The sequence below is a fragment of the Rana temporaria genome, chromosome 11 (assembly GCF_905171775.1).
Source record: "Rana temporaria chromosome 11, aRanTem1.1, whole genome shotgun sequence".
NCBI classification, from domain to species: domain Eukaryota; kingdom Metazoa; phylum Chordata; class Amphibia; order Anura; family Ranidae; genus Rana; species Rana temporaria.
The window spans coordinates 45,459,269-45,531,357 of NC_053499.1; the positions used below are offsets into that span (position 1 = coordinate 45,459,269).

At 44.6% G+C, this 72,089-nt stretch overlaps 1 protein-coding gene across 2 annotated transcripts; it reads left to right on the forward strand.

Moving 5' to 3' along the window:
- Positions 1-28,364: 28,364 nt before the first annotated feature.
- IFITM10 (interferon induced transmembrane protein 10) lies at positions 28,365-53,551 on the forward strand. Of its 2 annotated transcripts, none has more exons than XM_040328491.1 (3): positions 28,365-28,599; positions 41,296-41,656; positions 52,641-53,551. In XM_040328491.1, the coding sequence occupies exons 2-3, from the start codon at positions 41,396-41,398 to the stop codon at positions 52,788-52,790; spliced, it is 411 nt and encodes a 136-aa protein (XP_040184425.1). In that variant the 5' UTR covers positions 28,365-28,599; positions 41,296-41,395; the 3' UTR covers positions 52,791-53,551. The 2 variants fall into 2 exon arrangements, with proteins under 2 accessions (XP_040184425.1, XP_040184424.1); XM_040328490.1 differs by having other exon boundaries at positions 28,365-28,544.
- Positions 53,552-72,089: the final 18,538 nt, after the last annotated feature.

The window sequence follows — 72,089 nt, forward strand, 5'->3', positions numbered from 1 at the left end:
AGGCTTTGAGTAGACGGAGACCTGTTAAAACCTCCAACTTCCCAGTTTGGGATCTCTCATTGGTTCTTCAAGCCTTTACAGTAGAACCATTTGAGCCTTTAGACAAATGTAGTTTAAAAGTGATCACTCTCAAAACAGTGTTTTTAGTAGCGATCACTACTGCCAGGAGAGTGAGCGAACTCGAGGCCCTATCTATTAGGGTCCCCTTTTTTCAAGTTTTTCCGGATCGCATCATTTTTAAGACAGATCCGGCTTTTCTACCAAAGGTAGCTTCTAAGTTTCACAGAAGTCAAGAAATAACATTGCCTTCTTTTTGTTCAAATCCTGTGAGGGAACAGGAACACAAGTTTCACAACCTAGATGTTAGGAGGTGTGTCCTACAATACTTGGATTACACAAGTCAGTTCAGGAAAGCTGATTCACTATTTGTTTTGTTTTCTGGGTCCAAGAAAGGGTCTAGGGCTTCTAGACGCACGATAGCCAGGTGGTTAAGGGCAGCCATCGTTCTAGCCTATTCTTCTAGGGGAGTAGAGCCTCCACAGGGTATCAAGGCTCATTCCACCAGGGCAGTAGCAACTTCCCAAGCAGAGTGTGCTGGTGCTTCCCCGGAGCAGATCTGCAAGGCTGCAACATGGTCTAGTTTCTCAACGTTTGTAAAACATTACAGACTGGACCTACTTTCAACCAAAGACCAGGCTTTTGGACGCAAAGTACTGCAAGCAGTTGTCCCACCCTAGGGTAAGGTGCTCGCTTATCCTCTCTACAGTACCTGTCCTGAAAGACGAACAGGGAAAAACGGGGTTACTTACCGGTAACATCCCTTTTCCTGGAGTCTTTCAGGACAGCACTGGTACCCACCCTCTTTTGTTGTAGGGGATATTATGGAAACTCATCAGACGAGGCCGTCAGGTAAGATGTAATTTTATACTTTTATGACGTGTTCTTGTGTCTCCCCAGCTGGCCGGAGGTACTCTGGAAAAAACTGAGGAGCTGAGGGAGGATGAGGCTTAAATTCTTAATTGGAAGGCGGTGTTTCCTGTGAGGGGAGGAGCCTGTGTCTCTCTACAGTACCTGTCCTGAAAGACTCCAGGAAAAGGGATGTTACCGGTAAGTAACCCCGTTTTTTTTTTTTTTGTGTGTGTGTGAAATTTTGGGGTTAACTGCGCTTTAGTCCACCCAATAGTAATGTCTCAGCCTTTGGTTGTTGCTATTGTTAAATTATTCACTGGCTGCTTACTCTTGAGGACAAGAGCTGTGAGATCTCTGCTACCAAATTTTCTATTCCTTACACCTTATGTGGCTATTATGGTGAAAACTTGCTATTCCTTTTGAGTCTTCATTTATTTTACATTTAAAGAGGAAGTAAACGCTGGTGGGTTTTACTTCCTCTTTATTCCGCTGCAAAGTAAAGGCATAATGGGCTAGTATGCATCGCATGCTAGCCCATTATGTGGCACTTACCGGCAAACAAAGCCTGTGCTGTCCCCACTGGTGGCCGCATCCACTTTTGCCCCTCTTCCTTTGGGGGCCGTTGACTCTGGCTCTGTGATTGGCTGAAATCATGTGACGATCTGCACAGGAGCTGTCAGTCACAGCACTTGCGAGTGAAAAAACGGCACGGAGGGCTTGTTCCTTCACAGCTCATGCGCTGATGACCTCATCTGCGCAGTATACTGCAAATATCTCCTAATCGTGCGCTGTTTAGAAGATATTTCCACTACCTATAGGTAAGCCTAGAATAAGACTTGCCTATAGGTAAAAGTCACAATGAGAGGTTTACAACCACATTAAGAGAACAGTGCAGGAATAACATACCGTATTTTCTGGCGTATAAGATGACCTTTTACACAAAAAATAAATGTCCAAAAAGCGGGCGTCGTCTTATACGCCGGGTTATGGATATCAGCCCTCCTGATCCTCGGTGAATGTGCGGTAATACTGCATACATACAGTATACACCGCTGAGCCAATCCCAGCGAGCCATGTATTCTATTAATGAATACAGAGCCTGCTCAGATTGGAGAAACAACCTCTGCCAATCAGAGCAGGCTACATACACTAGCCTGCTCGGATTGGCTTTGAGAGTCAGAGGCATGGGCTGATGTCACAGCCTCTGCCAATCCGAGCAGGCTTTGTATTCATTAATAGAATGCATCGCTCGCTGTGATTGGCTTAGAGCGGTATACTTGTATGTATACTTAGACATATCCAGCAGGCTGCAGACTGGTCGTAAAGGGGGTCGTCTTATACTGTGAGTATACCACAAAACCTACATTTAAAATTTACAATTAGGAGGTCGTCTTGTATACCGGCAAATATGGTAACTTCTGACTTGGCATAGTGGCAGCAGCTAATGGGCAGCACTGGGAGCTGCTTGATAGAAGGCTGCTTTCTATAGTTTTGAATGCAAAAATGTTTCGCCATGGTCCTGGAAAACCTTCCCAGCTTTATTTAATGATCACACTTCATACCCTTCCTGCCTAGCAATAAAATTCTTGGTCTGTGATTTTGTTTTCTGATTGCGGCGTTTGTTTTAAAAGCTGTCTGTGGAAAATTATTTTTGTATTGGATTGAAAACAAAGAACAAATCTTCCTACTGTTTTTTGGGTTATGCACTGGCTTTAATTTAATTTTGATGAACAACATGAAATTACTTTTACTAGAAGTTTAAAAATCAGTCAAGTACATTGTCGGTACCTGATTCACAATGTAATTTGGGTAATTGTAAAACTTGAAGATTAAAGTTTCTTTAGAAAATGTTTTGTTTTATTTATTAAATTGTGTGTGTGTGTGTGTGTGTGTGTGTGTGTGTGTGTGTGTGTGTGAACCATCTGGATTTCTGTGCAAATGGCTGTACAAAAAAAATATTGCGTACATCTGTAGTACAATTTCTTAATGTTATTTATCCCTTTTAAAAATGCTGCAAATACAGAAAAATAACTGGATCTTCCAGCTGATTAGTTATTACTGAATCAGATTCTGTGTGCCCCTGTTTTAGCAAATCTCCCTGTGTTTGCATTGGGGAAGTGTAAGAAACTGCATATAACAGAGGGGTGGGGAACTCTATGTAGCATTGTATGTGACTGACATTGTGGGTAATAGGAAGGTGTGAGATGTTTGCAGTGGAGAGTTAAGCTGATAATAGATTGATTGAAATTCAGCTGGTTCATCAGGGATCGGCCAAATTTCGATTAACCTTTTGGCTGTTCCTGTTCATGAGAAGCCGATTTAATGGTCAACATCTTACAAATGGGTTTGTTGGGAAACATTTTGTTCTTTCAGTGCCACAGCCGATCCGCTGCAGCACTGACTAGTGTATTTTGATTGCAGAATCGTAAGTGTACTATACCATAGAGGGGAGGATTCCTCCATACACATTTTACTTGTGTGGATAGGGGAATCCAATCAATTTTTTAGATCCGGCCGCTGGCTAGTCGAAAGAAAAAACTGATCCATGTATGGCAAGCTTAACTCCAGGTTTTTACTATGACTTTAAATAGTTTGAACCAAGCTGGTCCAAATCTACCATTTCCTTTACTAATGTATGTGCCCTATGGGAATGCTTTTATAAACTGCTACTGATACATATAATATATAGCTCTGTGCTACAGCAGCAGTTTGGGGACTTTCTGTTTCTTTCCAGGAAAAAAAAATATGTGAGTCTGGGTTGAGCGTTGCTCAGCCATTCACAGGAAGCTTTGTATTTTAAGAATGAAAAGAAGGCTTCCTCTGGCTGAAGTGGAGATTGTGGCATCCTCTGCCTGCCTCTTTACCTCAGCCAATCAGATATACTGTTGCTGAGAGGTATGAAGCACTGCTTATAGTACTGAGGCAAGATGCACTTCATGTTATAAACTGGCATAAGACGCTTTAACGGAGTGGCATGATTTGTGTAGCAGAGTGGCATTACACACAGTTGGAGAAATTCATAAAGCATGTTAAAAATAAAGGTATACTCCCCTCAAAATTCTGTTGGGGTGCAGCATCAAATGTTTTTTGGTACCTGCTCCTGTTAAAGTGGATGTAAACCTGAAATTCTTTTATTAATTTTTTGATGTCACAATGTAGAGAATAAGATTTCCTAATATCTGTGCCCAGTCTTGCCACACAGAATTAATTTAGCTCTGAGCAATCTTTTATTGTTCAGTGCAATAAAACGGACTTGCAGAGAAAAACCTCAGTCCGTTCCATCCCCTTGCTGTGAGTGACAGGTTATTTACATATCTCATGCACTAGCCTGGAGACAGGCATTATTTTTTAATTCCCACCCCCACTCCTTTTCTGAAGTCATGTGGTTACTTTTCTGGATTTTTGACTGGATGTTGGTGATCCTAGCAGAATTTAGTGTAAGGAATACACAAGAGAAAATGCATGTTGACAAGGGGAGGGCGGGGAGTCTACCGACATCACGACTCCACCCACCGAGCTCCAGACAACAGATCCACCCACAGAATCTGCAGTTTTTCAGTTCTTGTAACAGACAGACGGGAGACATTTGACAGGTAAGGATACATGCAGGAGGCATCTATATCCTTATAGATCAGCACTATGGCAGTAGTTTAGAAAGGATGAGAGTAGGTTTACATCCACTTTAAATATAGGTCCATGTCTGCACCAAGGAAGGAGTCTCCATACTGAACACTCCTTCCTTGATTCACTCCCTTCCTGCCCACCACAGTTGCATGGCTGAGAAGTTTTGTACTGGGGTGGGTGGAGCTTAATGGGGAACCAAGAGAAAAGTTCACAAACAGGTTCACTTTTACCTTTGACAGCGCATGGTACTGGCTGTATACAGAGCTGCTATTTAGTCCAATAGCAGCTTTTGAATCTCCCCACGGCCAAGTACTGTCAGTCAGAGAAATAAAGCAGACCTGATGGTGGAAACAAGTCTCTCAGTTCCTCATTGGGCTTCGCACACAAAGTGACAAGTCAATTCCCAAATATGAGCATTGTCAATTCCCAAATATGAACATTTCCATATTTAGGTATTGACAATCTCCTTCATTTTACATCTAGCTATCTTGCCTAATTGGGGCTGGGAATACAGTGGTGTGCGGGATGCAGTCACATACATGAGTTCCTCTTAATTACTGACAGTTTTCACATTTTGGGAATTGGCAGTAATTCGTTAGAACCTGTCACTATGACAGTGACATGTTCTTATAGTGGTGTTGGTACGAACTACCTGAGTTTGCTCCATGTGTCAGTAATGTTACCACGCTGGCATAAATATTTCCCTGAATTAGGCACTGGTAAATCTCGAGGGTACTACTTCCAGAAATCTGTCTGTAGGGCTATTTTCAATTCCCCTGGCAGTGTCAGAGAGAGCTGAGTGATGTAACCAGATGTTTGAAGTAGTGTGTAACAAGAAAATCAATGTATGGTGTAAGGCACTGCTTACGGAAGATGCATTACATCTGTGGCCTATAACGCACATTCTAGGACCTTTAAGACAATGCAGACACATAGCTACAGTGATGCCATGTAGCATAAATGATGGATGATGCCAACACATTATGAGAAGCACACTCCGGCATCGCAGGGTCTAAATAGTTTAGGCATTATCTCTATAAACTATATTGCCAAAAGTACTGGGACGCCTGCCTTTACATGCACATGAACTTTAATGGCATCCCAGTCTTTGTCCGTAGGGTTACATTTTGAGTGGCCCACCCTTTGCAGCTTCAAAGGGAAGACTCTAGGAAGACTGTCCACAAGGTTTAGGCGTGTGTCTATGGGAATGTTTGACCATTCTTCCAGAAGTGCATTTGTGAGGTCAGAGAAGGCCTGGCTTGCAGTCTCCACTCTAATTCATCTCAAAGGTGTTCTATTGGGTTGAGGTCAGGACTCTGTGCAGGCCAGTCAAGTTCCTCCACCCCAAACTCGCTCATACCAGATTTAACCTATAAAAGTATATCATCGGACTCGAAGATCAATGTTTTTATAAAAATGAAAGACTTAAACAGTGTTTTGATGATTTTCAGACCAGATTTTAATATAATGTTTTGCATGACAGACTCCCTTGTTATTGACAGGTAGCTTGATACAAACTACCTGCAGCAGCTTGTCATTAAGACATTTAGTAACAGAAGCATGCTTTTTGTATCGCAGGTCATCAGAAACATGTAATTCTAATGGCAAGCACACTTGTAACACCAGACTGCCTGATGAAAGAGCTTGCATGCCCATTGGCTCTACTGCACATGCTCTGAAATGCGTTGCAGCTCCCCCTCCGGTAATGACACCCTGTCGACACTGCGTATAACAGGGATATGCAATTAGCGGACCTCCAGCTGATGCAAGACTACAAGTCCCATCATGCCTCTGCCTCTGGGTGTTGTGTTTGTGGCTGTCAGAGTCTTGCTATGCCTCATGGGACTTGTAGTTCTGCAACAGCTGGAGGTCCGCTAATTGCATATCCCTGGCGTATAACATGTGCGGTCCAGCACCATCTTAGAAGGAATAGGCTGGCTTCCTCCTTGGCTGGTGATCCTGGACCACATAACTTTGAGCCTTAACTTACACTTGTAAGTTGCCATTTGGCATTTTATTTTATTATAATAAATGTTTTTGAAGGTCTGCATTTAGAAGTGCTTCTTTCCTTTCCTATAAAGAGCTTGAGTCTGCTCTTCAGATAAGCTGCCCTGGTTTTTTATTTTTATACAGTGCCTTGCGAAAGTATTCGGCCCCCTTGAACTTTGCGACCTTTTGCCACATTTCAGGCTTCAAACATAAAGATATAAAACTGTAATTTTTTTTGAAGAATCAGCAACAAGTGGGACACAATCATGAAGTGGAACGAAATATATTGGATATTTCAAACTTTTTTAACAAATAAAAAACTGAAAAATTGGGCGTGCAAAATTATTCAGCCCCCTTAAGTTAATACTTTGTAGCGCCACCTTTTGCTGCGATTACAGCTGTAAGTCGCTTGGGGTATGTCCCTATCAGTTTTGCACATCGAGAGACTGAAATTTTTGCCCATTCCTCCTTGCAAAACAGCTCGAGCTCAGTGAGGTTGGATGGAGAGTGTTTGTGAACAGCAGTTTTCCGTTCTTTCCACAGATTCTCGATTGGATTCAGGTCTGGACTTTGACTTGGCCATTCTAACACCTGGATATGTTTATTTGTGAACCATTCCATTGTAGATTTTGCTTTATGTTTTGAATAATTGTCTTGTTGGAAGACAAATCTCCGTCCCAGTCTCAGGTCTTTTGCAGACTCCATCAGGTTTTCTTCCAGAATGGTCCTGTATTTGGCTCCATCCATCTTCCCATCAATTTTAACCATCTTCCCTGTCCCTGCTGAAGAAAAGCAGGCCCAAACCATGATGCTGCCACCACCATGTTTCACAGTGGGGATGGTGTGTTCAGGGTGATGAGCTGTGTTGCTTTTACGCCAAACATAACGTTTTGCATTGTTGCCAAAAAGTTTGATTTTGGTTTCATCTGACCAGAGCACCTTCTTCCACATGTTTGTGTCTCCCAGGTGGCTTGTGGCAAACTTTAAACGACATTTTTTATGAATATCTTTAATAAATGGCTTTCTTCTTGCCACTCTTCCATAAAGGCCAGATTTGTGCAGTATACGACTGATTGTTGTCCTATGGAAAGAGTCTCCCACCTCAGCTGTAGATCTCTGCAGTTCATCCAGAGTGACCTCTGGATGAACCTCATGGGCCTCTTGGCTGCATCTCTGATCAGTCTTCTCCTTGTATGAGCTGAAAGTTTAGAGGGACGGCCAGGTCTTCGTAGATTTGCAGTGGTCTGATACTCCTTCCATTTCAATATTATCGCTTGCACAGTGCTCCTTGGGATGTTTAAAGCTTGGGAAATCTTTTTGTATCCAAATCCGGCTTTAAACTTCTCCACAACAGTATCTCGGACCTGCCTGGTGTGTTTCTTGTTCTTCATGATGCTCTCTGCACTTTAAACGGACCTCTGAGACTATCACAGTGCAGGTGCATTTACACAGAGACTTGATTACACACAGGTGGATTCTATTTATCATCATTAATCATTTAGGTCCACATTGGATCATTCAGAGATCCTCACTGACCTTCTGGAGAGAGTTTGCTGCACTGAAAGTAAAGGCGCTGAATAATTTTGCACGCCCAATTTTTCAGTTTTTTATTTGTTAAAGTTTGAAATATCCAATAAATTTCGTTCCACTTCATGATTGTGTCCCACTTGTTGTTGATTCCTCAAAACAAATTACAGTTTTATATCTTTGTTTGAAGCCTGAAATGTGGCAAAAGGTCGCAAAGTTCAAGGGGGGCGAATACTTTCACAAGGCACTGTATGTATATATGTGTGTGTGTGTGTGTGTGTGTGTGTGTGTGTGTGTGTGTATGTATATATATATAATCAGAGCCCTGTGCTGGGAACATGGGTGGGGGGATTATTATTTGGCTATTTTTGTGGTGTCATGTAATTATTTAGTAGCGCTGTAGTACACAATTTTATATGCGTGGGGTAGTGACATCATTGCGGCTTGTCCAATCAAAGAACTGGAGCCCGCCAACCTGGAAGGATTCTGCGGTGATAGCTAAAATGAAGGAGATTGTCAATACCTAAATATGGAAATGTTCATATTTGGGAATTGACTTTCACTTTGTGTGCGAAGCCCAATGAGGAACCGAGAGACTGGTTTCCACCATCAGGTCTGCTTTATATAATGCAGATGCTTGGTTTTGTAAAATGGCCTTTAATATGTTATGTGTACACTTCAATAAGGACAAGGCTCCCCCATATCGGTCTCTTTTTTTAATCTCCTGGAAATTCAAATCTGCATGCTTACCACCAGTGTATAATTAAAGGTTGGCAAACTACCCCGTGTGCAGGAATATCGGGCAGTATTTCAGTGCCATCATAACATAACTGCCAGGATGGACTTTTAGATGGCTGATCACATTGAAGTATATGACTTTGTCAAGCAGGTTAAAATGAATTAAAGTCATCTTCACTGCAGGCGCTTCTATAATAGTGACAAGCTGGACTGTAAAGCTAGAAAATAATGTTAGCATTGCAATCTAACACTGTTATATTACTGAATGTGCACTGCAGTGCTGAATAACCACATTTCTAGTGTTTGAAATTACAGCCCATCATCATTACAGGCCATCATGAAAGCTGTATCAACAGAAATTATATACCAACCAATTAGTTTCCAGCCGTCATCTTTTTGTGCAGGTTAGACTATGACAAGACAATCCATTATGTTTTTTTAAGATTATGCTAAAACTGCCACTGTAGTACACTGACTGTAGAATTTACACATCCATGAAATAAATGGGATGAGGATGCCCCGAGCACATTTGTACAATGTTATTTGTCACTGTAGTATGTCAAGGATTTTATAATTGCCTTTCTCAGCATGGTGGAATTAAAAAAATGCAGCGCTATGTGATATTAACCTCACTAATACCAAGAACTTTTACCATAAACAATTTACATAAAACCGTGCATGTTGAAAAAAAAATAATATATGTGTCATGCCACGTACACACGATCATTTTTCGGCATGAAAAAAAAACGATGTTTTTCGTCATGTAGAAAAAAACGAAGTTTTTCCAACTTCATCATTAAAACGATGTTGCCCACACACCATCGTTTTAAAAAAATGCTCTAGCCAAAGCGCCGGTGACGTACAACACGTACGACGGCACTCTAAAGGGGAAGTTCCATGCGGATGACGCCACCCTTGGGCCTGCTTTAGCTGATTCAGTGTTAGTAAAAGACGATTCACACTTTTCTGTCTGTTACAGCGTGATGAATGTGCTTACTCCATTACGAATGGTAGTTTTACCAGAACGAGCGCTCCCGTCTCATAACTTGCTTCTGAGCATGCGCGGGTTTTTAACGTCGTTTTAGCCCACACACGATCATTTTTTACAACCCGAAAAACGACATTGTTTAAAACGTTGTTAAAAAATGCAGCATGCTCCTTTTTTTTTTTTTTCGTTTTTCAGAACCTGAAAAATGATGTCAAGCCCACACACGATCATTTTAAATGACATTTTTTTAAAACTAAGTTTTTTTCATGCTGAAAAATGATCGTGTGTACGTGGCATAAGTATTATGGTGTAATACTTCAAATAAATAAAAAGCAATTTCACAATAAAAAATGAAGTGCTCTGAATAAATATCAAAAAATCCTTAATTTCAGCAAGTCCACAGTGAAGTGATTAATAATAAAGGTATAATGTCACAGTTCTCTATTTCTTTATGATCAAGAGTTCACACAGTCTGCGGATTAATCTACTTTCAAAGTCCCGGCCTTGATCTGAGTGTAGATGCTGAGGGAGCCCACAATGAACAAAGAACTTCTCTACTAAAGTCTTGGCCACTGTGCTGGCTTTTTGATCCCTGGTGGGGAAGGCCTAGGCATATCAGGTGAAATGATTTGTCACAACCAGGACATTACTCCTCCCACTCAGATCAGGTTCCTGACACAGGAAATCAATGCTCACCAACTTCATAGGTCCGTGACCCATTGGCCCTGCCTGGTAGAGTCTTCCTCTGGATACACCTGCTGCAGGAGCGACAGTAACTTTCCACTTCTATCCTCGTTTTTGGCCAATAGAACTGGTCCTTCACTAGTTTGAGAGTTCTATCTGGACCTATATGGCCATGGTCATCATGAAGTGTGGTTAACACAGTCAAGGGATGTTTTTCCGGAAGGAACATGGCTTTCACCTTTGGCCTCTTCAATACATGATCCCCTCTTCTATTTTCATTCTCTCCATATCTCTATGAATCACCTTGACGCCCTCAATGGGACTATCCATCAGTATCCGAGGGTCTGATCATTATGGGTGAAGTGTGGTCTTCGGGAAAGACCATCAGCGTCTCTATTTCCCACTCCTGGCCGATATTTCAAACTGAATTGGAACTCCGATAGAGCGGCTAGCCACCGAAGCCCAGTGGCATCCAGCTTGGCAGAGGATAACAAATAGGTCAGGGCACTGTTATTCATTTTCACCACAAAGGTGGCCCCATACAGGTAGTCTCTATGTTTGTCCACCACAGCCCACTTGAGGGCCAGGAACTCCAACTTGTGCACCAGATAATTCTTCTCTGGGGGAAAAAGGCTGCGACTCACATATGCTACTGGGCGGAGCTTCCCTTCTGATTCTTGATACAACACTCTCCCGATACCATCTCTATTGGCATCCACATGTAATTAGTAATGCCCCGTACACACGATCAGATTTTCCATCGGGAAAAACCTTGGATGGTTTTTCGGACGGAATTCTGCTCAAGCTTGGCTCACACACGGTCACACAAAAGTTCTCTGAACTTTCGACCTTCAAGAACGCAGTGACGTACAACACTATGATGAGCTGAGAAAATCAAGTTCAAAGCTTCCGATCATGCGTCCAATTGTTTCCGAGCATGCGTTGGAATTTTGCGCGTCAGAATTGCTACAGACGATCAGATTCCCCCGAGAGGAATTTTTTCTCAATCTTTTGCTGGTGGAAATTCCGACAGCAAAAGTCCGATGGAGCATACACACGGTCGGAATTTCCGTTCAAAAGCTCACATCTGACTTTTGCTGTCGGAGATTCCGATCGTGTGTACAGGGCATTAGGCTTTGAGGGGTCTGCATAGCCAAGCACCGGAGCTTCGACCAAACTCGCCTGCAGCCTCTCAAAGGACCTCTCACACTTCACAGTCCATTGGTCCTTGATAGATTCCTTCGGCCTTCTGCCTTCTACCTCCTTTTTTCGGGGTTTTCTGTTGTTCTCCATCTGTTTGCTTCCGTAACATCTCGTTCAATGGCCGAGCAATCTGAGAGAAGTTCTTCACAAACCGTCTGTAGTAAGAACAGAAACCCAAAAATGATCTCAACTCAGTGACGGTGGTGGGCCAGGGGCCAAGAAGTGACCGCCTCCTGTTTTTGTGGGTCAGTGGATACCACATGCTCTAAGTAGGTGACAGAGGTCTGGTAGAATTGGTACTTCTCCAATGACAGATTCAACCCCTCTTCGTGTAATAGCTGGAAAACCTTCGCCAATTGGGCCTCATGCTCTTCCAAAGTTCAACCAAACCCGATGATGTCATCAAGATAAACCAGTACTTTTACCAGGTTCATATCACCCACGGTATTCTCCATCAGTCACTGGAATGTGGCAGGAGACCCGGTCAGTCCCTGAGGCATCCGATCAAACTCAAAGAATCCCAGCGGGCTAATAAAGGCAATATTTTACTTGAACCCAAATTGGAAAAGGAAGGAAGAGATCTGCTAAGCTGGGATAACAGCATCAACTCAGCAAAGAGATTCTTTCCGGAGACACAACAATGGTTAAATGATGGATAGTGCTATATACACAAGTGTACACTATATTTATATCCGAAGTCACCTCCTAGTAGATGTTTCAGTTACCTACATATGTGGCCACACTTAGGCCCCATACACACGATAGAATCCATCCGCTGAAAAATCCCAGCGAATGGGTTTCAGCGGATAGATCCTATGGTGTGTACACTCCAGCGGATCTGTTTCCGCGGATATTTATCCCCTGGGATGGATTTCCAGCGGACAAATATTTGATGACATGCTATCAAATCTATCCGCTGGAATCCATCCCAACGGATGGATCCGCTGGTCTGTACAGACTCACCGGATCCATCCGTCCGATTTTTTGGTTGATATTCTGTCTCTATAATTTAACCACTTGCCGCCCGCCAATGACATATTGATGTCGGCAAAGTGGTTGTAGAATCCTGACTGGACGTCATATGACGTCCTCAGAATTCTGAGCCGCTGCGCGCATCGCGGCGATCGTTGTTGCAGGGTGTCAGTCTGACACCCCGCAACACCGATCTCGGAAAAGAGTCTCTCACGGAGGCTCTTTACCACGTAATCAGCCGTGTCCAACCACGGCTGATCACGATGTAAACAGGAAGAGCCGTTGATGGCTCTTCCTCACTCGCATCTGACAGACGCGAGTAGAGGAGAGCTGATCGGTGGCTCTCCTGACAGGGGGGGTTTCGCGCTGATTGTTTATCAGCGCAGCCCCCCCTCGGATCGCCACACTGGACCACCAGGGAAGCCCACCCTGGACCACCAGGGAAGGGCAAAAAAAATTAAAAAGTCTGGAAAAAAATAATAATAATAAAAAAATAAAAAAGATGCCAATCAGTGCCCACAAATGGGCACTGACTGACAACATGGGTAAATCAGTGCCGCCCCACAGTGTCCATCAGTGCAACCCCACAGTGTCCATCAGTGCCACCCCACAGTGTCCATCAGTGCCACCCCACAGTGCCCATCCATGCCCAGTGCCCACCTTTCAGTGCCCATCTGTGCCAACCATAAGTATCCATCAGTGCCGCCCATAAGTGCCCATCAGTGCCGCCCATGAGTGCCCATCAGTGCCGCCCATGAGTGCCGCCTATGTGTGCCCATCAGTGCCGCCTATGTGTGCCCATCAGTGCCGCATACCAGCGCCGCCAATCAGTGCCACCTCATCTGTGCCCGTCAGTACTACCTCATCGATGTCCATCAGTGCCATCTCATCAGTGCCGCCATATCAGTGCCCGTAATTGAAAGAGAAAACGTACTTATTTACAAAAAAATTAACATAAAAAAATAAAAACGTAATTTTTTTTCAAAATTTTCAGTCTTTTTTTAGTTGTTGCGCAAAAAAATAAATCGCAGAGGTGATCAAATACCACCAAAAGAAAGCTTTATTTGTGGGGAAAAAAGGACGCCAATTTTGTTTGGGTACAGTGTAGCATGACCGCGCAATTGCCATTCAAAGTGCGACAGTGCTGAAAATTGGCTTGGGCGGGAAGGTGCGTAAGTGCCTGGTATGGAAGTGGTTAAAATACACCTATGATAAAAATGATAGACCCTTCATTTCTTTGTAAGTGGACACACATACAAAATCTGCAGGAGATCAAATAATTATTTTCCCCACTGTATGAAAACTGCACAATGCCACAATGCCATCTTTTCTCTCATACAATGGGTATAATCCCTAGTATCTGTTCTTATTTGGGATGTATGGACACTGCACAATACTACTTCTCTTGTCCTGTGTTCTGGTGCAATTCTCAGTGCCTGTCTGTCTGGATGGATGGATGGATGCTACACGATAGCACTTCTCATGTTCAGTATGCTGGATATAATCAATATCTCTTGTGTCTGCAGGGACACTGCGTGGTATATTCTTGGCATTTGTTTTTACAAGCTATCTGAATGTACTCTACAACTTCCTATGTCTGCATTTTTTATTTATTCTGTACATTGTAATTTCTTTTTTTTTTTTTACTGTTTGTGATATAATCAGAGTGTAAATTGCCATAATATTCACATAACTCATATATAGATCATATACTGTATTTATCGGCATATACAGTGCACTTTTTTCCCCTTAAAATCAGGGGGAAATCGTCGGTGCACGATATACGCTGATCCCCGCTGTCTAGAGCCGAGCTGAGCCGAGTGTACTGCGCACTCGGCTAGGCTACGCTCGGCTCCGCCCGCAGCCACGCGAGAGGAGCCGAGAGAAGCTGAGACAAGCCGAGAGGAGACGAACACACAGGAAATCCGGCTCCTCTCGGGGCCAAGTCCAAAAAACAAACACCGATGCAACATCGGGCAAGGTGTGGATGGACACGCTGGACGGAGACAGACACCTGGATGGAGGCCGCAGACGGACACCTCCAAAGCCGCAGACGGACACCCACAAGGAAGCCGCAGACGGACACCCACAAGGCTTGACGGACCCCGATGGACGCAGGACAAAAATTTAAGTTTTCTTTTTTTTTTCTTAAACTAACTTTCTAAGCTTGGGGTGCGCGTTATACACCCGCGCGCGGTATACCCCGATAAATACGGTACATACTGTATATCATGCCAGCATATTTTTTTTTTTAAATCTACTAAGTACCTCGTTCCTTGTGTGGTCACATGATCTTTCCTGGTTCTTTGGTATCTGCAGGGAAAGATCTTTGGGGGGGGAGGGGCTTCTTTTACTCGGCAGTATGTGTCTGCATCTGCACAACCCTGATTGGTGCTGTGCCAGTCACATGACTAAAACAAATGTTTCAGAAGACCAAATAAAAAATAAATTATAAATATAAAAAAACTGCTCTATATACATTTTTATTAAACATCAAATGTGTATTTTTTACAATTAATATGGTGTAGGCGGAGTCAAAGATGATTGATGCTAGCTTTCATTTTGTTCAGACGGCATATTTATCAAAGGATCTTATTTTACTTTATTTTTATTTACTTTACAGGTATTATCAATTACATTTAATACCGATTTATATTAAAATTAAGATTTTTTTTGTGAGTTTCTTAGTGAATGTAATCAATCGTCATACTATATTCTTGCCTTCATAGTGTTTATCAATATGAGGACATGGAGGGGAGTGTCATTTACCACTGTGTATACACCCACATGTATGACTCTATACTCACATGGGCTGCACAAATAAGAAAAAGGAGAAAATTAAGAGCTTAGAAAGGAACTGAAACTGGAGCATGCTCAGCAGATAACAGCAGCTTGTCTACACCATCTCTGGCTGCAGTGGGGACACAGACAATGAGCTGAAGGCAGGATTAACCAGGTATATTTATTATTTCACTCTACACAAAACAAATGCTTTTCTGGCTTTGTGAGTTTGCACACTGTTATATAGCATGTAATCAGAGGTTTTCATAGTCTGGCTTTAATGAAACTTTAAACCATTTTTCACTACAGCACACACCACTTTCTTATCATCCTAGAAACTGTTGCAGCAAGTAGGCTGTGTCACCAGTAAGTTCAAAGACCTACTGTAATGTACTTGTTTGACTTAAAATTACATTAATGGCAAGTTTTTGCTGTTTGTAAATAATAAACATATTATACTTACCTGCTTTGTGTGGTGGTTTTGCACAGAGCAGCCCCAATCGTCCTCCTCTTGGGTCCCCCCCCCCCCCCCGTTAGGCGCTCCTGACCCCTCCCTCCTGCCAAGTGCAGTTGCTCTGTTGGCACCTGAGAAAGCTCATTCCCGAGCCGCTGCTCTGCGTTGCCCTTCACACACAGAGCCATGGCTCGGCCCCACCCCCTCTCTCTCCTCATTTGCTCCCTGGCTGTGATTGAGAGCAGTGGCAGCCAATCGCTCCCACTGCTGTCTCAGCAAATGAGGAGGGAGAGTCCCCGAAAATCCAAGGCTCTCGAGTACATCGCTGGATCACAATGCAGTACAGGTAAGTAAGTTCTGCTCATCCTTCTCTCCCTCTCCCACCATTATTGAAAAAAAAAAAAAATCCTGGGAGTGGGAAACTTTTTCTGACAGATTCCTGCTCCCACTTCCACATTTCTCACCTATGTGAGAGTTACGAAAGTTTGGCCTTCCCCCAAGTTCCAGAAGGCTATGGGACAAGAGAACGTTTTTCTGCATTGTGAGCATTTGGGAAGGTCTACTGAGGTTACCGGTAAAAAAAAAATGCTTCTAAACACAAACGCACATAAACACGGCATGTAAAAGTGGCAAAAGAGATGTTTTTAACCGTCGGTTACTAGCTGTCAAGTTTCAGCGTTCAGAAGAGGTTTTCAAACGTCCTTTGTACATGAAGCCTAAACGTTAGCAGCTACAGTATTTTATTTATTTACTTTTTTAATCAAATGTAGTTCCTTTTTAACCGATTCCTGACCAGCCGCCACAGTTATACTGCGGCAGGATGGCTCCCCTGGGCGAGCTGTCATAGCTGTACGTCGGCTCTTTAAGATGCTCTAGCAGGTGCAGGCTGGAGGTGCGCGCTCCCGCAACGTGTCCACGGAGACGATGTGCGTGCCAGGAGGGTGCGATGACTACCGGGCACCCGTGATCACTCGTGACAAAGCGAGAACGGGGATCTGTGTGTGTACACACAAATCCCAGTTCTGTCAGGGGAGAGGAGACAGGTCGTGTGTTCATATTAAGTATGAACAACGATCTGTCTTCTCCTCTAGTTAGCCACATTCCCCCTCACAGTTAGAACACATCTAGGGAACACACTTAACCACTTGATTGTCCCCTAGTTTTAACCCCTTGCCTGCCAGTGACATTTAGACAGTAATCAGTGGCTATTTTTAGCTCTGATCGCTGTATAAATGTCAATGGTCCCAAAAAAGTGTCAAATGTGTCCGATCTGTCTGCCGCAATGTTGCAGCCCCAATAAAAAAAAAAACAAAGCTCGCCGCCATTACTAGTAAAAAAAAAAAAAATTAAGAATAAAAATGACATTAATCTATCCACTATTTTGTAGATGCTAACTTTTGCGCAAACCAATCAATATACGCTTATTGTGATTTTTTTAACCAAAAATATGTAGAAGAATAAGCAAAAAGTAAAAAAGATATATTAGTCGGAATTTCTAGCAAGTTTAAAGGCACAATGTGAGTGAATAAAACATATTCTTGTATGATAAGGAAAAACATTACAAGTGCGTATATAATATGCTTGATTTTTTTTTTCAGTGCTTTAACCTGCAAGTAGCTAACAGGGTCTCTTTAACCGCTTCAGCCCCGGAGGATTTGGCTGCCCAATTAGCGGGCCATTTTTTTCGATTCGGCACTGTGTCGCTTTAACTGACAATTGCGTGGTCGTGCGACATGGCTCCCAAACAAAATTGACGTCCTTTTTTCCCCCCGCTTTCTTTTGGTGGCATTTGATCACCTCTGCGGTTTTTATTTTTTGCGCTATAAACAAAAAAGGAGCGACAATTTTGAAAAAAAAAATACAATATTTTTTACTTTTTGCTATAATAAATATCCCCCAAAAATATATATAAAAAAAAAATGTCTTTCTCAGTTTAGGCCGATATGTATTCTTCTACATATAAACTTATATTGATTGGTTTGCGCAAAAGTTATAGCGTCTACAAAATAGGGGTCATTTTTATTAATAATTTTATTTTCACTAGTAATGGCGGAAATCTGTGATTTTTATTGTGACTGTGACATTATGGCGGACACATCGGACACTTTAGACGCTATTTTGGGACCAGTCATTTATACTGCGATCAGTGCTATAAAAATGCACTGATTACTGTGTAAATGACACTGGCAGGGAAGGGGTTAACCGCTAAGGGGCGAGGAAGGAGTTAAGTGTGTCCTAGGAAGTGATTCCAACTGTGAGGGTGATGGGCTACTAGTGACATGACATTGATCACTGCTCCCGATGACAGGGAGCAGTAGATCAGTGTCCTGTCACAAGGCAGAACAGGGAAGTGTCTTGTTACTCTGTGACATGATCGCGGGACACCGGCGGACATCGAGTCCGTGGGTCCCCCAGACACGGTCACAGAGCTTGCGGCAGGGGCGCGCACCCGCATGGCGGCAAATGAAAAGCAACATACCTGCCATTCTGCCGACGTGTATGTGCAGGAGGCGGTCGGCAAGCAGTTAAAGGAATTCTGTCAGAGAAATATATATGTTGCCTTTACTGGCCCTCTTCAAATATGCTTGTTGCTTGTTATGCTGATCCCCTGGCTTCAATACATGTTTGATTACCAAACCAAATATGAAGATCAGGAGTTCGGACATCCCTTTCTGCATGTCCCAAGTCTGTGAGAATTCAGAAACCTGGTACAGCCGCCAGTGTGTGAATAATTCTAGCTGATGCAATGTGATTATAGAAGGTTTGGCAACTGTCTTCTTTCATTTGAGGCCATTGTGCTATCTATCTTGAGGTTTGGAAAACTCAGCAATTTCTTTGCATACATGGATAGGTTTTTTTAAATAGGGGAAATACTGTTAAAATTTGCACCTCCCTTATTCCGTCCACACGTCTAAAGCTTGCACAGCTGAATAGGCTATTTGTTTCTCAAATACAACATTTGGGCCCAATGCATCAAGCTGGAGTATCACATTCCACATGCAAAAGTCATTGTCACTGTGAGGTCATTTAGTGGTCTGCTAATCAATTGTAAAATGTAGCTGGCCGTACATTTCCTTGTACAATTTTCCTTAGAGTTACGGTAAAGCCTCGTACACACGACCGAGGAACTCGACGGGCGAAACACATTGTTTTCCTCGTCGAGTTCCTTGTCAGGCTGTCGAGGAACTCGACAAGGCAAGTTTCTCCATTCCCGTCGAGGAAATAGAGAACTTGCTCTCTTTTTGGCTCGTCGAGTTTCTCGACAGTTTCCTCTGCAAAAAAATATCTCCCAGCAAGTTTCTTGCTGGTTTTTGCCGAGAAACTCGGTCGTGGGTACGAGGCCTCACAAAACTAGGGTTGCCCTGATACCACTTTTTTAAGACCGAGTACAAATACCGATACTTTTTTTCAAGTACTCGCCGATACTGATTACCTATACTTTTTTTCAATGTCATGTGACAGTTTGACAGATGGGGACTGATAGGTGGCACTGACAGGTGGCTGGCACTTATAGGCAGCACTTATGGGCACTGACTGGTGGCTAGCACTTGTGGCTGGCACTGATAGGCAGCACTTATGGGCACTGACTGGTGGCTGGCGCTGATGGGCACCGACAGGTGGTGGGCACTGATAGGTGGCATTTGTAGGCACTGATAGATGGCACTGTTTGCACTGATAGGTGGCATTTGTGGGCACTGATAGGTGGCACTTGTGGGCACTGATAGATGGCACTGATTACACTGATAGGTGGCACTTGTGGGCACTGATTGCACTTATAGGTGGCACTTGTGGGCACTGATTGCACTGATAGGTGGCACTTGTTGTGGGCACTGATAGATGCCACTTGTGGGCACTCATAGATGGCACTGATTACACTGATAGGTGGCACTTATGGGCACTGAAATGCTGCGAAAAATGACACAAGGGAAGTATTTATTTAAAAAAAAAACTATGCTGATGTCCGCTGCTGGCTTACTGCAGCCAAGTGCAGGGTGTACCAAGATGGGCGCAGGGATGTTCAGCTGCTGACGGCGACCGAATGTGACAGCACCGGTCACCGATCCTGATGCAGCTGCACCCTACACCCCTGCCAGTTTACCTGCCTCTCCATCCACAGACTCCGCCCGCCCTCTTCGTCCACAGGCTCCGCCTGCCCTCTCCGTCCATAGGGTCCCCCGCCCTCTCTGTCCAGAGGTTCCGCCCAACCTTTCCGTCCACATGCTCCGCCACCCTCTCCGTCCACAGGCTCTGCCCGCCAACCAGGTATCGGGTAAGGCATCGGGAGCATTTGCGCGAGTACAAGTACTCGCGCAGATGCTTAGTATAAAACCATATATTATGAGGTCAAACCTAAACACTTGCAATTTTTATGCAATATGACAATCCCTTCCACTACATAGTTGAAGGAGAATCAAATGTGAATATGTGAATATGTTAGTGAATATAAACTGCCAAATACCTTTTCTTATCAGTAGTATATAGCAGTCTTGTGACTTCTATCAGTTCCTGTTAAATCTTGTAGGAGAAGTTTTCATACTGCACTGAGCTGTCCTATCAGGATGCAAGACCCCTAACCAGTGGTGGCTGGTGCTCAAAATGTTTGGTGGACCGCAAACAAACTGAACGATTCTGAAAAAAAAAAACACTGTGCCATCAAATGCAGCCACTGTGCCATCAAACGCAGTCACTGTGCCATCAAACGCAGTCACTGTGCCCATCAAATGCTGCCACTGTGCCCATCAAATGCTGCCACTGTGCCAAACGCAGCCACCTTGCCCATCAAACGCAGCCGCTGTGCCATTAAACGCAGCCACTGTGCCATCAAGCGCAGCCACTTTGCCATCAAGCGCAGCCACTTTGCCATCAAGCGCAGCCACTGTGCCCATGAAATGCTGCCACTGTGCCCATTAAACGCTGCCGCTGGGCCCATAAAACTCTGCCACTGTGCCCCCCGCCCAGCACTTACCCAGTCTTGGTAAGCAGATGACGGCGGCAGGTGGCGAGCGATGTGCGGTGTCCTCCATGTCTTCCCGACCTCGATTTCTTCTTCCTCCCGCCCTCTCCTATGATAGGTGGCCTCCAATCACAGCGCCTGTCGTTTCAGCCAATCGGGTGACAGGTAACAGACCCGAGCAACTGATTGGCTGAGAGGCAGGCCAGTGTTAGGAAAGCGATTCATTCGCTTTCCTAACACACAGCTGAGTGATCAGCAAACGCACAGCATTGCTCCCGCTGTTCACCATTTAAGACACCTATTAGCGCCTACGGCTCTAATCAAATGCTTCCAAGAAAAAAAACGCTGCTACCCGGAACATTTAAAGCTGTGGCAGGGTCCCAGTATTCGACTGGGTCCCCGATTCTAAGAAGATCCCAAGCGAGATAGCTGTTCGGTGGAGAGTCTGTCTGAGGAGAGCCAAGAGAGGCTGGCGATCCAACAGGGCCTAGACAATCCATTGGGGATCAAGGTAACCGGACACTGAAAGGTTGGATGTCAGCAATCTGTCAGTCGGTAACCTGATTGAAAATACTACCTGAAGGCGATTGTAACACAAATTCTACCAAGGAGGATTGTCTCCATGATCTAAGTTCTAGGGAGGGTCTGGGGCAGAGATCTTTTCCCTCAAAGTTCCGAGTGATACTCTGGCTGCCAGGTCGGTGTGAGAGGCCTGTCCAGGTACACTATACCCACTCCGGCTGGAGTGGCGATGAAAGCAGGGCCGATCCTAGGCAGGGTGCACAGGGTGCATTTCACCCAGGCGCCTGCAGAGGTGGGGGCGCCAAACATCTAACAGACTCTCTAACAGAAGCCCTCTCTGTGTCCATCACAGAGGCCCTTCTCCAGGTCCCAATAAAGTACTCTGCTTCTCTTCCTGTATTGTGTTAATTGTTAAGAGATCATGTAAGGATCCCAGGTTAATAAAGACTTCGTGGGGGGAGCATCTCTGTGGTTGAGTCATTGCCATAGAAACATTTTTAAAGGGGAGGAGTTAGTAAAATGACGACGCCCATGTGGGGGCGCCAGAAATATTTCTGCACCCAGGCGCCTGTGACCCTAAGATCGGCCCTGGATGAAAGTGAAGTGTTGTTGGAAGCAGGACTGTTTCCGCTCTGTTACACCTGAATCTGCTATTTCTCCTCCTCATACATCTTTACTCTCTACCTCAAGTTTTACTGTTTTACCCTGTTGGGTAAATAAAAGCACAAGAAAAGACACCTGCTGTGTGGACATTCCATTGCTTGGCTCTCACCAACTACCCTAGACGGCGGAATCACAGAGGTAACACGCCACCGAATCTATAACCAGCGGCTCCTTCGGGGGTGAGCGCTACAATATGATATTAGATTTTTTTTTTTTTTTACTCCAGGAGTATACAGGTTTGGAAATTCTAGAGAAATGCTTAAATAATGCATTAACATATAACTAAACCCCATTAGATGTTAGACAGTTAGCACTGTGCCGCATTACAGGCCTCTGCAGATTACCGTCCAGAGCAGCACTGTGCATTATAGGCCTCCCAACGAGAGTCCCAGCTCATGACCATCCAGAGCAGAGCACTGTGAGTGTGTACATTACAGCCCCCCCCCCCCCCCCCCCCCCCCCAGAACACCTTCCAGTCTCCAGAGCACTGTGTGCATTACAGGTCACCTCAGACAACCGTCCAGAGCAATATGCATTACAAGCCTCCTCAGACCACCCAGAGCACTGTGTACAGTACATTACAGGTAGGGTGACCACATTTCCAAACTACCATTCAGGGACACCCTCCTTCCTAAAATCAGCTTGTGCTGTAACGAATCACAGCACAGTGATTGGACACAAGAGGCGGGATTTATGATTTCTCCAATCACAAGCAGGGGGCAGGAATTGTGCTCTTCCAGGCATTCCCGGCCAGGACAAGTACTGTCAGTGAGTAAAGCGGTGATGTGACAGCCTTTTTTGGGGGCATCAGATTGGCCCAGGGGGTGGCTGTGTCAGTTTCATTCCGGGACACTGTATTGTCCTGGAATGAAGGTGCCCGGGAGAGACCTGCAAAATGCGGGACTGTCCCGGGCAATCCGGTACACCTGGTCACCCTAATTACAGGCCTCCTCCTCAGACTGTCCATGTCCAGAGGACTGTGAAGCATTACAGGTCTCCTCGGTGTTCATGTCCAGAGTACTGTGCAGCATTACAGGACTCCTCCGACCACCAGCATCCAGAGCACTGTGCAGCATTACAGGACTCCTCCGACCACCAGCATCCAGAGCACTGTGCAGCATTACAGGACTCCTCCGACCACCAGCATCCAGAGCACTGTGCATTACAGGTTACCATCTCAGACCACCGTTCCAGAGCAATGTGTAGCATTACAGGCCTCCTCAGAACACTGTCCAGAGCACTGTCCATTACATGTCTCCTCAGAGCATCCAGAGCGGCTAAATCTGTGTCTGTGAATTTGTTCAAACCTTAATACCATAAATAATATGATATTAGATTATTTTTTTACTCCAGGAGTAAACAAAGAGCTGGGAAAGTCTAGAGAGATGCTTAAAGGGGAGTTCCAGCCATTTGTATGTTTATTAAAAGTCAGCAGCAACAAAAAGTGTAGCTGCTAGCTTTTAATAAACAGGCACTTACCTGCTCCAGCGCTCCAGCGACGCGCCGGCCGGGGCTCCGCTCCTCTCCCCCCCTCCCCGGCCGGCGTCTTCATTTTCAGTGTGGGCACCCGGCCGTGACAGCTTTCGGCTTCACGGCCGGGCATGCGCGAGCGGCGCGGCACTGCGCATGCGCGAGCGGCGCGGCCCGGCGCCGCGCCGTGTAATTGGCCAGGAGATCGCCTAGGACCTGTGACGTGTCCTAGGCGATCGCCTACAGCAGCCACTTCCTGAAGGCGATTAAGCTTAGTCGCCTACAGGAAGGAGGAAGTGGGACAGGAAGTCCCACTCGTGCTGAAGCCCCCACTCCCCCCCCAAAAAAATTACATGCCAAATGTGGCATGTAAGGGGGAGAGGAGTGGGTTAAGAGGAAGTTCCAAATTTGGGTGGAACTCCTCTTTAAATAATTAGTCGATTACAATGTAGTACATTTTAGTCGACCTAATATGACTAAAACTAAAACAGTTGCAGATGACTAAAATGGGACCAAAAACAATGGCATTTTAGTCAAAAGACTATGACTAAAACTAAAACTAAATCAAAATTTGATGTCAAAATTAACACTGAAACTTAGCTTTGGGAAACTTGGGCTGTGCCTGTACTTTAAGGGTTAATAGATCATTTAGGCTTAGGGGACATAGAAAAGAAGCTTACCCACTTACCCAATCCTCCAATGTTAGACCAGTCCCTAAACCATCTTTCCTCCAATGCTTAAGTGGTCTAAGGTCCTAATATCAGGACCAATGCAGGGTCTATTGCTCTGCATCGGATGTGATGATGTAAAGGGACAGTACACTGTTGGAGAATGGGGGAAGTGGAGGATCAGGTAAGTGCCTTTTCCCTAGACTAGAGCAGTGCAAAGAAGGTAAACCTTAGTGTGGGCATAGCCGCACTGCAAAAGATATATTTTTAACTTTCCTGGAGTTGGGCTTTAGGCTCTGTTCACACCCAGGCGTTTTTTGCCGCAATTTTGCCATGTTTTCGCCACAATTTTGCTACGTTTTTGTACAGATCAAAAGGTCACCAGAGGTGAACAGGGGCCATTGAAATGAATGGGATTTGTCTTCGTGGGCATTTTTAGAGCTGAGGCTTACAGCAGAAAAACGCCCAAAAACGCCTAGGTGTGACCAGAGCCTTAGGCCCAGATTTACGTAGGAGAGCGTATCTTTGTGCGGGCGTAACGTATCCTATTTACGTTACGCCTCCGCAACTTTTGACAGGCAAGTGCAGTATTCTCAAAGCAAAGTTGCGGCGGCATAGCGTAAATAGGCCGGCGTAAGCCCGCCTAATTCAAATGTGGAAGATGTGGGAGTGTATTATGTAAATGTATTGTGACCCCACGTAAATGACGCTTTTTCCGAACGGCGCATGCGCCGTCCGTGGAAGTATCCCAGTGCGCATGCTCCAAATTAACCCGCAAAAAGCCAATGCTTTCGACGTGAACGTAAATTACGCACAGCCCTATTCGCGAACGACTTAAGCAAACAACGTAATCGACGGAAAATTCGACGCTGGCCCGACGTCCATACTTAACATTGGTACGCCTCATAGAGCAGGTTTAACTTTACGCCGGAAAAAGCCTTACGTAAACGGTGTATCTGTAATGCGACGGCCGGGCGTACGTTCGTGAATAGGCGTATCTAGCTGATTTACATATTTCTAGGCGTAAATCAGCGTACACGCCCCTAGCGGCCAGCGTAAATATGCAGTTAAGATACGACGGCGTAGGAGACTTACGCTGGTCGTATCTTATACAAATTCTGGCGTATCTGATTCTTTGAATCAGGTGCCAAGATACGACGCCTCAGACTCAGAGATACGACGGCGTATCTGGAGATATGCCGTCGTATCTCCTACGTGAATCCAGGCCTGAATGTTAAAAACAGCAGCATTGGATGCTTACTATGGAAAATTAACTTTGAACACATCTAATGGCAGCGTTCCTCTCACACACTCTACATACACTCTATTACCAAAAGTATTGGGACACCTGCCTTTACACACACATGAACTTTAATGGCATCCCAGTCTTAGTCCGTAGAGTTCATATTGAGTTGCCAACTCTTTCTAATTCATCTCAAAAGTGTTCTTTAGGGTTGAGGTGAACGCCAGTCAAGTTCCTCCACCCCAAACTCACTTATCCATGACTTTATGGACCTTACTTTGTGCACTGGTGCGCAGTCATGTTAGAACAGGAAGGGGCCATCAACCAAACTGTTCCCACAAAGTTGGGAGCATGAAATTGTCCAAAATGGCTGACGCCTTAAGAGTTCCCTTCACTGGAACGAAAGGACCAAGCCCAACCCCTGAAAAACAACCCCACACCATAATTCCCCCTCCACCAAATGATTTGGACCAGTGCACAAAGTAAGGTCCATAAAGACATGGATGAGCGAGTTTGGGGTGGAGCAGGGTTGCCAACCGTCAGTAAATCTTTGTTTTTTACAACTGCCAGTAAATATCAGGGGCTAATAATTTCATGTTGTGTTGACTTTTTAAGTGTAAATCAAGCAAATTACTTTGTTACAGGTATTGTCAGTGTTTCCATATCATTCTGTTTAAGTATCCACTGTGCTAGTGTCCAATAGGAGTTCTGTAATTTCTGTAAGTTCCCAGTAAAAAATGTGTTCCGCCAGTACATTTTCTTTTCCATGTTTGTCAGTAAAAAATGCTGCGGGAGGTTGGCAACCCTAAAGAAGGAAAGTGGAAGAAAGTGACTGACCTGCACAGAGTCCTGACCTCAACCCAATAGATCACCTTTGGGAAGAATTAGAGTGGAGAATGAGAGCTAGGCCTTCTCGTCCACATCAGTGCCTGACCTCACAAATGCGCTTCTGGAAAAATGGTCAAACTTTCCCATAGACACACTCCTAAACCTTGTGGACACCCTTCCCAGAAGAGTTTAACCACTTGCCGACCGCCGCATGTATATGTACGTCCACAGAATGGCACGTACAGGCAAATGGGCGTACAGGTGCCTTTCCGCGGGTCGGGGGTCCGATCGGGACCCCCCCCCCCCCCCGCTACATGTGGCGGTCGGATTCCCGCGGGGAGCGATCCGGGACGATGGCACGGCTATTCGTTTATAGCCGCTCCATCACGATTGCTCCCCGGAGCTGAAGAACGGGGAGAGCCGCATGTAAACACGGCTTCCCCGTGCTTCATTGTGGCGGCTGCATCGATCGAGTGATCCCTTTTATAGGGAGACTCGATCGATGACCTCAGTCCTACAGCCACACCCACCTACAGTTGTAAACACACACTAGGTGAACCCTAACTCCTACAGCGCCCCCTGTGGTTAACTCCCAAACTGCAACTGTCATTTTCACAATAAACAATGCAATTTAAATGCATTTTTTGCTGTGAAAATGACAATGGTCCCAAAAATGTGTCAAAATTGTCCGAAGTGTCCGCCATAATGTCGCAGTCACGAAAAAAATCGCTGATCGCCGCCATTAGTAGTAAAAAAAAAGTAATAATAAAACTATCCCCTATTTTGTAAACGCTATAAATTTCGCGCAAACCAATCGATAAACGCTTATTGCGATTTTTTTTACCAAAAATAGGTAGAAGAATACGTATCGGCCTAAACTGAGGGAAAAAAAATGTTATATATGTTTTTGGGGGATATTTATTACAGCAAAAGGTAAAAAATATTGCATTTTTTTCAAAATTGTCGCTCTATTTCTGTTTATAGCGCAAAAAATAAAAACCGCAGAGGTGATCAAATACCACCAAAAGAAAGCTCTATTTGTGGGGAAAAAAGGACGTCAATTTTGTTTGGGAGCCACATCGCACGACCGCGCAATTGTCTGTTAAAGCGACGCAGTGCCGAATTCTAAAAACGCCTTTGGGCATTTAGCAGCATATTGGTCCGGGGCTTAAGTGGTTAAAGGGGTTGTAAAGGTACAATTTTTTTTCCCTAAATAGCTTCCTTTACCTTAGTGCAGTCCTCTTTCACTTACCTCATCCTTCCATTTTGCTTTTAAATGTCCTTATTTCTTCTGAGAAATCCTCACTTCCTGTTCTTCTGTCTGTAACTCCACACAGTAATGCAAGGCTTTCTCCCTGGTGTGGAGTGTCGTGCTCGCCCCCTCCCTTGGACTACAGGAGTCAGGACGCTCTCTATGTTGCAGATAGAGAAAGGAGCTGTGTGTTAGTGGGCGTCCTGACTCTCCAGAAGTCAAAGGGAGGGGTCGAGCACGACACACCAGGGAGAAAGCCTTGCATTACTGTGTGGAGTTACAGGCAGAAGAACAGGAAGTGAGGATTTCTCAGAAGAAATAAGGACATTTAAAAGCAAAATGGAAGGATGAGGTAAGTGAAGGAGGACTGCACTAAGGTAAAGGAAGCTATTTAGGAAAAAAGAAATTGTACCTTAACAACCCATTTAAGCTGTTATAGCTGCAAAGGGTGGGCTAATACTTTTGGTAATATAGTGTATCTTTAAATACCCCTTTCAATTTTTCTATACAATCAGGCCTGATCGGGAAAAGTTTGATTGTACTGTGTGTGGCCACAGAGTCCTTCACATAGATAGCCGTTCTCCATAAATCTGGACACTCAAGTCTTTTCCAAGAGATGAGCACATCTTCAGACTGTAAATAAATGGCAATATACTGCATATTATGTGGTTTTATTTATTATTAATACTTTTGTAAGCTTTGGTTTGGATTTATTTTTATACTAAAATGAAATGTTTTGCGTCCCAAGTTCTTTTCTGCTCCGTCCTTCCATTCCACGCACAGTCCCAAGGACAATGGCCTTTTTAATGATGTTTACATGAATCATGTGGACTGTGGCTCTAGTTGCCCCCTCTCCGATTCCTCCCTCACCGCTCCTCCTCCTTTTCTTCCTCTCAATCCAGCATCTTTGGACACCCTCTTCTCCTCCTCCCTCTGCCTCCTCCTCTGTAGTCTGTCTGATACAGACAGTCTCTTGTTTTAAGTCATGCAGCTGTTCTTCTCTGCACTCCATCCCTGGGGATACCCACTTGTCACAGATAGGCGCTCAGAGTGGTCCTAACAAGAGCAGTGTGGGGTGAGTAGAGAGCCTGAAACATTCAGGGCTGTGTGGTGATGCTCTGCAGGAGCAGGTAAGATGATATGGATGCAGTGTAATACTCTGCAGGGGTCACAGGGATAGTGCAGGGATATACAGGCGGCGGTGTCCTGTAGACTTTCATTCATTATCCTGGAGTTATTAATCAATCCCTATTTGGCTTCAGTCTTCTACGCCAACTGCAGGGCTCTTCACGCCGGCTGGCACAGTGAGTCACTCTGATGTTTACAATGCTTTAATTGCCATGACACAGTGTGGGACGTGTTGTATACGGGGCAGCCTGGGATGTCATTATAGCTGAGAGCAGCCAATGCAATGCAGCAGGCTCTGTGATGCTATGCCTGTGTCTCCTATACTCTGATGTGCTGATGCAGTGACAGACTAGAGTACAGTGGGAGGTGCTGCAAGGTGCTCTCCTGTCACTCTGTTGAATGCAGTAGGATGGCATTAGGTGCCCACTGCTGTGGATTTCTTTCTTAGCTATGGATCAATGATCTGAAAGGTGTTGGGCGCAGTGCAATAGCCTGCAGCTTATTGACAAGTTCTGATCTCGCCTGCAGCGCCCGGAGCAAAACAATGAATGGATGTTTGCTGCAGAATCACACTGCAGAACAGGGAGATGGGGGCATTCAGGGGTGGGAAAAAATAATAAAGGGAAAGCAGAAGATCAGAGGGGATGAAGATGGGCAAATAACAGTTCCGAAGCAGAAACAGGTGTCTTTTGTCCGTCTGTCTGTCTGCTGGCTATGAGGTCTCCTCGTGTGATATGCACTATTAACTTGCTTTTATGTAGGGATTAATATTCATGTCTTGTGCCATCCGCTAATAACCACTAAGTCCGCCACGTTTCACCTCTTCCTGCCTTTCTCCCTGACCTTGTATATCTCATATGGTAAAACCTTGGATTGCGAGCATAATTTGTTCCGGAAACATGCTTGTAATCCAAAGCACTTGTATATCAAAGCGAATTTCTCCATAAGAAATAATGGAAACTGAAATGATTCGTTCTACAACCATTTATTCATAGGTCCTTCAGTTTATAGTCCATATAAAAAGATTATAGCAATGTGATGGGTTGTGTAATTATAAAATGTCCATCCACAAATGGAAGCCTCCACAAGGGGATTAGAAGCAAAATCCAACAGGAACTACAGGGTATAAAAGAGAAAAAGGCCGCCTCTAAGTGTAGCGATATGTTGCTAAATGTTGTACCTTCATTAAATGTAACCATATTGCTACACTTAAAGGAACACTAAAGGCAGATTTTTTTTTTTTAACCACTTAAGCCCCGGACCAAAATGCAGGTAAAGGACCAGACCCCTTTTTGCGATTCGGGACTGCGTCGCTTTAACTGAGAATCGCGCGGTCGTGCGACGTGGCTCCCTAACAAAATTAGCGTCCTTTTTTTCCCACAAATAGAGCTTTCTTTTGGTGGTATTTGATCACCTCTGCGGTTTTTATTTTTTGTGCTATAAACAAAAATAGAGCGACAATTTTAAAAAAAAAACAATATTTTTTACTTTTTGCTGTAATAAATATCCCCCAAAAATATATAAAAAAATATTTGTTTTCCTCAGTTTAGGCCGATACGTATTCTTCTACATATTTTTGGTAAAAAAAAAATCGCAATAAGCATTTATCGGTTGGTTTGCGCAAAAGTTATAGCGTTTACAAAATAGGGGATAGTTTTATTGCATTTTTATTATTTTTTTTTTTTTTTTACTACTAATGGCGGCGATCAGCGATTTTTTTTGTGACTGCGACATTATGGTGGACACTTCGCACAATTTTGACACATTTTTGGGACCATTGTCATTTTCACAGCAAAAAATGCATTCTTTATTGTGGAAATGACAGTTGCAGTTTGAGAGTTAACCACAGGGGGCGCTGAAGAGGTTATGTCTCACCTAGTGTGTGTTTACAACTGTAGGGGGGTGTGGCTGTAGGAGTGACATCATCGATTGTGTCTCCCTATAAAGGAGATGACACGATCGATGCAGCCGCCACAGTGAAGCACGGGGAAGCCGTGTTTACACGCGGCTCTCCCAGTTCTTCAGTTCTGGGGACCGATCGCGGGACCCATGCGGGGATCGGGTCCGTGGGTCCCACGGTCCCGGAGCTTCGGACCCACGGCTCGGTAGATGTAGAGGACGTCCATCTGCCCAGCTGTGCCATTCTGTGGATGTGGATGTATATCTACAGGCAGCGGTGGTTAAGTGGTTAAATAATATACTTACCTCCACTGTGCAGATCGTTTTGCACAGAGTGTCCCCGAATCCGGTCTTCTGGGGTCCCTCGGCGGCTGTCTCGGCTCCTCCTCGCAAAAGCTTTCCACCTTCATGTGAGCGAGCTTGCATGGTGAAAAGCTTTTTTGCGAGCGCGCTCCCGTGATACAGCGACAGGCATTGCTGCCGACTGTATCACTCGGCCCCGCCCCCAGGTGCGCTGCGTCATCCGCTGTGATTGAGAGCAGCGCCAGCCAATGGCTGCGCTGCTATCAATCCGTCCAGCCTAGCCAATCACCGGCCAGGCTGGGAACCGAAGAGGATCACATGGACGCGCACGGGACTTTCGAGGGGTCAGGTAAGTAAAACGGGGGTTCGGGGGGGCCACTACCTTTGGATGTTTTTTCACCTTAATGCATAGGATGCATTATGGTGAAAAAACATTTACCTTTACAACCCCTTTAAGCCCTGTACACACGATCGGTTTGTCCGCTGAAAAAAGATCGATGACTGTTTTCATTGGACAAACCAATCCTGTGTGGGCCCCATCAATTTCATTTCCATCGATGTAAAAAAAATAGAACATGTTTTAAATTTTTCCTTTGGATAAAAAAACGATAGAAAAATCCGATCGTCTGTATGGAACTCCATCGGTCATAAATTCACGCATGCTCAGAATCAAGTCGACGCATGCTCGGAAGCATTGAACTTCATTTTTCTCAGCATGTCGTTGTGTTTTACGTCACCGCGTTGGATTTTTGACTGATGGTGTGTAGGCAAGACTGATGAAAGTCAGCTTCATCGGATATCCAACAAAAAAATCAATCGGATTAGATTCCATCAGATATCCGATCGTGTGTAGAGGTGCCTCTATTCTCTTTTATACTCAGTTGTGACATGACGCTGCTTGTATATCAAGTCAAAAATTATTAAAAAATGTTGCTTGTCTTGCAAAACGCTCTCAAACCAAGTTACTCTCAAACCAAGGTTTTACTGTATAACCTTGTCCATCTATCTCACATAAGGTGTACATACACAATCAAGGCTTGTCCACGTTGGACCCATTGACATGCATTGTGCTGCAGTTTTAAATGGGGAAAGTACATTGACAGGAGAAAACACATTTAAGGGACTTTATCAAAACTAGAGTGGACAGAATCTGGAGCAGCTTTGCATGGCAACCAATCAGTTGCTATCTTTCATATCCAAAGCTTAAAGGTGTTGTAAAGGTTTGTTTTTTATTTTCTAAATAGGTTCCTTTAAGCTAATGCATTGTTGGTTCACTTACCATTTCCTTCGATTTCCCTTCTAAATGTTTTTCTTTCTTTGTCTGAATTTCTCACTTCCTGTTCCTCCTTAGTAAGCTTGCCCCCATCATCCGTGCCCTTCTGGCTGGGGGTTAGTCAGCGTGCTCGCCCCCTCTCACAGCTTCTCCCCGCAGGGATGTAGTCCCAAGGGAGGGGGAGAGCACTCTGACTAACCCCCAGCCAGAACGGCACGGATGATGGGGGCAAGCTTACTGAGGAGGAACAGGAAGTGAGAAATTCAGACAAAGAAAAAAACATTTAGAAGGGAAATCGAAGGAAAAGGTAAGTGAACCAACAATGCACGAGCTTAACCGCTTGCCGACCGCCACACGCAGATATACATCTGCAGAATAGCACGGACAGACAAAAGGATGTATATATACGTCCCCTTTAAGAAGCGGCATTGTAGACACACGCGCGCCGCAAGCTCCGTGACTCTGACCGTGGGTGGCGCGGACTCGATGTCCGCGGGCATACTCGCCATCGTGTGAGGATGAACGGGGAAATGCTGATGTAAACAAGCATTTCCCCAGTCTTCCTAGTGACAGGACAGTGATCACAGCCTCCTGTAATCACTGTCGTGTCACACACAGCCCATCCCCCCTACATTTAGAAGCTTTCCCTAAGGCACACTTAACCCCTTCAGCGCCACCTAGTGGTTAACCCCTCCACTGCCAGTGTCATTTTCGCAGTAATCAGTGCATTTTTATAACACCGATCGCTGTAAAAATGACAATGGTCCCAAAAATGTGTCAAAAGTGTCCGATGTGTCCGCCATAAAGTCGCAGTCATGATAAAAATCGCAGATTGCCGCCATTACTAGTAAAAAAAAATTATAATAAAAATGCCATAAAACTATCCCCTATTTTGTAGACGCTATAATTTTTGGGCAAACCAATCAATATACGCTTATTGTGATTATTTTTTACCAAAGTTATGTAGAAGAATACGTATCGGCCTAAACTGAGGAAAAAATTATTATTTTTTTATATATATTTTTGGGGATATTTATTATAGCAAAAAGTAAAAAATATTGCATTTTTTTCAAAATTGTCACTCTATTTTTGTTTATAGCGCAAAAAATAAAAACCGCAGAGGTGATCAAATACCACCAAAAGAAATCTCTATTTGTGGGAAACAAAAGGACGCCAATTTTGTTTGGGAGCCACGTCGCACGACCGCGCAATTGTAAATTAAAGCAACGCAGTGCCGAATTGCAAAAAGTGGCCCGGTCTTTGGCCAGCAAAATGGTCAGGGGCTTAAGTGGTTAAAGGAACCTATTTAGAAAATAAAAAACAAACCTTTACAATCCCTTTTAACTGAACAAGGTGAAGATAGAAGCTGATTGGTTGCCATGCATATAGGGTTGCCACCTTTCACCTTTTCTTCAAGTCAAACACGAATATGTTAGCGGCGGAGCACAGCAATTAAAAAAAAAAATGTATAGTATATACTATGCAGTACATATATTTTGTGATTAAATAACATTTATGATCATATGAAGTTAATCACAATAGTCCCCTCTTACTTCAGAGTCCACAGAGTTCCCCTTTTAAACCTGAATCAGCAGAGTTCCCCTTTTAGACCTGAATCAGCAGAGTTCCCCTTAAACATCTGAACTTGCAGAGTTTCTTTACACTGTAAGGGGGGACTCTGCAGACTGATGTAAGGGAGAACTCTGGGGACTCTGACCTAAGGGATGCTCTGGGAATCCTAAATTAAGGGGGAATACTGAGAACACATTACAATCTCCGCTTAGACAACTGCAGACAGCAACCCTGCTGGGAAGCAAGAGTCCGGTCTGAATAATGTGTCCGGGTTTCAGGTGGTCTGAAACCCGGACACATGATTCAAAACCCAGACTGTCCGTGTGAATCCCAGAAAGGAGGCAACCCTACATGCATAGCTATTCTAGATTATGGCTGCTCCAGTTTTTATAAATGCCCCCAACGCTGTTTAATAGGACCTGTTCACACCAATGCCTTACATTGCAGTGTGTTGTCAAAAAGTCATTTATTTTGCATGATGTTGCATTGACCTGAACATTGCCATTTAAATCCATTGAATAAAATATTTGAAATTCTGCAATAAAGGAAATACAGGGGCTGCTAATCTCCTTCTGAAAATGACTGGCCAGCAGCTAGCCTGACTCTCTGCCTTTAACCACTTAACCCCCGGACCATATTGCTGGTCAAAGACCAGGTCACTTTTTGCGATTCGGCACTGCGTCGCTTTAACTGACAATTGCGCGGTCGTGCGACGTGGCTCCCAAACAAAATCGCCTTCCTTTTTTCCCCACAAATAGAGCTTTCTTTTGGTGGTATTTGATCACCTCTGCGGTTTTTAGTTGTTGCGCTATAAACAAAAATAGAGCGACAATTTTGAAAAAAAATGATATTTTTTACTTTTTGCTATAATAAATATCCCCCAAAAATATATAAAAAAACGTTTTTTCCCTCAGTTTAGGCCGATACGTATTCTTCTACATATTTTTCGTAAAAAAAAATTCGCAAAAGTTATAGCGTTTACAAAATAGGGGGTATTTTTATGGCATTTTTATTAATATATTTTTTTTACTAGTAAAGGGCGGCGATCAGCGATTTTTTTCGGTACTGCGACATTATGGCGGACACTTCGGACACTTTTGACACATTTTTGGGACCATTGGCATTTTTATAGCGTTCAGTGCTATAAAAATGCATTGGATTACTATAAAAATGCCACTGGCAGTGAAGGGGTTAACACTAGGGGGGGGGGAAGGGGTTAAGTATGTCCCTGGGTGTGTTCTTACTGTGGGGGGGGGGGGGTGGCCTCACTAGGGGAAACACTGATCCTCTGTTCATACATTGTATGAACAGAAGATCAGCATTTCCCCTGCTGACAGGCCCGAGAGCTGTGTGTTTACACACACAGCTCCCGGTCCCCGCTCTGTAACAAGCAATCGCGGGTGCCCGGCAGCGATCGAGCCCGCCGGGCACACGCACGGGAGTCGGGGGCGACCGGGGGGCGCGCGCGCGCGTGCGCCTCCGGCGGCGCGCGCACGCGCCCCTAGTGGCCGCTCAAAGAGCGGACGTATAGCTACGGGCTCTCGCCCAGGAGAGCCGACCTGCCGCCGTATAATGACGGTGGCTGGTCGGCTAGTAGTTAATACAGCAACAAAAATAAGACACGCGGAAGATTGTGGAGCTTTTATGGCGATAGGGAGAAGATGGGGGGAGTAGAGGAGGGTTGTATGCAGAGGTCAGAGCTGAAGAGGGGTAAACGTGAGATGTGGATGGAGATGCTGTGGAAGAAGACTGAATTCTGCACTCTGTGTGTAGCACACCGCTAAACTCTGCACTCTGTATCCAGCGCACCCCTGAACTCTGCACTATTTATGTAGAACACCCCAAGCTCTGCAGCCTGTACATAATGCAATCCTGGTATTTAATGACTCTGTTTAGACCACACCCACTATTTGATGCGGTTTGGAGGGTGTGTGTAAGTGATGGGGGGTTGTGGTTGAGTTCCTGTACCTATTTTCCAAGAAAAAAAGCCCTGCAGCAAAGTGTAATTTCTTCAGTGTTAGAGAGGGAGAGAGAGAGAGAGAGAGAGAAATGTCCCCAGCACACCAGGATCTCCAAAAATGGGTCCAAACTTTAATCAGCGATCACATATTTACAGCAAAAGGCGACGTTTCAGAGCCACGTAGGACCCTTTAATCAGGCTTGTGACCTGATGTGATTTCTCTCTATGACTATATACGACTCCAGCCGGTGGTCACTTCAGCACCCAATTATAAATACAGCCATTTCTACAGGAATATTGCATTGGATTTCTTCAGTGTTGTCACATGAAAAGATATAATAAAATATTTACAAAAATGTAAAGGGGTCTACTCACTTTTGTGAGATACTGTGTGTGTGTGTGTGTGTGTGTGTGTGTGTGTGTATATATATATATATATATATATATATATATATATATATATATATATGTACACACATATACACACACTGACATTTTTATTTTATTGTTTTTTCAATATAATATTGATTAGGATATTAGTAAGTTGTAAATAATATCACAGATAACTCAGGCAGCAATGTGGAGTATCCAACATGTTTGACACACAGAGCAGAAAATTACAAAGCTATTTACAGTATTAATTATGAAGCAGATAAAAAAATAAATGGTCAAAACAAAAGCACAAAGTGAAGAGTGTAATATCCAGATACCCTGGTGTCCACTATCAGAGGCGTTGCTAGGGGGATGCGGGGGGTGCGGTCCGCACCCGGGTGACACTCGCTAGAGGGCTGACACCATCCCGACATTTGAGGATTTTTTTTTTTTATTCTAGGGGTCCAGAGGTGCAGGGGGCTATGTGATGTAAAGGGGTCTAGTGATGCAGGGTGCTGTGTAATGTAAAGGGGTCCAGTGGTGCAGGGTGCTGTGTATTGTAATGGGGTCCAGAGGTGTTGTGTAATGTAAAGGGGTCCAGAGCTGAGGGGTGCTGTGTAATGTAAAGGGGTCCAGTGGTGCAGGAGGCTGTGTAATGTAAAGAGGTGCAGAGGTGCAGGTGGCTGTGTAATGTAAAGGGGTCCAGAGGTGCAGTTGTGGAGAGGGGTACACAGTAGTAACAAAGATATATTGAAGGATGCAGAGGTATGCAGGGGGCACAGTGGGATGTTTTTACATTTTAACGTGGGGGGTGCCAGATATTGGCTCTCAAAGACGTTTTCACAGGCATACTATAGACACCCAGCAGGTACAATATTTAAAGGAATTTTTCATTTTTTTTATTTTTTTATTTAAGCATCATTAACCACTTCCCGCCCGGCCTATAGCCGATTTACGTCCGGGAAGTGGTTTTGAAATTCTGACTGGACGTTCCTGAACGTCCTGCAGGATTTCATGCCGCACGCGCCCGTGGGGGCGCGCAGCGCGGTGATCGGTGATGCGGGGTGTCAGTCTGACACCCTGCATCTCCGATCTCAGTAAAGAGCCTCCGGCGGAGACTCTTTACCACGTGATCAGCCGTGTCCAATCACGGCTGATCACGATGTAAACAGGAAGAGCCGTTGATGGCTCTTCCTCACTCGCATCTGACAGACGCGAGTAGAGGAGAGCCGATCGGCGGCTCTCCTGACAGGGGGGGTTCGCGCTGATTGTTTATCAGCGCAGCCCCCCCTCGGATCGCCACACTGGATCACCAGGGAAGCCCACACTGGACCACCAGGGAAGGGAAAATAATTAAAAAAAACATTGAAAAAAAAAAAGTCGTAAAAAAAAAAAAAAAAGCTTTTAAAAAAATAAAAAGATGCCAATCAGTGCCCACAAATGGGCACTGACTGGCAAGCAACATGGGTAGATCAGTTCTGCCCCACAATGTCCATCAGTGCCACCCCACAGTGTCCATCAGTGCCACCCCACAGTGCCCATCCATGCCCAGTGCCCACCTATCAGTGCCCATCTGTGCCACCCATAAGTATCCATCAGTGCCACACATAAGTGCCGCCCATGAGTGCCCATCTGTGCCGCCTATGAGTGCCCGGTGCCGCCCATGAGTGCCCATCAGTGCCGCCCATGAGTGCCCATCAGTACCGCCTATGTGTGCCCATCAGTGCCGCCTATGTGTGCCCATCAGTGCCGCCTATGTGTGCCCATCAGTGCCGCATACCAGCGCCGCCAATCAGTGCCACCTCATCTGTGCCCGTCAGTACTACCTCATCGATGTCCATCAGTGCCATCTCATTGGTGCCCATCAGTGCCACCATATCAGTGACCGTAATTGAAAGAGAAAACTTACTTATTTACAAAAAAAATAACAGAAAAAAATAAAAACGTAATTTTTTTTCAAAATTGTCAGTCTTTTTTTAGTTGTTGCGCAAAAAAAAAAAAAAAATCGCAGAGGTGATCAAATACCACCAAAAGAAAGCTCTATTTGTGGGGAAAAAAAGACGCCAATTTTGTTTGGGAGCCACGTCGCACGACCGCGCAATTGCCATTCAAAGTGCGACAGTGCTGAATGCTGAAAATTGGCTTGGGCGGGAAGGTGCGTAAGTGCCTGGTATGGAAGTGGTTAAAATCACTGCTCCTCAGGGTGTCTATAGTATGCCTGTGGTAACGTCTTTAAAGTTGAGTTTCACCCATTTTTTTATGTTTGTCTGTGCTGCATGCCCTAATCTCATAGTGTTCAGAATGGACAATTTTTATTTATTTTGTTGCTTGTAAATACAATAGCACAATCACCTGCCTGCCAGTAAATTAGGAAGAACTGATCTAGCTAAACCATACAGTGCATAAATATATGTACAACACCTGGGATGCATATATACCCTCTACACACTGTAACATTAACTGACTAGCCTGCCTGCCTGCTCTATCTACCTGCAAAAAATGACTCTCTCTCTGTCTCTCTCTGTTCTCTGTTAACTGCCGCAACACACTACACAAGGCCGCCCTGCAGGCGGCCTTTTATAGTGTGGGGCGTGTACTAAACCCCCTGAGCCATAATTGGCCAAAGCCACCCTGGCTTTGGCCAATTATGGCTCTCCGTTTTTTGCGCGCTGTGATTGGCCAAGCATGCGGGTCATAGGGCATTCTTGGCCAATCATCAGCCAGCGATGCCGCAGTGAATTATGGTCTGTGAAACGTAACTCGAATTTGGCGTGAACGACCCTGTTTGTCCGTATTTCGACGAACGATCGAACATACGATGTTCGAGTCGAACATGAGTTTGGCCCCATACACACGAGAGGATTTATCCGCAGATACGGTCCAGCGGACCGTATCCGCGGATAAATCCTCTCGAGGATTTCAGAAGATTTCTATGCGATGGCGTGTACACACCATCGCATTGAAATCCGCGCTGAAATCCTCTGCCGATGACGTGTCGCGCCGTCGCCGCTATTATGACGCGGCAACGGGCGCGACGCTGTCATATAAGGAATTCCACGCATGCGTCAAATCATTACAACGCGTGCGGGGAATCCCTTTGGGCGGATGGATCCGGTAAGTCTGTACAGACGAGCGGATCCATCCGTTGGAATGGATTCCAGCAGATGGATTTGTTGAGCATGTCAGCAAATATCCATCTGCTGGAAATCCATCCCAGGGGAGATTTATCCGCGGATAAATATCCGACGGAGTGTACACACCATAGAATCTATCCGCAGAAACCCATTTGATGGGATTTATCTGCGGATAGATTCTATGGTGTGTATGGGGCCTTTGCCTTTGAATACGAAGCTCATCCCTACCCAGAATTTTTTTTTTTTTATCATCTTTATTTTTCAATTTGCTCCTCCCAGCAGCTACATAAAAGGCTAAGTTGAGAAGTGAGGTGAGTAGCTGGGCCAGCAAAGATACAGTAGTTATGCCTGCTACACATTATATTATATGTTTTTTTTCTACTCGGAGTAGCTCACTGTATTGCACTAACTATTTGATGTTAGTGCAGCGATCTCCTCACTGAGCTATTGTGATCTGCCAGAACACACCGGCCAATGGCTGTCAGCGTTGATCGAATTCTGATTAGCTGCTGTTTTTCCAGCATGCCTGTGTGACAAAAGATGGCTGTTCCGCTGGCTTCTGTAGGACATACTGATATACACACAGGCCGAATATTTATCCCGTGTGTACCAGGCTTTAGACATTCCCAGAAGAGGCGAGGGCTGTGACATGCAAGAAATGAGAGGTAATTGACTTTCACTGGATTCATTTATAGAAAGGAAAAACACTGCACGTAACTGTTTTCAGTACTTGATTTTATTTTATTTTTATTGTTACCTGTAATGTTTTTGGTTTAAGCATGCTTATCTATGTGACCTGCCTCCAGCAATGAATGCAGCTTTATCTGGGGGAAAAACTTGACACTAGTCAGTTCAGTTGGCAGTATTTTTATGATTATTATGACCAGGGCCACCATTAGGGGGGTACAGGCAGTACATCTGTAAGGGGCCCGGAGGTCCCCAAGGGCCCGGATGGCAACCCCCCCTTTTTTTATTTATTTTTTATTAAAAAATATATATATTTTTTAATATAGATATATATTTTTTTTAGGGGTCCGGAGGTCCCCAGGGGCCCGGAGATCCCCAGGGCCCCAGAGATCCCCAGGGCCCCGGATGACAACCCCCCTTTTTTATATATTTTTTTATATATTTTTTTATTTATTTTATTTTTAATATATATAATAATTATTATTATTATTAAAAGGCCCAGAGATCCCCAGGGCCCCGGATGACAACCCCCCTTTTTTTATATTTTTTTATATATTTTTTTATTTCTTTTATTTTTAATATATATAATAATTATTATTATTATTATTATTATTAAAGGGCCCAGAGGTCCCCAGGGGCCCGGATGACAACCCCCCTTTTTTTTATATTTTTTTATATATTTTTTTATTTCTTTTATTTTTAATATAAATAATAATTATTATTATTATTATTATTATTATTAAAGGGCCCAGAAGTCCCCAGGGCCCCGGATGGCAACCCCCCTTTTTTTTATAAAAAAAATATTATTTTTTATATTTTTTTTTTTTTTTTAATATATATATATATATATATATATATATATATATATATATATTTATTTATTATTAAAGGGCTCAGAGGTCCCCAGGGATGGCAACCCCCCTTTTTTTTTCTTTTTTTTATAAATGTTTCTTTTTTTATATATTTTTTTTATTTTTATTTTTATTAAAGGGCCCAGAGGTTTATTTTTTTATTTTTATTAAAGGGCCCAGAGGTCCGGGATGGCAACCCCCCTTTTTTTGTAATTTCTTTTTATAAAAAAAAAATATTTTTTATATATACAAGCTGTGTAAGGGGCCCCATAATTCCTGATGGCAGCCCTGATTGTGACCAACAGAGGCCATCTTTAAATCCAATGTTAAACATCCAGTATCAGACGACATTTAGCTTATGGATAAGAAAAGCCAAGATCCATCTATTAAGATTTACTACACAGAATGTACTATCTTATCTGAATACACCAGGTTCATCTACTAAAACTATAACTCTAGTGAAACAAAAAGGGGCACCAAGCAGTTGGCTATTGCTCATTTAATTCTGTGCATAATAAATAGTAGAGTAGGGAGAAATGTACTAAATAAATTACAATGATATATATTTTTCACATTTACATAAATCAGTCCAGAGTAGTTGTTTCCTGTCTTATTTTCTCTTTCTATCTTTCATTCTCTGTCTCTAGCCTTTCTGCTCCTCGTTGTGGATCTTTGGCTTTGGGTTGGGTTTCCTCTCCTGCTTGGTGTATCTAACACACAAAAAGTTATCTCCTCCTCTGAAAAGATATGGATAATAAGTCCTACAAAACTGAAGGAACGTGGCCTCCACCACAATGTAAGCACACGCTGGAGCGTGAAAAGAAGAAGTGCAAGTATGCCCCCGGCACAGTGTCTGTGGCCACAGTGAAAAGTGGGCATCCTATAACAGTCATAGAGATTTCCCCTGAAACCACCGAAGTGAACGACTATTACTTATGGTCCATCTTCAATTTTGTCTACCTGAACTTCTGCTGCCTGGGCTTCATTGCACTGGCCTATTCTCTGAAGGTGAGTAGGTTTATTGTCATTTTCAGTCAATACCCATTGAAGGTGCAGATGAATGGCAGACACATTGAGGCCCGGATTCACAAAGGACTTACGATGGCTTATCTCCAGATACGCCGTCGTAAGTCCGAATGTGTCGTTTCTATGCGCCTGATTCAAAGAATCAGATACGCCAGAATTTGTCCAAGATACGACTGACGTAAGTCTCTTACGCCGTTGTATCTTAGGTGCATATTTGCGCTGGCCGCTAGGGGCGCTTCCGTTGATTTACGCGTCGAATATGCAAATGAGCAAGATACGCTGATTCACAAACTTACTTGCGCCCGGCGCATTACTATACGCTGTTTACGTAAGGCGTACGACCGGCGTAACTTTACCCCTCATAAAGCAGGGGTAAGTCATGTTAACGTATGGACGTCGGAACAGCGTCGTATTTTACGTCGTTTGTGTAAGTCGTAAGTGGATGGGGATGGGCGTAGGTTATGTTCACTGGCCGCACAAATGTCTGTTCTGCAAATGATCACCTGGTACCTGTAACGACATGCAATGATTAAATCCAAAATTGGCAAAAGGTATTGGACAGTCATGTCAATCATGGGAGGGAGGGGGGGGGGGGGGTGCAGCGTGCCCACTGTGTTAAAGTGAATCTGTACTTTGCCCAACCAGAATAGGTTCAATTATTCTCGCCTCTGCACCATCACATACTCATCCTTTGCTCTCTCTTACTCAGTTCCACTAGGATTGAGGAAAAGGAGCCAGAAATTGAGTCACATGCTGTCCTATGCTCAGAGCTACTGGGAATTTCTCGCAACCTGCAGCCAACAGAGCAGCAGCGAAACAAAACGAAAAGGGGGGAAGGGAAAGCAAGTGAATCTTTTGTTCTGCCCTCTGAAGGGTAGAGCAAGATCACCTTAGATGCTAAGAAACTAAAATATGTGTTAAATCCGACTCTAAACTTCATTTTGTTTAATAATCAAACAGAAATCAATGACTTTAAATGGACTTTGATGGGGTAACACAATTTGACTTGTGATTTTTATCTGACAGTCAATGTTAATATAATGTCAAAAATGATTAGGAAGTATATAGAAGTCCTGATATCAACAAAACGGTTTAAACTATATAATCAATATTATTTATGAACTTTCGAACAGTAACTTATCTCCTCTCTCACCTAACTATAGAGCTGCTACACTTGCAATGTTCAATGAATCTGACCAATGTAATAGAAAAATACAAAATAAGCGTGTACAATATATTATAAAACCCTTTGATGTACTCCAAATTAAAACAATACACATTTCATATAGAAATGTATATATAAAAAAAAGCTATTTTATAACACAACACAATATAATCACCCAGAACAATATATAGGTCCATGTTCTCCAACTGTGATACTCTAAAACAAAATTTACTATTAAGAATTATTTTTTTTACACTTTTTTTTATACATTACCGTGTTGTGCTTCTCAACTTAAGCAACTATTTTATCACCCCGTTGATTCTCAAATCAGAAAGACTCTCACCCTATGAATGACCTCTATTATGAAAAGGAGCATCATATGCAGGGGTCAAGTCCTGGGGAAAAAAGTGTGGGAACTCCCACCCAAGATCCACTCCCCCACCAAAAAAAAAAAAATGATACGCTCATATGCATGATTACTAAACCGCATGTTCTTTCTAAATCCCGCGATAACCTCCGCAATGTCTCCTGGCAACAATGACAAAAGCTCCCAGGAGACATTGCGGCATCAAGGAAATGACGGAATACCCGCACACTACCCGATGAATCCATATACAGGAAGCGGCCATTAACATAAAGGATTACTAAGGTTCGCCTGCCCCTGACAATGACTCGACTGCTCTCAGCTGCTCTAGTCCTGCAAAGGGAACTGCGTTCCTGCTGTGAAAAAAGTGCAGGAACTCCATTCCCACGCGTTCCCGCAGGACTTGAGCCCTGATCATATGGTAATGATGAATCTGTTATGGTAATCTCAACTGTTCAGATTGAATCAAATTTCACAGATCTTATACTTTACATAAATCAGAATAAAGACGCAGTATAGTTATAAATAAAAAACATAATAAAATGGTTGTACTTACTCTTGCAAAGTGCGTCTAGCCCTATTGTATTCAGCCCTAATCTCAGTGCCTGTTTCCCTGGGGCACTGTGACCACCCTGCTTTTTTTCTGAAATCAGAAGATGTAACTGACCCTGCCCAACACATTTTGCCACCTAAGACTTCTTCATGAAACAGCTCTCTGAAAAAGTCTCTGTAATGGACTAGTTGAGTGCCTCCGCCAAACAGTGCTTATTTCAGGAACAAGGTATTATAGCTTAGAATTGCACCCAAGAACTAGACAACACTAGCTTAGGTGCAAACCGGAACTTATAATCTCAAAGTGTTCAAATGTGAAATCTTCAAGTGCAGTTTGTTACATTGCCGGGGTCAAAATGGGCAAATACTGCATTATGCAGCTCTCGAGGAGCAGCGGGGATAGATAAGAAATATGCCCAAGAAGAGTTGCCTATCCCTGGAAGGTTAAAGTGCGTCTGCGCGATCTGTCTGATACAATATGCCCACAGACGCACACTGTTCTGGGTACTTTCTACCTGCCTAATGCCGGTAGATACTCCCGGCCAGCCAAAGGGTTTCTAGGCCCGGCTCTTTCCCATCCTCTGACCAAATCTGACTAAGCAAACAAAATCTACATGGGTCATATTCAGGGGATAGAATGCCCATAGTCTCCTCATAAAGCCCCTGTCCTGGCTGGGTTTGTCACATTTCTCCCCCCTCAAAAAGGTAGACTAACCAAGTTCCAGACCTCCAACTGGTCTGGACCTGCGTTAGTCGGGCAGAATGAACACACATAGTCAGTCCACATGATCTCCATTCTTGGCTGCATGGGAGAGTTGTCAGTAGTTGTGGGGAAGAGCTCATGGACCCTCTGTCCAGCTGCCAGCTCTTCAGCTGAGAGGTCTTAACCTTTCCAGGGCTGGGTCTGCTGCTGAAGAGAGGGGCCGACTGCCCCAACTCCCTGGTGCCGTGGAGGTACTTTAGGTGCTAGAAAGAGGCCAGCGCTCTGCCCTTTTGCCAGCACATTAGCTGGGAGTAGGGGCTTCATTACAGCAGCTTGTCGCTGGGGAGAGGGGCCATCTGCCTAATGTCAGCTTTTTTGCTGGGTACCCCATATCATCCGCTCTGGCTAACTGTTGGGGAGGGAGGATGGCTAACTCGGCTCCCAGAATGTGGATCTGCTGCTGGGGAGATGAGCCGGTTGATTCATCTCCCGTAACCTTATCCCGGTGCTGGACGGGTGCATTCCTCCATCCAAGCTTGTCCTGTGAAAAAACAGGTTTGTCAAGGTGAGTCAACCCTTGCTGCATCCACCATAAGAACTCCACTTGCATAACTGTGGGTGGAGGTGGGCAAAACACACTCTTGTCCTGCACCATTGCCAACACTTCAGCCGGAATTTCAGGGCCAGTGGCTGGTACTTTCGATAGTCCCATGCAAAGGGAGCCCAGCCTAGCTGCTGAGCAGAGTCTAGCAGCCATCTGTAGGTGATCTCAAGCTCCCATTCCTGAACAGCTAGAACCTCCAAATCTTCCTGAGCCCAGAGCACCTCCGAGATGTTCAGCATCCAGTCTCTGTAATCCAGGATTTTTTCCAAACGCCATTCCAAATCACTCCCAAAGTCAGGGTCCTTTGACAGCCTCCAATATAACATCCGCAGGCCATCATAGCCAAAGTCTTCCATTAAGCGGTCGTTCAAGGGCACACTTGGGCTACATAGCAGCAGAGTTTTCATCCAACCGTATCTCTGCCCGGACCAGCCTGCTTAACTCAGCTGTCCACTCCTTGTGCAGTTGTTCCCCCAATAACAGCGTCCGCACTTTGTACTGTGACCAGTACCTTTCCTGATTGGAGGGGAGAATTTTTCCCTGGTGGCGCTGCTCACAATCTAGCTCTTCCTTCTCGAGTTGCCAGTGGCCTTTGCATCTCTTCGGCCTCCTTCCAAATTTATTTTCCATGGCGGCTGGTATGACCTCTCCTTTTCTGCTAACCAGGCCTCGGATGCCGGTGGTGGTTTGGATGTCCCAGACTGCAGGAAGCATCCTGCCGCTGCCACCAAATGTGACAGACCGCCTGGCATACCGCCTGGGTGCCTCCGCCAAACAGTGCTTCCTCCAGGAATAAGGTATTATAGCTGAGAATTGCAGCCAAGAATTAGATGACACTAGCTTGAGTGCAAACAGGAACTTATAATCCCAAAGTGTTCAAATGTGACATCTTCAAGTGCAGCCTGCTATACTACTGTGGCAAAGTGGGCAAATGCTGCATTGCGCAGCTTTCGAGGAGCAGCCGAACAGGATAAGAAATATGCCCAAGAAGAGTTCCGTATCCCCAGTTGGTGAAGTCTGCACGATCTGTCTGATAAAATGTTCCTGCATGCACACCACTGTTCTGGGGACTTCCTGACTGCATAACCCCAGTAGATACTCTCAGCCAGTCAAAGGGTTTCTGGCCTTGGCTATTTGCCATACTCTGACTGGGAGAAGCTACCATGCACATCTGCACCAGATTTTGCTCTCTCCAGTTAGTTAGTAAACGAACCTTAATGTAACAATGTAGGATCAACTGCTGAACAGCAACTGAGAGATGTGTAGAGATGTGTAAAAAGGGATCTAACTAGTAAAACACAAATATCTTTGGCATTTTTTTCTGAGTGTGTTTTTAAATTCTGCTTAAACAATTGCTTTAAAGCTTAAAGAGGAGTCACCTTCCCATAACAAAAATATATAAGTCAGCACCTACAAATACTGTAGCTGTTCACTTTTACTATTAGGGCACTTACCTGTGCAGGCGAGCCAAATCTTGAAAGGCTTTTGGGTGCTGCCATCTTAGCTAAGGGTAACCAGCAGTAAAGTGGCTTCACAGCTAGTTTCCTACTGTGCATGGGTAAATTGCACTGTCCTTTCTCAATGGGCCGGCTGCCGGGGGGGGAGTAGGAGGGGTCGAACTTCTGGCTCACTTTGCTGTGGCAAAGTGAGCCAGAAGTATGATTGGGGACCTGTCAAAACCAGGTACCTGCTCCCCCCTTCCCCGAAAAGGTGCCTAATGTGGCAGCGAAGTGGGGGAGAAGGCAAACAAGCGGAGCTTCCCCTTTTGGGTGGAGCTCCGCTTTAAAGAAGAACTTCACTCTCTTAATCACTATGCTGCTAGCATTGGTAAATAGCTAGGAAAGTATATCACATTTACTTGTTTTACATTATTTGTTTTTTACATGTCTTCAGTTACTTCATGGTTTTCAAGACTAGGCAAATAACCAAAATCTTAAGGGGGGGAGGAGGAGTTTTCTCAGCTAAGCACAACCTCCTGCCTGCATCAATCCAATGCTCCATCTGTGCCCTGCCAGCTTTACACAGAGAACTGTGCGATCAAAGACAGCTGATTGCTCAGTACTCAGGTCCGCTCTGAGCAGTGACAGTGACCACTCTGTGCTCTGCCCTGCAGAACTCACTGAAGCTGGACTGTGGAGGGATGGGAGCAGCTGGTTCAGTCTCCCAGCAACACGCTAAGAGGCTGAGCCAGCTCCTGGTCAGGCATGTGGACGGATCCTGACATTGTTCTTGGGATCCTGCAGAGCCTGGACAGTGTAACGTCACACCAATAACTTTCCACTAAGTACAACTATAGTTGCTTCTTTCCCAGTCCACTCTCTTCGTTCTTTCTGAATATCCTCTCACTTCCTGCAGACTTGCTCTCCACAGTGGTTGCGGAGGTGCGCCACCTAGTGGTACTTCCTGGTCCGCTCCTGTGCGGCCTATTTAAACTCCCAGCACTGACAGAATGGTGTTCCTCTATTGCTGACAGAACGCCACTGTCAGCTGGGCTTCCAGACTCACCTTTACTGAGCTCCAGCTTCCTGAACTGGACCACCAGGACTCCACGCACGGCACAGCCGCTCTCATCAACCAGGTCCAGGCTCCCAGGACGCTCATCCATGCCCAGCTATCTGCAACCGCAAGTACTCTGCTATAGAAACCAATTACTAGACGCTGATCTCCATACTTGCCACTTGCTTCCAAGTTATCTTCACTGCTATGCTAATCTTATCAAGTACTATGGAGTTTCACTAAAGTCTCAACTACAGCTCTCATGTTTAAGTTCATTGCTATAGATATCAATTACTATGCTCTGCTTGTCGCTTTGCTTTCAAGCCTGTGTTCATTGCTAAAGTACTAAGGAGTTTCACTCAAGTCTGAACTGCAGCTCACATGTTGTGCTCACTGCTATAAATACCAATTACCTGCTTTGCTTCCATGCCTGAGTTCACTCTCTCTAGTCAGTCTGCCCCCTAGTGTGCAGTCCCAGTACTGCGGCTACACTTATCCCTATACCTGTTCTATACCATTAATGCCAAGATTTACTTTAATGTTGCTTATGCTGAAATAAGCACTATTTACTTTACTGAGGCTGTGATGATAGAACCCAAACTCTTAAAGCGGGGGTTCACCCTTAGAGGGCACTTTTCCCCCTTAGATTCCTGCTCGTTTTTACTAGGGGAATCGGCTATTTATTTTAAAATATGTGCAGTACTTACCCGTTTACGAGATGCATCCTCTCCGTCGCTTCCGGGTATGGGCTTCGGGAATGGGCGTTCCTTCTTGATTGACAGTCTTCCGAGAGGCTTCCGACGGTCGCATCCATCGCGTCACGATTTTCCGAAAGAAGCCGAACGTCGGTTCCCAGTGGAACGACATCGGCCTCCGGAACCAATTCTGCTTGGGCCTATCGGAGGCCATGAAAGATGAGCTTGCACGCACTGAAATACCTGCATCCTTAGAGGACCTCATGCTACTTACAGTTGCTATAGACCGCCGCCTCAGAGAAAGAAAGGCGGAACGAGCTAACTCATCTGTCCCTCCAACTCCCAAAAGAGCTAGATCACCTCCTAAAGTGGTACCCATGGACTTGGGGACAATCAGGGGGCCCCTATCCCCTAAGGAGAAACAAAGAAGGAGAGTTCAAAACCTCTGTTTATACTGTGCTGGCTCTGACCATTCAGTTTCTTGCTGCCCTCTTCTCTCAAAGAAGACTGAAGGTAACATTTCACATATCTGTAAGCACAATCGATCTCAGACCATAACTAATCGCTACATTTTCATTCCTCTCACCCTACAGTGGGACCACGAAAGGATCACCGTTGATGCTATGGTGGATACTGGAGCCTGTGGCAACTTTATCAACACCGGCCTAGTTCATCACAAGAAGATTTCATGGGTGACTAAACATACTCCTCTTTCAGTTACCTTCATAGATGGTTCCACTTCTTCCACAGGCCCAGTTACTACTCAAACGCATCCTTGGTTAGTCACTTGTGCTGAAGGTCACACTGAGTCTCTCGTTTTTGATATCATTCCTTCACCACTTTATCCTATAGTACTTGGTCTTCCTTGGTTACTACTCCATCAACCTACTTTCCAATGGAACAACGGCACTCTGCAGTTACAGTCCACTTATTGTAAAGACACCTGCTATCCTATCTCTCCCATCCTCGTAGCTGAGGCTCACTCATCAGATCTTCCAGATCTTCCAGTCCATCTGCAGGACTTTGCAGACGTCTTCAGTAAGACCAAGGCCAACATCCTACCCCCACACCGAAGTTATGACTGTCCCATTGACCTTGTTCCTGGTTGTCCAATCCCTACTGCAAGGATTTACCCTCTCTCCCAACCAGAACTTGGTCATCTCAAGGTCTATCTAGACAAAAACTTAAAGAAGGGGTTTATTAGGCCATCCACTTCCCCAGTCAGTGCTGGAATGTTCTTTGTTAAGAATAAGGATGGTTCACTAAGACCCATTATAGATTATCGTTCTCTCAACACGATTACAGTTAAGGATCGTTATCCTTACCTCTCATCCCTGAGTTACTCGAGCAGCCACAAACTTCAAAAAATTTTACAAAGTTAGACCTCAGGGGTGCCTACAATTTGATTAGAATTTGTTCCGGTGACGAATGGAAAACAGTCTTCAAAACTTGTTATGGATTATTTGAGTACACCGTCATGCCATTTGGTTTGTGCAACGCACCTGCAACCTTTCAGAGATTCATCAATGACATTTTCCGTGACTTGCTTGATGTATGTGTTGTCATCTACTTAGATGATATTCTGATATACTCTGACAACACTCAAGAACATACCAAACATGTGCGTTGGGTACTAGCCAGACTCAGAACACATTCTTTATATGCCAAATTCGAAAAATGTGTATTCGGACAAGCTTGCATCTCCTTCCTAGGATACTATGTCACTCCTGAAGGCATTCAAATGGACCACTCAAAGGTAGAGTGCATCCTCTCCTGGCCTGTACCACATTCCCGGAAGGCGTTACAACGTTTCCTTGGTTTTTCCAACTACTACCGCAAATTCATCAAAAATTTCTCCGCTGTTGTGAAACCACTCAGTAGTCTAACAAGTTCAAAGATTCCTTTTGCATGGTCCAATGAAGCTTAACTCTCTTTTGATTCTCTAAAGCAAAGGTTTACCGCAGCTCCAATTCTTCAATTACCTAACCCATGCTATCACTTCGTTCTGGAAGTGGATGCTTCTGATTTTGCTTTATGTGCTGTGCTTTCCCAACGGGAATCTCCTGATAAACCCTTACATCCTGTTGCCTTCTTCTCCAAAACTTTGTCACCTGCTGAGAAAAACTACCCTGTTGGAGAGAGGGAATCACTTGCCATCAAAGTTGCTTTAGCTAATTTGAGGCATCTTCTAGAAGGTACCACATACCCCTTTACTATCCTCACGGATCATCGCAACCTCTAATATCTCAAGGCCTCTAAAACCCTGTCTGCCCGACAGGTTAGATGGAGTCTCTTCTTCGACCGCTTTGATTTTCAAATCACTTATCGTCCCGGATCACAAAATGTAAAGGCTGATTCATTATCCCGATTGAATGAAGAAGACACCATTGACGTTCTACCTCTTCCTATTTTGCCTTCGAACCGTTTTATCGGGGTTACCACCAGTTTCAAACAACTACTCATTCAAGATACTACCAATGATCCCACCTTACCCGATGGACTCATTAAGCAACCTAATGGGTTATATACGTTGCATCTTCTATTCCTTAAACAACTTCATGACAGCCCCTTGGCTGGTCACCCTGGCATTACAAAGACTATCCACCTTGTAAAAAGGAATTACTGGTGGCCTGGTATGACTAAAACTATACAAGACTACGTTTCTTCTTGTGAGATTTGCGCTTGTAGCAAACATTCACGTAAACCTCCCTTTGGTCTTCTAACCTCTCTTCCAATTCCGAAGAGACCTTGGGAGACTGTTTCAATGGACTTCATTGTCGAGCTTCCCTCCTCTCAAGGTGCCAATACCATTAGGCCTTGTACACACGAGAGGATATCCCCTGACAACGGTCCGCTGGATCGTTTCCAGCGGATAAATCCTCTGGCGGATTTTGATCTGATGGCTGTACACACCATCAGATCAAAATCCCCGCGGAATACATCCGCGGTGACGTGGCCGCGCCGTCGACGCAGCGACGTGCGCGACCCTGGAAGGTAAATACTTCCACGCATGCGTCGAATCATTACGACGCATGCGAGGGATGAGATCGGACGGACTTATCCGGTGAGTCTGTACAGACGACCGGATAAGTCCGGCGGACAGGATTCCAGCGGATAGATTTCTTAGCATGCTAAGAAATTTTTATCCGCTGAAAATCCGTCGGCTGGATTTTTATCCGCTGGAAAATGTCCGCTCGGGCCTACACACGACCGGATCTATCTGCTGGAACTGATCCGCGGATCAATCCCAGCGGATAGATCCGGTCGTGTGTACGGGGCCTCATGGTCATTGTCGACTCACTTACTAAAATGGCTCATTTCCTCCCCATGAAGGGGTTACCCACAGCCATTCAGACTGCCAAAGCCTTCATTGCCCACATTCTTAAGCTCCATGGGTTACCATCTCGCATCATCTCGGACAGAGGTAGCCAATTCATCTCTAGATTCTGGAAGGCACTGTGTGCAGCATTACAAATTGACCATCGCATGTCCACCGCATATCACCCGCAAACCAACGGGCAAACTGAACGTGTTAATCAAACACTTGAACAGTACCTTCGCTGCTACTGTACCCACCTTCAAGACGACTGGTTCCAAGTTCTTCTTCATGCTGAATTCGCGTACAACAACGCTACCAATTCATCTACACAGTTCTCCCCATTCTACGCGAATTATGGGTTTCACCCTGCATTAGCCTACAAAAACAAAGCCTAAAAAAGAAAACCAACGCAGCCATCACAACTAAGAATTGGTAACCTGCAATATAATAGGTTTGCTTTTGTGTTCAATACCATACTTAGGATTTAACACGTAAGATGTTACTATTAAGCACCCCACCCTCGCCCCCTCACCCTCCTCACCCTCCTCACCCTCCTGTGGTGAGAGAGTTTGTGGGGGGGTGGGGGTGAGTAGGGATCCTCTCCTCGCACAAGCTGTCACATTTTAAAATTGGTGCGGTTGTGAGGGGGTTCTGCCCACACAATCGCGTCATTCATTCACAGAGATCTCTTAATGAGGAAATTACAAGTCTCATCTGGCACTGCGGAAGATGGCTTTTAGTTCTCAATGGACTGCAAGGGCGCTGATGAGAACCCTCATATTCTATTCACTATTCCTTTGTCTACCTGAAGGTCCACACAGAGGTACAGACACAAAGTTAGAGGGAGAGTTTGCAGGAGTTTAATATTGCATCTGCGATCCACTGATTGATGTAATGTTCTGCCGGCTCCTGCGAAAAAAAATAATAAATGCATATTTTTTACCTGCAAAAACATGTGCATTTATTATTATTTTTTTAAAGGTGAACTTAGCGTTTAAAGGCAAAAATTTGCTTTTACTAGATGTAACATTATATGCTGCTAACTGATTTTATTTTTGCATCCTGCAGGTCAGGGACAAGAAACTGTTGAACGACCTCACTGGAGCTGTAGAAGATGCTAAGACAGCGCGACTCTTTAATATAACCAGCTCAGCACTTGCAACTCTCACTATAATTATTGTGCTTTTGTACCTGCGTTCCCCAGCTCCTGACTACTAGAGCAATGGTTGTCTGTATAGACTGTGAGTGATATTCTCCTCAGAGCAAGAGAAAGCTCTTTATCCTATACTGTAACAGTCAGCTCTGTGCAGTGTAGTTAGACATAGCGGTAAGCCTCAGTAACCTCCCCTTATTCTTTAAAAACATCCACCCATAATTCTCCGGATCTCACTGTGATGTCATCAGCACCTCGCCATAAGGTAGCCTCCAGTTGGCTGATGGCAATTAATATGCAAAAAATTACTTGCAGACAAGTTAATTCTCTTTGAATCACAGGGGAGGGGACGTCCTAATCGGAGGCTGGACTGGTCTACGCTCCTCCACTCACGTGCCTCGTTAAAAACAGCCCAGTGTGTGAATTTAGAGCATCTCTGTGGCAACTGGTTATATCCCCTCCAATAAAGGACTAATGTTTTCTACAAGGGTGTGTCTATGTTGAAAAGTGGCAACATATGATCTGAGTAGGTTATTGTATTAGCAAAACCTCTTGTCAGAGCCCTTTGGGTTCATATTTTACATTTATCTATCAAGTAATATGTGACATAATAATCATTAAATAATTTACCAAAACATATGAGAACGAAAATCCTTAGATCGTGACCTGCTGAAGCACCACAGGCCTGGATCTCAGGAAGGCCTGAAAAATATGTAGATTGTACCTTCACCCATACCATCACCAATGGAAAACGTTGAATGGGTATATTCACATGAGTTTCTTTAGAAAGTGCCTCGCTTTTGTACCCTTAGGTGGACCTGCAAAAGAAGAATTTATTTTGTTAAAAGGTTATGAGTCAAGCAAAGGGGACAGGGCCTGTAACACCAGAGGGTCTATTGACTAAACCAGCCATTCTCAACCAGGGTCCCGTGGAACCTTAAAGTTCCTTCAGAGTTTACTAGAGATTCCTTGAGCTGGGGCAGATTGACCTCCCGTTTGATGATGTCTGCATAGTTCTGAGGCCAACTCCGTTTGGCAGGGCCAGCTGTAGGACACCAATGATCTTTTTAGCTGTCTGTAAGGCTAGCATTCTGATCAACACTGTATGGGTAGCATGCTTTCCACTGCCTACCAAGTGTAGGGCCACGTACACACTGTCGTTCCAAACCGATGAGAATGGTCCGACGGGCCATTTCCATCGGTTCACCGCTGAAGTGGCCTGATGGTCTGATGTGCGTACACACCATCGTTCCAAAAACCGATCGGGTCAGAACGCGGTGACGTCAAACACACGACGTGCTGAATAAAACTAAGTTCAATGCTTCCAAGCATGCGTCGACTTGATTCTGAGCAAATGCGCGGGTTTTAAACCAATGGTTTCTGTACTAACCATTGGTTTGGACCGATCGGGCAGCGGGCCATCGGTTTGATTTTAAAGCATGTTTTAAAATTTTGGACCGAAGGACAACAGACCGATGGGCTATACACACGGTCGGTTTGGACCGATGAAACTGAACCTCGGTCCATTCTCATCGGTTTTGTCCGACCGTGTGTACGCGGCCTAGGGGTAATTCTTACTACTGATGAAGTGGTTTTAACAAGGGTTCCCTGAGACCTTAAAATTAATTTAACTGATCCTATAGGTTAAGTATGTTGAGAAAGGCTGGCCAAGTGATATAAACCCATCTGATACCCTGGCACAGGTCATTTATGATCAAAGTATTAGAGTTTCATCGTACATCTCACTTCAAGTTGAATTGACTTTGCAAAAGGTGACGGCTTGTTTAACAATGACCTCATTGAACATTACATGTGAAGGTTGAACCCTATCCACATATTCATTCTATATTAGTATTATTAAGTTAATCCATATGAAAACTGGACAGGAAGTATTGTTTTGTGGGTGGGATATAATGTGTAAAATTCTGTAGTATATTAGTGTTCTTTGTGACCTACACTGTGGCATCTTTATGAACTGAGATGCAGCAACCAATCAGATGCTTAAATGAACACATTCAATAACACCATTTTTCTTTGCTACACTTTTTATACGCTACACAACAATAATACATTATCAGATCGAATGACTGTAGAAGACACACAAGCCATAAACAAGAACGTAATGTTCTGATATTTAATAGAAGATGTTGTAAATGATGCGTATTATAGTAAAGTGTAATGTGAAAATAATGGTAAAAGGAAAACCATATTAATTAAAGCTCAGCTGAATATTAAATTTCAATAAGTCTACACCAGGGGTCTCCAAACTGCGGCCCGAGGGCCAGATGCGGCCCTTTGCTAGCCTTTATCCGGCCCTCAAGGCTTTATTCCTCCCACTGATATGAGGCACTATTCTTCCCACTGACTCCAACAAGGGGGCACTTTTTCTTCCACTGATACCAATGATGAGATACAATTACTTCTACTAATAGGGGCACTACTCCTTATCCTACTGATCGCAAACAATGAGGCCATATTTATTCTCACCAATGCTGGGCCCGGGGTTTTTTCTGCCCCCCACTGGCCACAATACTGCCCTCCTAAAGGCTTAAGAACAATAAACTGGCCCTTTGTTTGAAATGTTTGGAGACCCCTGGTCTACACGATCCAATTTTATGGCCATAATTGTCTGATGGACTTTGTTGTGTTGGATAATCCAACCGTGTGTATGCTCCATCAAACAATTATTGACTGAATTAACGACAAAAAAAGTTGGCTGTTCATGCTCACCCAAGTGTTGGGAAATAAATCTGCTACGTTGGTTTATTCGATCGTGTGTACGCAAGTCTGTCCAACTAAAATTCAAAGTACAAACACGCATGTTCAGAACCAATGCTAAACATCAGACGATAGCAGAAGTTGCCCAAAGGGTGGCGGTAAAGAAGTGAAAAATCATGTGATTTGGTGAATGTTGGCTGAAAATGTTGGGCCGTGGGTATGCAGAACAAGTTTACTGCCAACACCCTTCTGACCAAAATCCATGGAAAAGTCAGATGGAAATCCGATCGTGTGTACGAGGCTTTACAGTGTATTTTATTTAGGAAGCAGACAGAGTTTGAGTAGAAAAGCCTATCTCCTGCCAGCATGCTGTAGAGACTAACCATTGCTCTCGATGTGGTGTGTGGTGTCAGTGATCTCTCTGCTGAATCAGAACTAGACCTCTCCAATCAGCAGAGAGTGTGTAAAGGCCCGTACACACAATCCAATTTTATGGCCATAATTGTCTGATGGACGTGTTGTGTTGAAAAATCCGACCGTGTGTATGCTCCATCAGACAATTGTTGGCTGAATTAATGTTAATGACAACAAATGTTGGCTGTTCATGCTCACCAACTGTCTGACAATAAATCTGTTACGTCGGATATTGTGTGTACACAAATCCGTCCAACTAAAATCCAAAGTACAAACACGCATGCTCAGAACAAATGTTAAACATTAAGGCCTCGTACACACGAGAGGATCCATCCGCTGGAATTGATCCGCGGACCGGTTTCAGCGGATAGATCCCCTGGTGTGTACGATCCAGCGGATATTTTTCCGCAGATTTTTTTTCCCCGGGGATGGATTTCCAGCGGATCAAGATTTCTTAGCATGCTAAGAAATCTATCCGCTGGAATCCAGTCCAGCGGATTGATCCGCTGATCTGTACAGACTCAGCGGATCAATCCGTCCGATTCCATCCCTCGCATGCGTCGTAATGATTCGACACATGCGTGGAAGTCCTTATATGACAGCGTCGCGCACGTCGCCGCGTCATCATCGCGGTGATGGCGCGACACGTCACCGCGGAGGGAATTCCGCGGGGATTTTGATCTCATGGTTAGTACAACCATGAGATCAAAATCGGCCAGAGGATTTATCCATGGAAACGGTCCTCCGGACCGTTTCCGCGGATCGATCCTCTCGTGTGTACTAGGCCTAAGACAACATTAGCAGAAGTTGCCCAAAGGGAGGCGCTAAAGAGCAGAAAAAAACACATATTTAGGTTTTGTTGGCTGAAAATGTTGTACCGTCTGTATGCATACCAAGTTAACACCCAACGCCCTTCAGACCAAAATCCACGGAAAAGTCTGATCGTGTGTACGAGGCTTAATGCCGTGTACACATGACCGTTTTTCATGTCATGGAAAAAAACAAAGTTTTACTCGACGTGATTCCTCTCAGGCCTGTCTTGCATACACACGATCGTGATAAAAAATGCCTGAGCAAAGCGCGGTGATGTACAACACGTACTACGGCACTATAAAGGGGAAGTTCCATTCGAATGGCGCCACCCTTTGGGCTGATTATGCAATCATTATTTTCCGTCTTATAACTTTGCTTCTGAGAAAGCACGTTTTTTTCCCCCGTCGTTAAAGCATACACACGACCGTTTTTCACAACGAGAAAAACGACGACATGAAAAACGACAAGAAAAAATAGAGCAGGTTCTAAATTTTTAATGCCTATTTTTCTCGTCGAGAAAAATGCTCTGGAGCCTACACACGACCGTTTTTAACGACCAATTAAAAAAATTGAATTTTTCTCATCATGAAACCGGTGGTGTGTACGCGGCATTAGACTTCCACAAAGTGACCACTACTGTCACAAAGGGAGCAGGGGTTCTTCTCAGCAGCTTGCTGGCAGGGACAGGCTCTTCTACTCAGGCTGTGGCAGCTTTCTAAAGAAAACCAACTGTAAGAAAACCCTTTTGTTTTCATGTGCTAGAAATGTGTTTAACGGATTAAAACTAAACGTTTAGCTGGGTTTTTCTTTTAATAAAAAATTGATGTCAGCAGATCAGGTTTTAATGTTTAAAGTGTAGTAAACCTTAACAACCAATTAGAAGTCACCTTTCACATGTCTGATTATACCAGATGTCCAGAAGCTGATTGGTTGCTGCACATCATTACTCTTTGCATTAAAATGTTAAATACGGTCTTCAATGTCATGGTAACCTAAGGGTTAAATAGAGACTGTTCTTGTGTAACAGCCGATTACAATTAATAAAAACTAACAGCTATGATTTTAAGCAGCAGATTGAAGCGGCGGTACCTTAAATGTAAAAGAGTTTTGTAAAATTTGAATTGAAATTTTGAGGAAAAATAAATATACTATGTCTCTAACGTGATTAATTCAGTTTACTTTATTAGCCTTACAGAACAACCTTGGTCTATTTTATAAATCAGAAAAATGTCTTAAAAATAAACTTGCATATGAGAACTTGTGTAAATAATAATATCTTTGGGAAAGCAGTTAATATGCAATGCAATACCCAACACCTTCCCATCAGGGCCAGGACAAGGGGTGGGCAGGAGGGGAAGCTGCCCTGGGCGCAGTGAAGCAAGGGGGTAAAGAATGGATGCAGGGTGGTGCACGTATTATATAACATGCATTAACAGTGCAGGAGGGGATCCAGTGCAGACCTGGATCCCTGCCCTGGGAGCTGGGCGTCCCTATCCTGGTACTGCTTCTCATGGTTTGTACCAACCACCTCTCTGTGTACTGATGATTGACACTTCAGTGTTTTTTTTTTGCCTTGTTTAGATTTGCTCTTTGATCACGTGCTGAGGAGCAGAGACTGCATTCAGGGTCAGAATCGTGATTCAAATGCAAAAGCTAGTCATACATGTACAGATTTCTCTGTCCTAATGGAGTCCTAAAGAACAGACCTGGGCAAATTACAGGTCCCAAATCCACATTCTTAGGGTGCCCACGTGTCCCCGATTGCCCGGGACAGCCCCGCGGACCGTTTTCATCGGACATGTCTACTGGGAGGTTTTGGTCTGATGTGTGTACACACCATCAGACCAAAATCCCTGCGGACAGAGAACGCGGTGACGTATACGACACCGACGTTCTCTGACGCGGAAGTTCAATGCTTCCACGCATGCGTCGAATCAATTCGACGCATGCGCGGGATTTCGGGACGCTGGTTATACGTCATAACCAGCGGACATGTCCGATGAGTCATACTGACCATCGGACATGTCCGACGGACATGGTTCCAGCGGACAAGTTTCTTAGCATGCTAAGAAACTTTTGTCCGCTGGAAACCTGTCCGCTAGCCCAGGAGTCCGGTAGGCCCTACACACGGTCGGACATGTCCGCGGAAACTGGTCCGCGGACCAGTTTCAGCAGACATGTTCGGTCATGTGTACGAGGCCATAGGTTTAGGTTCCTGGAGCTGTAGCAAGACTAAATAGTGAACACTCAGATCATATGAAAAAGAGCACTTATAGAGTCTAATGCCTTGTACACCTGATCGGTTTTCCCGGCGGTAAAAAGACCACTGGAAAAACCGAGGGGGAAACCGAGAACCTATTCTGTAGCTTTTTACCCCTACACATGGCCGGTTTTCCCGACAGGAAAACTGCCATGGGAGCTTTGGTCGGCAAACCCGGCCATGTTTATGCTCCACCGCAGTGTTTCCCACAGGGAAACTGCTGGCTTAAAAACCACCAGGAATCCCAGCGAGAAAACTGCGATGGAGCATACACACGGCTGGTTTTCCCGGCCAAAAGTTGTCATGGCAGTTTTCCCGACGGGATAACCGGTCGTGTGTACGAGGCATGATTCTTACAGGAGGGGCTAGATGCCGTTTCTTCTAGTTCAGATCATAAACAAGGGATATCAAAAACAGCAACATCTGGGCAACCAAATTGTTGTCTTTCTGTAAATCTCAGCATTTAAATCAAAGCAGCAATTGAAACAGAATAATATTTCATTTTACAGTCTATAATGGAGTAAAAAGTTATGATTATATTCTGCAGGGAATAGTAAAGTTGCAGAAGCATGCACTCAAAGAATAAACCAGTAAGATCTGCCCCCATACACACAGCTCATTCAATATCCATAGCACCAGTGAGATCCCTGCCAGAACACACATCCCACTCTACTCTATCCATACAGTGCATCTGAAAATTATTCACAGCGCTTCACTTTTTCCACATTTTGATATGTTACAGCCTCACTCCAAAGCTGATTAACCACTTGCTTACTGGGCACATATACCCCCTTTCTCTTCACTTGAGAGTATCTAAACACTTCCGATACTGGAAGCTGATGCAGTTCCATCATAAATTGTTTGGACAATATACCCCTGTGGTCGCATAGGTCTGTAATGAGAAGGAAACCCTTATTAGTCCACCAGGCGAATGTATGGGGGGTTGAGGCCCAGGGTGAAGGCTGGGTTGCCCAATAATGGGGCCAAAGAAGTGTGAGTGGATTTGAAACCATATTTATTTGCCTGTCCCATAGGCTAAGATTAAATGATAATGTTGGGCAAAGAATAGTTGGTCTATCTTTGGCTTTCTGCCACATCAAGTGGCTAATCGGCTTAGTTGGAAGAATAGAAGACTCCAGTTTCATCCACAGCAGCTGGACATGCCGGGAATGATAACGTATAAACTAGGCCAATTGTGCCACATAGAAATACGGTACATGGTCAAATCGGGTACTCCTAAGCCACCCTTCATCTTAGGCATGTATAGTGTGCGTCTGTTCACCCCAGGTCTCTTATCACCCCAAGAAATTTCAGCATCTTTCGTTGGAAAAGATTTAGATCCAACATATTAATCAAGACTGGAAGCGTTCTGAACAGATATAAAATTCTAGACAGAATGTTCATTTTGATTAAATGCAGCCTGTCAAACCAGGAGGGGGGTTTGGAGACCCATCTATCAAGCTCCTGGGACAGTTTCTTATAGAGAGGAAGATAGTTCCTCTGATATAGAGTCTTTAGCGAAGGGGTCAAGTATTGGAGGGCGTCAGAGTGCCACTTAAAGGGGAAGGACTTCTGAAGTGTTTGGACTGTATGATCATCAAGGGATAAGTTGAGTGCTAAGGACTTTGCGTGGTTAACCTGGAGGCCAGAGACCATGGTGAAATGCCTGTGAACCGATTATAATTCAAGGTGATCGGGGAAGAGAGCAGTAGCAGAAGATCATATGCAAAGAGGGTGCATTTGTGTTCCCGATCTCCGCAAGGGATGCCTTGGATGTCGGGATTACATCAGAGGTTAATGGCTAAGTGTTCAAGGGCCAAAATAAACAAGATGGGATCGTTCCCCTACGAATGGAGATGTAGTTTGAGCTATATCCCTTTACCGACAACTGAGCCACAGGTTCATTATAAAGAGAGCAAAGTATCTGAAGGAAATGCAGGCCAAAGTCATACTGTTCCAGAACATAAAAGAGATAATCCATAATCTCACAATAGGGTATTGAACGCTTTGTGCAGGTCAAGGGATAATAGCATTCCTTTCCTGGGCCCTTGGTTAACCCAGTCAGACTTTACAGCTGAAATTATGTCTATCAAGCGTCTGGTTTGGTCAGGTGCCTGTCTATTTGGGACGAACCCCACCTGATCAGGGTGTATATATTTACAGCGGAAAGTATTCAGCTGATTTGCCAATATTTTAGTCATTATTTTGAGATCTACATTTATCAGTGGTATCGGGCAGTAGTTTGCACAGTCACTGGTTTGGGCAGTACATGTATGAAAGCTTCATTCTCGTAGTGAGAAAGAGTGGTGCCCCATTGTAGGTCATTTAAGAAGGAACATAGATGAGGTTGTAAGATCTCAGAGTACTTTCTAAACCATCTGTACCCGCGGTGCCTTTGGGTTGAGGCTTTTATTATCTGCAGCTACTTCCGCTTCTGTAAATTCGGTTTCCATTAACTCAATATGGTCCTGCGCTACTAGAGGGAAAGGGATATCATTGAAGAAGCTGTCGGCCTGGGTTGCGGACAATGAGGCCGGGGGAGCATAGAGTTTGGAGTAAAATTCAAAGAATTCCTGCAAAATCAGCTGCCAGCTGAGAGAAATGCAGTTTCGGCATGGCTAGAATATAAGCAAAGTGTTTGGTTTATTGCCCAAGGAGTAATATCAGTGCATAGACCATGTACATACTTTTCCGCCTTTGTTGTTAAGCTAAGATTTAGTGCTGTGTGCACTGCGTCGATTTTAGTTAGATTCAAATGAAGTATTGATTTTTGCCCCCTCTGAACCCTGCAAAATCCCTCTTCCTGTTGATTGATGTTATGCTCCTGGGCCCACTTAGCCCTGGCTGCTATTTGGATTAATTTAGCCCAGATAGTCGCTTTATGGGCTGCCCAATTGATAGACGGAGAGGTATTTTCACTAAAATATTGGCGTAAAGCTGCTTCCACCTCATGAAAAACAGAGGGGTTGTTAAGTAAAGAGGCATTAATTTACCATGTTAAGGGCCTTGTTCTCATCCACAAATTGGATACAGTCATTTGGACCGGTGAATGGTCTGACCAGGAGGTGGTAAGTATTTGTGCAGAGGTGATGAAGGTGGTCTACGGCTTTTTAAATGTGTCACTTTCTACGCCACAGACAGGGGATTTAAACTTGAATATTTTTTTCACTGACTTGCGTATTTTAGAGAAATTAGGGTGCACTGTGTTCAGAATGACTTTATAGTTTTCCCCACCATGATCTTCACAGTGCCCTTCGATGGTTAAAAGCATGATATAGCTGGTCCTAATACACCTAATGCACTGAGGAGAAACAGTCATGTGCAGGGGGTCAATGCAGATGAAGCGAAGGATACTCATACCACAAAAAGGAACAGACGCACAGATCAGCTCTTAGGGCCAGATTCACATAGAACTGCGGCGGCGTAACGTATCGTAGATACGTTACACCGCCGCAAGTTTTCATCGCAAGTGCCTGATTCACCAAGCACTTGCATGAAAACTTACGCCGGTGGCCTCGGGCGTAAGCCCGCGTAATTCAAAGGGGCGTGTGCCATTTAAATTAGGCGCGCTCCCGCGCCGGACCTACTGCACGTGCTCCGTTTTGAAATTCCCGCCGTGCTTTGCGCGAAGTGACGTAATTTTTTCAAACGGCGACGTGCGTAGCGTACTTTCGTATTCCCGGACGTCTTACGCAAGAATTTTTTTTTTTTCAATTTCGACGCGGGAACGACGGCCATACTTTATACAGCACATACGTGGGCTGTGTAAAGTTAGGGCAGGTAAAACAACGACTAAAATTGCGACAGGAAACTAGACTAGCGACGAACGTGAAAAACCGTTGTGGATCGCCGTAAAAACCTCATTTGCATACCCGACGCTGGAATACGACGCAAACTCCACCCAGCGGCGGCCGCGGTATTGCATCCTAAGATCCGACAGTGTAAAACAATTACACCGGTCGAATCTAAGGGCTATCTATGCGTAACTGGTTCTATGAATCAGTCGCATAGATACTCTGAGAGATACGACGGAGTATCTGAGATACTCCGTCGTATCTCTGCTGTGAATCTGGCCCTTAGAGAATACATTTTGGCAAGAAATCAATAGTAAGGCCCTTCAGACAACAATTTGTGTTTTCAGCTTGTGTTTAGATGATATATCAGTTTGTTCTAGCACAAGCCAGCGTTGTTCTGTTACAAATGGATTCAATTCTCTGAAGTATATTGCGACCGCAGTATCATTGTCATGTCTTTTATCAACTTCACCTTTGTTCTTAGTGTTTTTTTACCAACTTTGTTGTTTTTTTGTTTTTGTTATGTAAAGTCACAGATAACACTTTTATGTTCATTTGATCTGATGCTTATCTCAATGAAAGTTTGGCCAATGCAAAGTAGACAGCTTAGACAGTAGAGCACATTTATCAAAGCTACAGAAGTGCAAGTGACAAGTTGCAATTTCTGCAGCGTGTGCCTTCCTGGATTTTTATATTACAAACATTTTGTGGCCATTTACATTATGAAACAGATACAGGATTATGCCATTATGCCATCCGCAGATCATAACATTCTGGAGTATATGCAAATTGCCATAATAAAAACTGAAGCAGCAAAGCAGGAGATATATATATATATATATTGTAAGATTGGGGGATCATACTCCAACGGTAGATGCGTTTTTCAGTGAGACGCCAATCCGGAGCTGAGTTTTAAGGGCCTGGTGGCCCACTTTTATTTAAAAGAAAAGTTCAAAGTTCACAAGAAACAAAAGCAGCCCTCGCAGGGGGTTTCATCATTTCTGTATCTTGCAAAGAAAATCAACAGTCGCACACAGCGACTTATCTGCACACAGCATTTGTCCTCTTGACACACACGGCTTCTAATTCGCACACAGCGTCTAGCTTACATCTTTCTGCTCCAACAGTCATCACCTCTGCCTCCTGCAGAGATGCATCCACTCTGTCTTCTCTCACAGAGCTTTTGGGAGTCACCTGACTCCCTAGCACAGACCTCCTGTCTGTGGGGTGTGGCCCTGAAAGCTGTTTAGATCAGCCTTCAAAAGCCCAAACCACAGCTGGACAATTAACTTGTGTTTGTCTCTCCCAAAATATGGCAAAAACCCACCATCATTCAGGTAAGACAGACCCAAACCACCACAATATATATATAGACAAAATGTATATTATATATAATATATAGACATGCTGGTAGATTAATTGGACCATGTCTAAATTGGCCCCAGTATGTAGGAATGTGAGTAAGGGACCTTAGATTGTAAGCTCCTTGAGGGCAGGTACTGATGTGAATGTATAATATACAGTATCTCACAAAAGTGAGTACACCCCTCACATTTTTGTACTTTTCATGTGACAACGCTGAAGAAATGACACTTTGCTACAATGTAAAGTAGTGAGTGTACAGCTTGTATAACAGGGTAAATTTGCTGTCCCCTTAAAATAACTCAACACACAGCCATTAACCCCCATAGCGGTAATCCCGAGCGTGACTCGGGGTGTTTTTTTCCTGCTACTATCGGTAACCCCGAGTCACGCTCGGGGTAGCTGTGCAGAGCCTGCAGCGGGCGTTTCTTACCTTCTCCTGGCGATCCAGCGATGATCTCCCATTGCTGTGATCGCCGGCGAGACCCCCGCCGCTCCGTCCGTCGTCATCTGTCTTCCTGGTTCCGTTCCCTGCAGCAGCAATGGTGCATGGGAGCGGAACTGGGAGGGAAAGTCAAATGTAGCACAACACAAACACATAAAAAGGAGGTGATACAATGTAATCTAAAAGGATTACACTGTATCACCTTGGAATCTGACACAGTGCCCTTTCAGTGCTCCTTGCCATTGTCATTTGTACCCATAAAAAAAAAATCTTTTTGAAAATGGCATCAAAAAAGCGCTGTCCTACAATGACGCTTTTGGATCAGCTGAGCGACAGCGGCAGCGACACTGAGTTGCTCGCAGAACAGAGCGATAGTGAGTCGTGGGGAGATTTGTCATCTGTCTCTGACACTGATCCAGAACGTGATAACGGCGATGATCCCGCACCTGACCTCAGCAAATGTGCGCACTTGGTGCCCTATAGACAGCGATACTGACCAGGCAGCGCCCCCGAGATTCCGATTCACTGGATCACCTGGGATGAAGGTAGATGTGGAGAGTGACAACCCTCTGGCGTACCTGCAATTATTTCTCACTGAGGAGGTAATTTAAAAAATTGTCGCAGAGACCAATCGCTACCATGATCAGCAATCCGCTACGCTGCGTGCCAGGTTTTCCAGAACCAGAAAGTGGGAACCGGTGACTAAAGAGGACATCTAGCAGTTTCTGGGACTCATCATCCTTCAGGGGGTGGTGGGGAAACCGCTCCAGAAATGGTATTGGACCACCAATAAGTTACTGGCCACTCCATTTTTTGGCACCGTGGTGTCCGAATACCGTTTTTCGCTCATCATGAAGTATTTACACTTTACTAACAACGAAGAGTTTGATGAGGCCACGCATCCTGCGCCCAAACTAAAAAAAATCTGGGAGGTATGCCAAATGATTGTCACCAACTTCCAGCGGACCTACGTGCCAGAAAGGGACGTCAGTGTGGATGAAAGTCTGATGGCCTACAAGGGACGCCTGAGCTGGATACAGTTTATTGCATCCAAAAGAGCGTGGTTTGGCATCAAATTTTACATGCTCTGCGAGTCATCCACTGGATATATCTGGAATGCGGTCATTTACACCGGTAAAGGTACCAAGTTCAACCCCGGGTACAGCGGCTATGGGATGGCTACATCATCTGTCCTTACACTGCTGGACCCATTGCTGAACCAGGGATATTGTGTGACAACGGTAAATTTTTACACATCTCCGGAACTGTTTGAGGTTTTGCTCCTAAACAAAACTGATGGGTATGGTACCGTTAGGCCTAACCGACGTGACATGCCATCTATGTTTGGCAAGAAAAAACTAAAAACCGGAGAAATGGTTGCCTTTCAAAAGGATAAGATGATGGCAATGCGATGGCGAGACAAGAAGGACGTGTGTCTCATGAGCACCGTGCACAGCACCTCCACTGCCATGGTCCACACAAAATATGGGAAAGATGTGCTGAAGCCGCAAGTCATGATCGACTATAATCACACAATGGGAGGTGTCGACAGAGCCGATCAAAGAAAATTAAAGAAAAGGAGAGACCGCGCTTAGGATGGAGGCTTATGGTAATAAAACAGAAAATAATAAAAATTAATTAAAATAAAGTAAAATAAAGTGAATGCCGGACTGCAGCCCCCCACAGAGTAGTCTCCAAAGGGGATACAAATAAGGATTAAATAAAGGATTAGGGGTAGTGGCGCTGTCCTACCTATAGGCTACCCATGCCAGATGGTGGGTGGGGTACCCAATTGGGTGAACCAGGTGATATTCCAATAGTGTAAAAAACAAATGTGTATCCCAACTGTATGTGTATATAAAGTGCATACAAATAGCTCTAAGAGCCAATATCTAAGTCCTGACACACAGTGAATAAAATATGCTGTACAGTAAAGGCAAGTACTAAATGTATATAACACAAACTGTACTGAAGCTGTAGTCTATCAGCAGTGCTGTGCAAAAATCAAAAAAGTATACTACGTGCAATAACAAGCAATGAGTGAGTGATCAACCACACTGGGTGGTAATTGCAGTAATTAAACTGTGGGGAAAAAAATTGAAAAATAGTGGGTAAAAAGTCCCAAGACAGTGAATGGTAAATAATCCAAACCATGAAGAAAGAGTCCAAAAAAATCAAAAAATAAAGCTGCACTGCACAGGTGAGAATATAAATAAACAGTCCCAGAAAATTAATTAATTGTTTGGATAAATCAATGCGTTCAAGGGTGCACCTAGGATAGGGGGGTGGTCAAGTTATGCAGTGGTAAAGATTCACGCAGTGGTCCCGGTGCTCCCCCTCCTGGGTCCCCTGCACCTGGAGTACCATGCAGCTGCAAGAGTGTTTTGGTAACCTAGGGCCAAGTTAGGCTCAGTCCTTTATAGTGGCCCCTACTCCCGATCACCAAACCCCCCCATCCTCTTACCCTTTTGGGTCACTTAGAGGTATTTATCATAAATTCATTCCACACTAATTTCTCCAAGTATAGGGTTGCACACCCTAACCTTGGGGTCTATTATACACCCTAGTATGAAGACTATTTTAACCTTTAGTACACAATATATATTTAGTTCACTTGTTTACCTCTAGTCGTCATACACAGGGCAGCTGCCCTAAGAGTATGATCGTACATTGGCTTTTATCACTTTTTATTATTATTATTATTTTCATTTATTATTTATGACATCGATGTATTATCTCCTTATATATGATGTCACATTGGTCTGATTACCTATTTACCAGTGCTGTTTTACTTCTATGGAAACTTAGGCTGGGTTAATCTGTTCCTTTGTGTACACATAGACTTATGCTCGGTTTACCGTGTGCTCCAGTTTGAATGTCTGGCCCATGGTAGCATAGCTGGAATTACCAATATCTGCCCCGTTATTCTTATTTTTATTTTTCCCTTACCTTTACTTTTTTATGACATCACATGTAGGTATCTGCCTGGCTATTCATGCACTGTCAGACTTGTAATACACGCACGCATGCTACATCCACGGCATGGGTGTGAGGTCAGGGGAGACATATACACATATATGCAAGTAATACTAGTATTGCATGATTACAATCTGATGATTTATTCCTACATTACATTTTTATTTTTATTGCATTTTCTCTGTTATATGGCTTTGATTTATCATGTTCAGGCGGAAACATGCAAATAAGGAACGTCCAAAGGCATATTTCATTCATGCTTGATTAGATGGGAATCCCCCAAAATGAACGGATTGGCTATCACCGCTTAGTGGGAGGGCTATTTTCATCTATATAAGTTATCAGTTTTCGTATGCGTGTACCCGCTTCAGAAGACGTATTATCACGAAACGTGCGTAAAGCGGATACACGCACACCCGTACGCACTTCCGGTTACCAGCTGTCTGTCAGTGGAACGCACGCCGTTCACAGGCTGCTGCCGACACTTCCGGGTAATTTCAGTGCGGCGATTGGAGGTCTGCTACCGGTCTGGTAGCTGCTTCCTTGTGTTTTTTGTTTTATACATTTTTTAGTCCATTGGAGCCTCCGGTTCCTTTTGTTTTTTAATCCCTTATTATATTTTTTTATTTTTGTCTTTATTATTTTTAATTCACATATTGTGCACGCCAGTGGCAGTGCTAATAAACTATCCCCTGTTTTAAAACGTACTACACCATGCGAGTGTGTCTGTTTTTCTGGAGGACTCTGGATCATTAAAGGACCTGTGACGTTTGGATCTGGGAAGCCACGCAGTGAGGTCAAGGAAAATCTGAGCCAAGCCGGGGAGCAGCTGGAGATTACAACTACATGCACTTTACCCCTGCAGGGGTTCGTGCCTCTGGTGAGTGGGGACCCAGGAGGGGGAGCACCGGGACCACTGCGTGAATCTTCACCACTGCATAACTTGACCACCCACCTATCCTAGGTGCACCTTTGAACGCTTTGATTTATCCAAACAATTAATTAATTTTCTGGGACTGTTTATTTATATTCTCACCTGTGCAGTGCAGCTTTATTTTTTGATTTTTTTGGACTCTTTCTTCGTGGTTTGGATTATTTATTATTCACTGTCTTGGGACTTTTTACCCACTATTTTTCATTTTTTTTCCCCACAGTTTAATTACTGCAATTACTACCCAGTGTGGTTGATCACTCACTCATTGCTTGTTATTGCATGTAGTATACTTTTTTGATTTTTGCACAGCACTGCTGATAGACTACAGCTTCAGTACAGTTTGTGTTATATACATTTAGTACTTGCCTTTACTGTACAGCATATTTTATTCACTGTGTGTCAGGACTTAGATATTGGCTCTTAGAGCTATTTGTATGCACTTTATATACACATACAGTTGGGATACACATTTGTTTTCTTTATCGTACATCACGGGACACAGAGCAGCATAGCCATTACATATGGGTTATATAGTGTACCTTCAGGTGATGGACACTGGCACTCTCCGACAGGAAGTTCCCTCCCTATATAACCCCCACCCATAGTGGGAGTACCTCAGTTTTTTCGCCAGTGTCTTAGGTGTTGGTGCACGTTGAAGGTTGTGCCTGCAGTTTGTCCTTGGGACCAGGGCCAGCCGACCGGATCCGTCCAAGGTGCTTCATAGCCAAAGTGGACGGTACCCGGGCCCCAATTCGTGGATGGGGTTTTGCCTATAATGCCTCTCCTTGGAGGGCTGGACTCTGGGTTCCAGGACTGGGTTTTTTAACCTATGGATACCTGCTGCCAGTAGTGCTGTATAGGTCCAGGTGTGTGGTGTTCCTGACTTGGACCCCGGTCCCTGAAGGTCTATGACCATACCCACGGTGAAGGGGGAAGATTGGGCCTCTTGCATGAGCAATACCCTGCGGCGTGGAAAGGTAAGCGGGGGGCCTACGGAACTTGGTTTGTCAGTGGGCTCCCCACAGGGGACTCTGGGGAAAAGCCTTTTTTATGCCTCTGTGCATGGGCTAAAGAGAAACCACAAAGTCTGCATGACTAGATGGCTCAAACACCCAGGTATACTGTTCCTCTGGCTGGGCTAATAGACTGCTGCTGCTGCTACAAGGTGTTTTTGCTCCATGAAATGTAAAAGGGAGCATGTCAGGTTTAAATTACTTACTTCCTGATGTCTGTGTGTCTCCAGCAGCTCCCGGGCTCCTCTCCCCACATGGATTCTGCTTCCTGCTTCCTGTAGAGCGGCGTCGGGAGCGCGCGCGCGCGCGCGCACTGTTATAGGCGCCGACGCTGCGTGGAGGGGCGGGGGACGCCCAGGGAGTTCCCTCCCCTCTGTACATCAGAGGGAAAACTCTATTTAGCCTGTCAGTTTGCTGAAGGCTGTGAAGGGACACGGAGCAGCGATGCTGAGCTGAGCAGGATAGGTTTGCCTATGTTATGCTGACACAGTGACACCTAGTGGCCGTTTTTTTGTACACACCTTGCTAAAGAGCTGTTTAAGCTCATATTTTCTCTGAAAAGCCGGTGTACTAAGTAGCAGTCAGAGTACTTAGTATTTGGTACTCTCTTAGCCCAGCATTAAGGGAAGCAATATTAGGATATGATTAAGCCCTTGGGGCTCAATATTGCTATCTCTTGTTAGGTTTTGGGAAGTTTAGTTTCTGTCTAACATTACCCTAGCCTAATTTTTTTCCTCATTTATTTAAATGTGTGTTTTTCTCCAGCTATTACAGTTAGTTGTATATTAGCGGAGTATCTCAGATTTGTTTATTATGGCTCCTAAGGGTGCAGGGAACGCTAAAAATGCTAAAAGTGTTAAAAAGCCGAAGGGTTCCCCATCGGGCTCGGAGGATATTTCCCAGAATCCACCTGCCCCTACCTCCCCGGAGGATCCGGAGGTTGCTGCCCTGGGTGAGCCATCGGGGTTGCTAGGTGCTATGGCGGGCCCTATTCAACCAACTCCTTCCTTTGTCACGGAAGAGATGTTAGCCTCCACCTTGAGTGGATTTGAAAAAAGGATGGCCGCTCTTATTACGGCCTCTTTATCCGGGAAGAAGCGGGCTAGGTCCCCGTCTCCCAGGTTTGAATCTCCTGAGGAAGATGTCCTTTCCACTGAGGAATTGGAAGATACAGGAGACCAGGCTGAGGATCATCTGGACCATTTAGGTTCTGAAGATTCTACTATAGAAGAACCTTTTTCAGCTTCTCACGCAGAAAAATTGTGGGTTCAGTCCTTAACGGATATGGTGCGGTCAGCTTTTAAAATGCCTTTGCCTCAGCCTCTGGCCTCCGCTGTGTCCTCATTGGGCTCCCTAAAAGCGCCCCAAGCCAACCTGGTGTTCCCGGTCCATCCTTTGTTAAAGGACCTGATATTTCAGGACTGGGTTAAGCCAGACAGGATTTTTTTGCCTCCTAAAAGGTTCGCAGTTATGTACCCTTTAGAGGAGGAGTTTTCAAAAAAATGGGCTGTCCCCACTGTTGACGCAGCCATATCATGTGTCAATAAAGCTTTAACGTGTCCAGTGGACAATATTCACATGTTCAAAGATCCTGTGGATAAAAGGCTTGAGACCTTACTGAAGGCATCCTTTGCCACAGCGGGGGCAGTGGTCCAGCCAGCTGTAGCTGCCATTGGCGTCTGCCAGGCTTTAAAAGACCAGGCCAAGCAGGCCCTAAAGGACCTCCCGGCTCAACAGGCTCAGGACTTAGCCGATCTACCTAGAGCTTTATGTTTCGCGGTAGACGCTATCAAGGATTCAATCCAACAGGCGTCCCGCCTATCCCTGTATTTGGTTCACATGAGAAGATTACTTTGGTTAAAGAACTGGTCTGCAGAAACCCCCTGCAAAAAACTCCTTACAGGATTCTCCTTTCAAGGAGAGAGATTGTTTGGAGAAGATCTTGACAAATATATTCAAAAGATCTCTAGTGGTAAGAGCACCCTTTTGCCGGTTAAGAAAAGGTTCCGAGGTCCCTCTTTTAAGCGCCCAACCTCTCCAGTTCCAGGGCCCTCATTCTCTAGGCAGTATCGACGGCCTCCTGGACGCGCATCTGCAAACAGGCCACAAGGGCAAGCTGCAGGGAACAAGAGACCGTGGAACCGTAAGCCGGTTAAGGCTGCCCCTAAGGCAGCCTTGTGAAGGGGCGCCCCCACTCTCTCGAGTGGGGGGAAGACTCCGGTTGTTCTCGGAGTTGTGGGGGGCCCAAGTTACCGACCAATGGGTTCTGTCCTCAGTGACTCAGGGGTACAAGCTGGAGTTTCGGGAGTTCCCCCCTCCTCACTTTCAAACGTCAAGACTTCCAGGCGACCCTCAGAGACAGGCATCACTTCTGTCCGCCCTAGAGCGACTCCTATCTCAAGGAGTGATTATGGAAGTACCAGCAGGGGAGCAAGGACAAGGGTTTTACTCAAACCTCTTTGTTGTCCCGAAGCCAAACGGCGACGTCAGGCCTATACTGGACCTAAAGTCATTAAACCGCTTTTTAAGAGTCCGGTCCTTTCGAATGGAGTCCATTCGTTCGGTGGTGGCCGCCCTCCAAGGAAAGGAGTTCTTGGCCTCCATCGATATAAAGGACGCATACCTGCACGTTCCG

Excerpts from the sequence above, each read along its gene's own strand:
- IFITM10 (XM_040328491.1), top strand. The coding sequence starts at position 41,396 with ATGGATAATAAGTCCTACAAAACTGAAGGAACGTGGCCTCCACCACAA. Across the intron at positions 41,657-52,640 it reads CACTGGCCTATTCTCTGAAG|GTCAGGGACAAGAAACTGTT; the intron begins GTGAGTAGGTTT and ends TGCATCCTGCAG.